The sequence below is a fragment of the Lactuca saligna genome, chromosome 9 (genome assembly GCF_052625555.1).
Source record: "Lactuca saligna cultivar CGN05327 chromosome 9, ASM5262555v1, whole genome shotgun sequence".
NCBI lineage: Eukaryota > Viridiplantae > Streptophyta > Magnoliopsida > Asterales > Asteraceae > Lactuca > Lactuca saligna.
The window spans coordinates 33,569,944-33,642,032 of record NC_136425.1 but is presented as its reverse complement, the minus strand read 5'-3'; the positions used below and the strand labels follow the sequence as shown (position 1 = coordinate 33,642,032).

The 72,089-nt window shown below is 37.2% G+C and overlaps 1 protein-coding gene and 1 pseudogene across 1 annotated transcript; one reads left to right on the top strand and one right to left on the bottom strand.

The window, feature by feature from the left end:
• Nucleotides 1–18,330: 18,330 nt before the first annotated feature.
• LOC145014332 (putative receptor-like protein kinase At4g10390 pseudogene) lies at nucleotides 18,331–19,791 on the bottom strand (annotated as a pseudogene).
• A 15,174-nt stretch (nucleotides 19,792–34,965) lies between these two features.
• On the top strand, nucleotides 34,966–44,687 carry LOC145016190 (uncharacterized). The gene is made up of 6 exons (XM_078974586.1): nucleotides 34,966–35,355; nucleotides 35,455–35,727; nucleotides 36,358–36,882; nucleotides 43,684–43,779; nucleotides 43,873–43,971; nucleotides 44,640–44,687. Exons 1-6 carry the CDS (start codon nucleotides 34,966–34,968, stop codon nucleotides 44,685–44,687), a joined length of 1,431 nt encoding a protein of 476 aa, XP_078830712.1.
• Nucleotides 44,688–72,089: the final 27,402 nt, after the last annotated feature.

Here is a 72,089-nt window from a genome sequence, read left to right as displayed (position 1 = left end):
GGAATTTAAACAATAAAAAAATGGACCTTAAGCAGAAAGCACGCGTGAAATGGATGGTAGATGGAGACGAAAATACTAGATTTTTTCATGGGGTGCTGAAAAATTAACACATGAAAAACTGGCTGCACGGTTTAGAGATTAATGGTTCATGGATAACAAACCTAACTCTTATTAAGGGTGAAATCCATAATTTTTTTGGGTCCAAGTTTCACGAGCACTGGCCCATCCGACCCAAGTTCATTAACGAATCATTCTTGAAGCTCTCTAATGAAGATAACATGATGATGGAAAGAAATTTTAGTTGTGATGAAATTAAAACAGTTGTGTTTAATTGTGGCAGTGAGAAGGCACTGGGGCCGGACGGATTTACTTTTATATAACTGTTAAAATCCCAATGGGAATAGTAAAAGAGGATGTTATGTGTGTTGTCAAGTATTTTGAGTCAATGGGAAGAATCTCTAGGGGGTGTAGTTCATCATTCATGACGCTTGTGCCTAAGAAAAAAGATCTTGTCAATCTAGGAGACTACAGGCTGATCAGTCTTATCGTATGTAGGTAAAAATAATTGCTAAGGCGTTAGCAGCTAGAATTAAAATGGTAATCAGGTCAATGGTGAATGAAATGCAAACGGTGTATGTAGATGGTCGCAACATATTAGATGGTCCCCTCATTATAAATGAAATTTGTTCATGGGCTAAAAAAATCAAGAAAAGTTGTTTTTATTTAAAGTTGACTTAGAAAAGGCATTTGACTCGATTAAATGGGGATTCCTTGATTCTGTTATGGAGCAGATGAATTTCAAGAACAAGTGTAGATCGTGGATTTGGGGATGTTTGTCTTCCGCTAGGGCTTCAGTGTTAGTAAACGGATCTCATACTCAGGAATTTCTGATTTTAAAAGGTGTTCGTCAAGGTGACTCATTATCTCCATTCCCCTTCATTATCGCAATGGAGGGCCTGGATATAGCGATGAAAATAGCTTGCTTTAAGTATATTTTTCAAGGAGTGGAGATTCCTAACATTGGCTCCACCATATTGCACATATTCTACGTTGATGATGTTATTTTAGTAGGTGAATGGTCTCAAAGAAATATTAAAAACATGGCTCGAATTTTAAGATGTTTCCAGGTTTCATCGGGACTTAAAGTAAACTTTCATAAGTCAAGAGTTTTTGGAATCGGAGTGGATGAGCCAGAGATTAAAAGAAGAGCTTCTTCCATTGGTTGTTTAGTAGAGTCTCTCCTCTTTATTTCGGAGTTCAAATTGAAGAGAATATGAATCGTAAGAAATATTGGAAGCTCATCATCGATCGGTTTCAATCTAAGTTGTCAAGTTGGAAAGCAAGAACTCTTTCATTCGGGGGTTGTTGACCTTGCTGAAATCCGTTCTTGAAATTCTTCCTAGCTACTATTTTTCACTATTCCTGGCTCCATCTTGCATACTGGATGACCTTGAAAAAAATTTGAAAACAATTTCTATGGGGAGGAGCGACAGGAGATAGTAAAAAAGAAACAATTCACTGGATAACGTGGGAAAATTTAATTGATTCAAAAAGGATGGTAACTTAGGTGTAGGATCCTTGAAGGCGCAAAATATTTCCTTGATTGTGAAATGGGTATGGCGGATGTGAACAAAAAAAATCCTTATGGTGCAAGACAATCACAGGACTAAACAATCTAGCGAGCAAACCGAATGGAATTATGTCAGAGAGTACATTATCAGGAGTGTGGTAAAACATATCTAAGATTTTTGAGCGTACAAATAGGTTTGGAATTTCATTCGATGCTATTTTTCAAATTTATACCAAATTTGGAAAGGATATGCTATTACAGAAAGACAAATGGATTAATGGTATCTCGCTGCAAGAGCAGTTCCCAACACTCTACTCACTTGAATCACATAAATCATGTTTTGTCAGTGAAAGAAAATTGGAAGCGAGCTTTCAGTGGAAGTGGAAATCGACTTCCACATCCATCGTTGTTGTTCATGAGTTATATATGCTTGAGTTGACTATGAGAAATTATACTTTTTTGCAGGTCCATGATGAATTCATATGTATCATCAGTAAAGACGTCAAATTCAGGGTGGAATAAGGAAAATGGTGGATTCAAAACTATCTATAACAGGAGGTGACAGATTTTACTAGGTCAAGATTGCTCCATTGAAAGTATCATGCTTTATTTGGAGGGCGATGGCTGGTAGGATCCCGGTAGCTAAAGAATTGTTAAAAAGAAGGATCTAAATCCCCTCAAACATATGCCATCTATGCGACAATGATGTGGAAACGGTTGATCACGTGCTAATCAAATGCCCTTCTGCAATAACTGCGCTAGAATGGATATTAAAATGGTGCAATATTCCTTTAAGGCAATCCACAAGTGTTGGGGAACCTAACAATTTTGTTGCGTGTAGGGGCAATTGTCCCAAGGAACATAAGATGTTAATTACTATTTTCTATGATCTCCTTTGGCGAATTTGGAAGGCGAGAAAAGAAAAGTGCACAGTGGAACTTTACAATCTGCTACTACGGTGGCGGATGATGTAATATCACTTGTGTACTCATGACATGAGTATAAAGGAATACACAACAATTGTTGTTGGGCGGAATGGGTGTGTTGCCCATTTAGGTGTGGTTATACGTGATTATGTGTTAGTATACATGATTATGTATTTTGTACTATTATGGCCACGTCTAGTTCATTGCTTGACACTGGTTTCTTTTAATATATTCATTGGCCATTTCCGAAAAAAAATATTCATTTTCAATCAAATATTTACATATAAATATAAATATATATAATGTTTGTAATAAATTTAAAACCACCAATCTTCGTTTTTATTACTCATAAAGACACCCCCACTGTGTTGAATTCATGGAGACTGACAAACTTATTAGTTATTTATTCAATAATATTTTCATTGTGAGAATATACTATAATAATAATTATTATGAAGTTACTATAAAAATTAATCAATAATATAAAACATATGCATCTTTTACATAAAAAATTTATAGTAACTATTTAATTTTTTTTTATGTAAAAGATGTATATGTTTTGTTAGATCTAGCTAGTCTTGGGTGTTATGAGCTTTTGGTCACTTTAGTGTATAAAGTTTAGATCTTGAAATTTTGTGACCTTGTTATGGATAAAATTGGAAACTTTATCCATCTAAACATCATATTGATTCAGATCTAAAGGTTTAAGACTTGTACTTAATAGATTAAGTTGAAAAAGATGCACTGTTGGTCCCTTTGAGACTTAAACACTAGATCTTGGTTGTTTGGACCATTCTAATGTATAAAGTTGAAAACTTTATCCATTATGAAGCTATTTCATAAAAATGTAATCTTGGTCCTTAGTTTTCCTCCATGCATGATCTAGGATGTCTTAAGGAGTTAAGAAGTCAGGGTTTTTGGCATTGAGCACTTCCTAGCCATGCAAAGTTATAAAGTTGGAAACTTTATGACTTAAAATGCTATTTCAGGACTAGATTTGCCTTTGGTGGAAAAGACTTAATGGAATAAGCTCTTAAAAATAAGAAGTGAAGTTAGCCAGCGTATACATTGATACGCCCAATTGTGGATCTTAAGTACGCCAAGCGTACAGGATGAGGATACTGGGCATATCCAGCTGAGTCAACTCAGATGACTTTTGACCTTTTGACTTTTTGACTTTCGACTTGACCAAGATTTTGACTAAGTTGATCTAAGGGTATTTTGGGTATGTTGAGTTGTTGTCTGAGTTTTTGTTGTTAATTATTGTACAGGTGATTGGTAAAGTTAGTATTTGGAGCAACGTGTGATTGCAACTATTTTGTTTGAATGTGAGGTGAGTCTCCTCACTGTACCCATGGGTCGAACGCACCAATGTCGGCATATTAAGATCTATTATGTTAGTTGTCTTTGTGACTCTTGTATGGTATGTTGGGCCAGGCCCATTGTGTGACGGGCTAGGCCCATTTGTATGTTTAGCTAGGGATATTCCTTGTCCTCGTAACGAGTCACCATCCTGATGTTCCGGGTCTAATCCGAAAAGTTGGAACCATCGAAGATGACCCTACCACATAGGTTCATGAGGGAAAAGGAGCCAGTAGGGTTTGAGCCAGAAGCAGTGTTGTTGGAAGACATATGAAAAGAAGAGAATAAGTTTAGTTTAGATATAAAGATTGTCCTTAATAAAACACTCAAATGTAATATTAAGGCTAGGATCTAATCACAATATATCATAACTTAGAAGAGGTATGCCTTAATCTAAGCTATAACATATTTGAAAGGTAGGTGAATGACGATTCACCAATTTCCACCAAAAACCAAAATATAAATTATTAGGTTTTAATTGGTTCTTACAAATTCCTAGATTATTTTGAGATTGAATGAACTTTTCAAAGGCATGTTTCAATATCGAGTGTGCCCTCCAAGTTTTGTGACTTGGATACCGAGGATCACAAAACGAGGTGTGAAGTAATCATTCAAATCACTTGGTACCCTTAAAGTTTATCACTCAATCGATGTGCCGGTTAACCGCACGCGCTCCACGGACCTATAATAAACTTTAAGTCACCCTTTATCTACCTTGTTAAGTCCATGTTAATGTGTCGGTTAACCATACACGCTCCACTAACGACTTAAAAAAAGTGTAAAGTGTAATTTCATGGATTAGTACCTTATCATATTTTCCTAAAGTAACTAAGATTGGGAATTTAATAAAACATTTAGTTACTTTATAATATTCATCATACTTTTAATGATAATTTATAAGTCCTTATCCTACCCATTCGGCTAACGACCCTCCATCAATCAAGGAAGCAGTGGGTGAGAGTGGACACCCATTAAGCTGCCATTTTATAGGCAGCAACCTTAGACCCCCCTTATAGACCGACTTCATGATTGAGACCTACTAATGGTAAGATGACTTGCTCTTATATATATATATATATATATATATATATATATATATATATATATATATATATATATATATATATATATATATTATTAACTTATAATATTATAAAGTATAAGAGTTGATTTTTAACTTTTAAAAATCTAGGCGTTGTAACTAGAGTTTATTAAGTGACTTTACATGTTCCAAAACTTGAGGGCAAGTTTTGTAACTTTACAAAACCTTTCAAATTCATAACTTATGGGTTATTAAAATGAAGACTCTTCGTTTTATAATTTATGTGTTCTTTTAATGGTTTTTAACACAAAGAGACTTTTGGTTATCCATAACTTGAGGACAAGTTATGGACTCCATTAAAACACATAGACATCATGAATTAAACATTTAAACAAGTAATTCCTATGATCTATCAAAAAACTCATAAGAACATGAATATTCATATCAAAGTTTCTAGAACATATGAACACAAAAAATCATGAAAAATTGATATTAGCCCTTGTAAATGGATTAGAACAATGATTACAAAATCTAAAACAAGTTTTACAACACCAAAACAGTTTAGGGTAATGTTTCGAGTCCATTTCCAATAGCAAAATCGAAAATTTTCACCCTGCCTGGTCAACTCGTCGAGTGCATGAAATGACTTGCCGAGTTGGTTGCATTTTCACTTGGACTCGTCGAGTCCCCTGTGCAGACAACTCGAAAATCGATTTTTTACACTATTTTGCATCAAGTATTAACAAACAAGCCTAGGCTCTGATACCACTGATGGGTTTTGAGCATTCTAACACCTCTAAGTGTACATGCAACCCTAGAAAACCTTGGATGTACACTTAGGGGTGTTAGAATGCTCAAAACCAAGGTTGAGCATCATGTTACTTATATAGTGTGTCACATCTAACTACTAAAGTTATCTAACTACAAGGTATGTAATTCCCCATGTTAGCAACACTTTACTCATAAATAAACACAACTTTTATTCATCATCAAATGTCAATTACACTTTACAAATTTCAAAATTAGCTAACTACTAAAACTAATATCATCCTTCAGCCCTATGCCCCGAGCATGCTAGAGATGCTTAACCCGACTCAGTCCCTTCGTGAGGGGATCTATTGGGTTCTCATTCGATGATGCCTTCTTTGCCATGAGGAGTCCTTCTTCTATTCGATGTCTGATGAAATGGTATTTTCTGTCGATGTGTCTAGATCTCCCGTGATCCCTTGGTTCCTTAGCTAAGGCAACTGTACTTTCACTATCACAGAAAATTTCCATTGGCTCCTTTATAGCTGGTACAAATCCAAGGTCTCCAATGAAGTTCTTCAGCCATATCGCCTCCTTTGCTGCCTCGCTTGCTGCTATATACTATGATTCGATGTTTGAATCAGCCACTGTCTCTTGCTTGGAACTCTTCCAAGTGATTGCTCCTCCATTTAAGGTAAAGACACAGCCTGACTGAGAGCGGAAATTATCCCTATTAGTTTGAAAGCTCGCATCACTATACCCTAAAACTCTCAAGTCATCACTCCCACCGAGGTTAAGGACCCAGTCCTTAGTCCTCCGGAGGTACTTGAGGATCTTCTTTACCGCAGTCCATTGAGCCTTGCCAGGATTCCCTTAATATCTGCTTACCATGCTCAAGGAAAAGGCCACATCAGGACAAGTGCAGGTCAAAGCATACATGATCGAGCCTACTGCAGAAGCATAAGGTACTCGATTCATTTTTTCTATCTCAGCCTCAGTACTCAGGCTCTGAGTTTTACTCAGCCTGGCGTGACTCTGGATGGGTAACTCTCCTTTCTTGGAGTCCTGCATGCTGAACCTCTTCAACACCATATCTAAGTAGGTATTTTGACTAAGTCCTACTAGTGTTTTACTCCGGTCTCTTAGAATCCTTATCCCCAGAATATAGGCAGCTTCTCTTAGGTCTTTCATAGAGAAACACTTCCCAACCCAGGACTTCACTTCCTGCAAGGTTGGGATGCCATTTCCTATGAGTAGTATGTCATCCACATACAGTACTAAAAACCTAACTATACTCCCACTAGCCTTGACATAGACACAACATTCATCTTCACTCCTCGAAAGGCCAAACTCTTTAACTTTCTCATCGAAGCAAAGATTCCATTTGTGAGGTGTCTGTTTCAATCTATAAATGGAGTTTTCGAGCTTACACACTCTATTAGGGTACTCTGTAATGACAAAACCCTCTGGCTGACACATGTAAACATCTTCTGACAAACTTCCATTAAGGAAGGCGATTTTGACATCCATTTTGCATATTTCATAATCATGAAATGCAACGATGGCTAACAGAACCCCAATGGACTTAATCTTTGCTACTAGTTTTAAGGTCTCATCATAATCAACTCCCAGAGATTGAGAAAAGCCCTTTGCAACTAGTCGCGCCTTATATATGTGTACATTGCCATCCATGTCGGTCTTCTTCTTGAAGATCCATTTGGACCCAATTGTCTTACAACTTGGTACATTGTCAACCAAGTTCATGACTTGATTGTCATACATGGACTGTATCTCACTGTCCATTGCCTCTTTCCATTTGGCAGACTCAGGGCCTGCCATGGATTCCGCGTAACTATTAGGTTCATCTAGACATACCAATGTCTCATCACTCATAAGTGTCTAACCTTCCGTAATAATATGGAAACCATAATAATGCTCAGGTGCATTCCTAACCCTTGTGGAACGCCTCGGAGGTACAGACTTGTCAATTGGCTCAACAGGAGTTTCCTCCTCAGGTTTTGTTCTAGGGTTTGAAGTTCCTTCACTACTTGAATCTTGAATTTCTTCAAGGTGAATTTGCCTCCCACTATTTCCTTAGCTTATGAACTCTCTTTCTCGAAAGACACCCCTCTTTGCTACAAAGACCAGATTGTCACTAGGACTATAGAAGAGGTAACCAAAGGATTTCTGTGGGTAACCGATGAAAATACATCTCTCACTTCGAGATTTGAGCTTATGATGAGTCTCGCATCTCACGAAATCCTCGAAACCCCAAATCTTGATGTGGTATAGTTTAGGAACTTTACCAGTCCATATCTCATGAGGAGTTTTGGAAACTTTCTTTGTAGGGACCAGATTAAGGATATGGGCGGCAGTCTCTAAGGCATACCCCTAAAATGAGATTGGTAGCAAAGCTTGACTCATCATGGAACGAACCATATCCAACAAGGTTCGATTGTGCCTCTCAGCCACACCATTAAGTTGTGGTGTCCTGGAAGGTGTCAATTGTGAGATAATCCCACATTCCTTAAGATAGTCGAGGAAATCTGTACTAAGGTACTCACCACCATGATCGGATCGAAGCATTTTAATGTTCCTGCCCAATTGATCATCGACTTCCTGTTTAAACTCTTTAAACCTTTCAAAAGTCTCTGACTTATGCTTGATTAAATAGACATATCCATATCTACTATAATCATCAGTAAAAGTCAAATAATAACGATTAGCGTCCCTTGTGGCAGATTTGAAGGGTCCACACACATCCATGTGTACTAGATCCAACAAACTTTCACCCTTAGCACAAGAACCAATGAAGGGTGACTTTGTCATTTTTCCAAGTAAGCATGATTCACAACTATCATCTGACTTTAGGTCAAATGACTCCAAGACTCCACCTTTTTGGAGTTGGCATATGTGTTTCTTGCTCACATGTCCAAGACGACAATGCCATAATGATGCTTTATCCAAGTTATTATTATCAGAAGAATCAATACACAACACATTATTTCCTAGATTATCTACAACATATACAACTTCATACACACCATCACAAGGTAATGCTTTAAAATAAAGAACATTATTAAAGAAAGCATTTATTCCACCAATTTCATTATCAAAAGAAAATGTAAACCCTTGTTTGTACAAAGCATGAAAGGAAATAATATTTCTTGCCATTTCTGGCGAATATCAACATTTATTCAAATCTAAAGTAAACCCACTTCTTAGCAACAAAGAATAAACTCCAATCTTGGTGATAGGTGAAGCTTTCCTATTCCCCATGATCAAGTTTATATTTCCATGCTCCACATTCTCACTTCTTCTTAGTCCCTGCATGGTTTGGTTAAACTTTCCCATCCTTCAAATCTTGCTGGTACTTTGGGCAGTTACGCTTCCAATGTGACTTTTCATGGCAATAGAATTATTCAGCCTCTTTTGGGTCAGAAGAAGGAGTGACGAAACCTTTCTTGGTTCCACTTGACGAAGAGCCATCAAGGGTCCTAGCCTTGGTACCCTTCGAAGAGCTCTTCCTGTTTTTCCCTCTACCTTTCCCGATTGCTAAGACAGGGGCGGAGTTTGGAGTAGGAGTAGGAGTGCTAACAATCGACTTACCTTTAAGACCTATTTCTACGGTCTTTTGGGGTCCTTGAAGTTTGCTGAGTGTGAATTCTTCCTTATTCATGTGGTATGTCATGCAGAATTGATCATAACAAGAGGGTAAGGAGTGAAAAATAATATCTATTGCAAGATCCTTGGGGAAGTTCACATTAAACTTCAGCAAACGATCCACATATCTTTGCATTTTCTGCATATGGCTCGTGACGGATTCTCCATCCTTCATCCTGGTTGTTATCATGGAGGAGATTATTTCATACCGCTCTTCACGATCACTCTGATGGTATCTTTCCATTATATCTTGGTGCATCTCTAAAGGGTAGTCATCATAGGACTTTTGGAGTTCAGCTGTCACGGTGGCCATCTTGATGCATCCCACTTTGGTGGCATCTCTTTCATGAGTCCGAAAGTCAGTGATCTCTTGGGGAGTAGCAGTGGACTCATCGATCTCCTTTAGCTCCTTATCGAGGACATATTCCTTGCCCTCGTAACGAGTCACCATCCTGATGTTCCGGGTCCAATCCAAAAAGTTGGAACCATCGAAGATGACCCTACCACATAGGTTCATGATGGAAAAGGAGCCAATAGGGTTTGAGCCAGAAGGAGTGTTGTTGGAAGACATCTGAAAAGAAGAGAATAAGTTTAGTTTAGATATAAATATTGTCCTTAATAAAATAACCAAATGTACTATTAAGTCTAGGATCCAATCACAATATATCACAACTTAGAAGAGGTATGCCTTAATTCAAGCTATAACATATTTGAAAGGTAGGTGAATGACGATTCACCAATTTCCACCAAAAATCAAAATATAAATGATTAGGTTTTAATCGGTTCTTAGAAATTTCTAGATTATTTTGAGTTTCAATGAACTTTTCAAAGACATGTTTCAATCCGAGTGTGCCCTCCAAGTTTTGTGACCTGGATACCGAGGATCACAAAACGAGGTGTGAAGTAACCATGCAAATCACTTGGTATCCTTAAAGTTTATCACTCAATCGATGTGTCAGTTAACTGCGCGCGCTCCACCGACCTATAATAAACTTTAAGTCACCCTTTACCTACCTTGTTAAGTCTAGTTTAGTGTGTCGGTTAACCACACATGCTCCACTAATGACTTAAAAAAAGCATAAAGTGTAATTTCATGGATTAGCACCTTATTCACATTTTCCTAAAGTAACTAAGATTGAGAATTTAATAAAACATCTAGTTACTTTATAATATTCATCATACTTTTAATGAGAATTTATAAGTCCTTGTCCTACCCGTTCGGCTAACGACCCTCCACCGATCAAGGAAGCAGTGGGTGAGAGTGGACACCCATTAAGCTGCCATTTTATAGGCACAAACATTATCTTATGATTATGTTATGACAATTTTATATGGATTGGAACACATACACCAGATAAATCTAAGTTTCATAAGGTATCTCTCCATTCATGAAAATGATTATATAGTTCGAATTGTGAGATTTGGCAATTAGTCTGAACATTTGGCACTTATTGATATAAGTTTTGAATTAGTTTAGATACAGATGTGATCTATTTAAGGAAAGGTGTATGAGATTAAGAAGCTTAGATAAAGGCTTATCAAAGCATCAGGTATTAGAAATATGAACTTAAGAAATTCAATAAGCATTGTTTTCTAGAAGTTCAGCTGTTTTCTGAATACATGTCAAAGCTAGTGGGAGAATAAGTGTTATGCTAGTGATGAGATAATCATCATGTTACTGGGAGCATGATTATTATTTTAAGTATTGCAATTTAGTAATATTAATTATAGAAAACAAATATTCACTTTGCAAAGTTGTAGGGGTTGAAAAGTTGTTTTGCTATAATTAAGGGAGATAATATTATACTTCGTTTCAAAATGTAAAAGCTTAGATCGAGAAATTTTAATAAAATTTAGTCAAGCATACATTGTGCATTTTCAAAATTCGATTATGATTACAACATCCCTCTTCATTGTTTGAATTATGAGAACATGGCACATAAAATGTTATGACAGAAGACTCATAAAGTAACATGTCTTTATGAGAGACATTATGCATCGTGTTGCATACGCTTCTTGTATAGGATCGATTGCATATGCTATAATATTTAACCATTCTAAAATTTTCCAAATGCCTAGGTTGTGTTTAGTTGTAAAAAATGGGTTCAATTGTAAAAATATGTAAGTTGGTTTATTAAATTGTAAAAAAGTTGCGTTAATAGGTAAAAAATGTAAGTTGGTTACTATTCTGGATAAAATATAATGTATTTTTCCTTTCATGGTAGAAAGATGCAAGTATGTTGTTATTATGCACATTTAATGTTCTTCTAGACACACAAAGTAGCCAGATAATATTTCTCTTTCTATTTTGTGTTTAGTAGTTCGAGTAATGCATCAACATATCACAGATGGCTTAACTTTTTGTAAGGAGGGCACACACAACTTAACTTTTGTTTTTTGCGTTTATAGAAATGCCTTTAATTATTTAAACAAAAAATATTGCTTAAACTCCCGCCGCAACACGTGGTTCTAAAACCCTCGTTAATGTTATTTTCAATAATATTGATTAACATAATAGTTAGTAATTATATCTTTCAAAGTTATACAAATGAACAACGCATTTTACTACACTTATATAACAACTCAAGCTTTTATAAAATAGATTAGTTAGTTTTTATAAAAACTAATTAGAGACACATTTTGTCTCCTTATGATTATTACAAAGCCACCCTAAATAATACTTTGGAATATAAAACTCTAAAAGCCTTAACCCTAAATTTAATATTCTAAAAGCCTTACCATGACATTCCACATGCAACCCACCCCACCCCCTCCCTCTCCTCTCTTATTACGACCGAGAGTGCCCACCCCCAACCCACATCCATTTCATCTTTAAACTTCATTCATACTCTCTCAAGTTCCCTACAAGGTTTTTCAAGTTGTTTCAAGGCTTTTCCAAGTGTTTTCAATAATTGTTGGTAAGTTTCCATGCGTCTTTCAAGTTTCCATATCATTATCATCATCTTTTCTACTTCTAATCACCAGCATGAACCAAAAACCCTAGGCAAGTTCTCATAAGAAAGTCAAGAATGTGTTTTCTTGCAAGAACTAGATCTTTCTCTCTTAATCACCATGTTCTAGGGAAAGCATAAAAGGTGAGTTCATACCCTATTTACCTTTTCAAATGTTTTAGGGGAGAATACAAATCTTCTAACTAGTTATTTGGGTCTCAAAATATAGTATGTTGAATATGTTTGGTTATTTTGCTATAAAAGTGTTTTACATAAAAAATGTGTTATGATAAGCTAAGATTCAAGTTTACTTTGAGAAAATAACATATAAAACTCTTATACATCAAAATCACCAACAAAGAAAATACATAATATTACTTTGTTTTTAAAAGTAATTATAAAAAAGTGCACCATATGATTTTTGACAAAAAGACAAGATTTTAAATGTTCTCATCACTTTCATAAAATGATCAAACTAGTAAGTTGTCATCCCTTATTACAAAAATTGTTTTGTTTGCCTTATTGGTTGTATTTAATGCCTTAGATGTAACAAAACTAATTGCTTCAAATATATATATATATATATATATATATATATATATATATATATATATATATATATATATATATATATATAAAACATCTTTTAGACATAAATACGATGACACCACGAAAACACTTATATAAATTATGATATGTATAATTTATGAAACGAATGACAACGATACGATAAATATACGAAAAATAATTATATAAAAATATAATTAATACATACTATAATTATCATGGACATTTTGATAATTACAAATGCAAAGGAATTTAATAATATTTACAAAAATTGAAAAAGATCACGTTGAACGGTTATGTGACACATTTTCTTCATAGTACTAAACAAGTACAGGGTAACTCCTCAATTGTAACCCAAATCTTAAATGAGCAGGATACTTATGTATAGATTTATATGAGATTGAAAATTCTCACCTATAGTTGTTCGCTACAGCTTCAATCGATAGGTTTGGGGTGACAAATATCTTAAAATATCACGACGCTTGAAGAACGTCGGGCAGGCACACGACATAGTTGATAACAGGGTTACAATCACTTACAAATAGTTACAACAAACATCTATTGTTTTAATAATATATTCTTTTGTCTTGCACAAATATGAAACTTCATTTTCATACTCGATATAAGCTAATATTTACTATTACATTATGGTTTTATGGATTTAAAACTACATCAATATTTAAGAAAATATTGTTTTTCTTGTTACGAACACTACTAGTTTTACAAAGAAAATACTCAGTTTTCTCACTACAAAATCTTATGAACTCACCAAAGTAATGTTGACGTTTTCAAAACCACTTGTATTCTCATGTAATCATTAGTCGGATGGGACTAAACTTTTGGGACGCAATGCAAAGACATCACACTTATATATTTTGTTTTCATACAGTAATTAGATTCGAAATAATTAACGTTTGAAACATGTAACTTATCTAATTATAATGTATTATGGTTGTTTATGTACTTGTGTATCGATGTATTTTATTATTGTGATACTACGTTCCCTTCCATAGAAGTACCAGGAAGCTCCCATGGATCATGTTTGTAGAGATAAAAATCGATGATGGTTGATGGTGGAAAAGCGACACCATTGGAACCCTGTTTTCGATTGAGACTTGCGGCATAAATACTGAAAAATGAGCTCCTTGTGGGGTGAAATCGAAAACCTAGTGGTTAGTTGGAGATCTAATGGTCTCAGTGGTGGTGGTGGCGTGAAAACCAAACGATAGTTTGATGTTGATAGGGTGGGTGGGGTGGAGATGGGGATGGGTAGGGTATAATTTAAAAATAAATAAATAAATGGTTAAGAATTATTCTCATTGTTCTCGAAATAAGAAATTATTTCATTTGACACATGCACACGCGCACACACAAACACACACACACACACACACACATATATATATATATATATATATATATATATATATATATATATATATATATAAAGAGAGTGAAAGAAAATAAATTAGAAAACAATGTAAAAAATAATTTATTAATGGGAATGATTAATTAATATTTATGTTATGTAAATAAATATACAAAACCACTGTTTATTAGGTTGGAGGGAGTGATAATACTCTTACCACATTGACACATAAGTTTTTTTTATTACCATATAAGTTTAGCATGTATAGGTTGAAAAAGGTAGAGAGTAGTATAAGTTTAGCATGTATAGGTTGAAAAAGATAGGGAGTGGTACTGTGAAAAGTTTAACACGTTTTTTTTAAAAAAAAAAATAGCCACAACCAATCAGGATCCAGTTAAATATAAACCAACCAATCACATGCAAGCATCTCTTTGTCTCTCTCTCTCTCTCTTCGTCTCTCTCTGTCTCTCTCTCTCTCTCTATATATATATATATATGTGTGTGTGTGTGTGTGTGTGTGTTAAGAGCTTAGAGATTCACTACAAGAATAGTGTTTATTAGTAACCAATATCTTCATTTAGTCACCATATATTAAGTCGTCACTAAATTTGGTAAGTCTACAAATTTAATGACCAATTCTATGTTGTTGTCACTAAATCAGTCACTAAACTGTGAATAAAATTAAAATATATGCTTTTTGATATCATAACATGTAGGGACTAAAAATAATGGTCACTCTTTTATAGGATTAGTGACAAAAAATATTAGTCACTGCATTCGAGGTTAAGTGACTAAAAAAGGTGGTCAGTAACTATTCAACACCACTTAAACACGCTATGTGTTATATGCAATTGAAGTGCAAAAAAAAAAAATTAGTGACACAAATTGTGGTCACTGAATTGCAAACAATTAGTGACCAAAAATAATGGTCATTGGCTAAAAAAAGTAAAAATAAAATGTAAATTACAAAACCCACCACTTACGTACTTATCACACTCCAAAAACCTTAAAAAATTCACAATATTTTATTTAGGTATTTTTTTTTTATTTCATCTTAAATCTCACCCATATTTAATTGCTTAAAAAATATTTCATCGACTTTGTAAAGAAACATCCTTACATCACAAGGTATCCATGAGCAAGACCTGACCCATGAAATTGATCCCATTGAAACATATACTATCCGATCCAACTCACAAACCTTTCACAACCATTAAAAGAAATCAAATAAACACAAATGTTGACATAATCATCCCTAAAGAAATTGATCCCATTGAATTACAGCAATCCTTTTGCACAAATATGTATTACATATGCTTGTAAATCATTTGAAATGAAATTTTAGTTAAATCACTATGATGCCCTTCACCATGATGTGATGTTTGTGCAGAATGTACAAGATCCTGTTTTGTGGGGAGGGTATGAAGTGGAGAAAATGATTATGGAAGAATAGGCGCCCCTTGAAAATTTTTTTCACCAGGTGCACTTCTTGGGTTTATGCTCAATTTTTTGTAGCTATTGATCCTGTTTTAACGTGTGAATTAAACAATTATACCTAAATGCATACATGAAGTAATATAGTTAACAATATCCAATGTCTGACAATCAGTATCACATCTTAACTATCACCGTTGTTAACTTTTACCATATTTGGGTATTCTAGGTTTAAGAAACATAGTAATTAATTGATATGATTAGGTTAAATAGGATGATTAAAAATCCCATTTATTTTGTGTCCAGATCGAAAAGATAAAAATTTAAGATATATGGGTATTGTCTTATCAAGTTTGTACGTAATCCAGTCTACCTTATTGGACACAGTTGTATTCACAGGAAAATTTGATTCTTTATTATTCCTAATTTTTATCATATCCACTTCACATGTATGTTGCTCCCAAGTCCTAATTCTTACTAATGTTTGCTTAACTGCCTTCTGCCAATCACCAAATTAGATCACAAGGGTTGTCAAGGATATAATGCACAAGAGATTGCATTATTTTTAAGAACACTTGCTTTTGATAAAAATATTGCTATTTGTTTTACTCAATCATGATGGGATAGTAGCCTTGATGCTTTGAAAGAACTCTTCACCAAATCTTACACAAAGGTGAGACGTAACACACAAAAAAGAAGAACATTTAAATTTTTTGATTTAATTTGAGTTATTGATTGAATGATCGATTGATTTCAGAAGGGAATAATGACAATGGACAAGAGGTCAAAGTTTCTTAAATCTGAATATGAGAAGGTGATAAACTTCTACATATGTTTAAAGATTGATGTAATATTTTTATTTTTTCATGGTAAAGAAGAGGCCGAATCCATCTTCTTTAAACATCATGTATAATCCTACTTTGTACAAAGGTGAGTATATGTGTTTTTACCTTTTAGTCATTTACGTATTGTATGTTACGGGTTTTGTTTAAATTTGAGAACAGTTTATGCTTATCATTAGATGACATATATTTTGATAAAATGATCATAGTATATCTTATCATTTACTAAGTTCAATGCTAATTACTTAAATGGGTTGTGAAGGTAATAAATAGCAACCAAAATCAGTGACGACTTTTTATGGTCACTATTTGGGTAAATAAGTGACCACTTTTTATGGTTACTGATTGGACAAAATAGTGAAAACCTTTTATGATCACTAATTATATAAAACAATGATGATTCTTAGTGATTAGTGACAACATTTAGTGATGAAATGGGTCGTTATTGATTTAGTGACCATTATATTTTAGTCACTAATTAGTGATCATTTTTATATTTTGGTCATTAATCAACTTTTGTGACGGACCTATAGTGACGAAAAGTGACGACTAGAAGTTTGGTCACTAAATCATTTAGTGACGACACCTTCTATAGTTAGTGATTATTTTAGTGATTTTGCTTGTGTGCGAGCTTATTTGAATTTGAATTTACAGCTACATTTAATACTCTTGTTCTTCTATTATTTAAGATTAGTTTGTTTCAACTTTCAACTAATACGAATACATCAGAAATAGTAAAGTTTTTTTTTGTCACAACGCTTAACTCTTCTTAGAAAGATTTTATAAGGGACAATGACTTAAAAGGTTAATATAATTTTTAATTTGTACACATTTGATCATTGTTTTTTTTGTCAACATTTACCGTTTTAACTTGTTTAAATGTACACATTTAGTCCTTATGACCGGCTACTCAGGTAAGCCGAAAAAATAACTTAAAAATATAATATATTTCTCATTTTGTATATATTTAGTCCTTAATATTGTTTTACCATTTAGTACTTAATATATTTTTTTGTTACAAAATAAATATTGTTGTTTTTGTATACATTCAATGTTTATGATTGTTTTTTTAAGTTTTTCTCACGACCTATTATGCGAGACAATCATTAACAATGTGTTTGAGGTTGTTCATGTTTATGGTCACCACGACATCGACTGTTTGGTTACTTATTTCTTGTGGTTTGGCATAGCCGCTTAGGTATTATGTTCTAAACATCGTAACTTCTTCATACGATCACAGATTTTAACGATCTTTATATCCACACATTTATATGAGAGTCTACTACAATTTTCGTTTATATTATTCTCATTAAAAAAATATATTTTTAATTACAATTTTATAAAAAAAAATGTTAATACATACATTCATAAAGAACACATGAATATAAAGATTGTAAGTAAAAATATATTACTTTTCAATGAGGGTAATCTAAATAAAAGTTGTAGTGGACTCAAATACGAACATGTGGATATAAAGATCATCAAAATTTGTGATCGTTTGAAGAAGTTCCGACGTTCAAAACACAAGACCTAAGCCAAACCATAATAACTAAGCAACCAAGCAGCCGACGCAGCATTGATCATAAGCATGAACATCTCCGAATACCTTATTAATGATTATTCCGTGTAAGATGTTGTGAGAAAAACCTAAACAAACAGCTCATAAATACTGAATGTGTATAAAAATGATTTATTAAACAACAAAGAAATATTAATGACTAAATGTGAAAAAAATATTAAGAATTAAATATGTACAAAATAAAAATATATTACTATTTTAAGTCATTTTTTCCAGTTTACCTTCGACATCTAGTAATAAAGACTAAATGCATATAGTTAAACAAGTTTAAGGACCAATTATATAAAAATCAAAAAATATATTGCATTTTAAAATCATTATCCCATCTCATAGCAATAAACAACAAATATCTACAACCTTCTACATTATTTGTAATTTTCCATTTCAACGACCTAGTGAACCATCAAAAATAAGAATTCCTAGTTGCAAATTTGATAAAACATTTATGTATGGCCACAACCTCGATTAAACCAATAACATCATTTTTACCAAGAAGGAGAAAAATAAAAATCAATTTACATGAGAAAGCGTCGTATCCTTGACAAATTAATGAGTCATGGATTAAAAATTGTTCTTCATGGATACTACAATCTCACTTGCAGAAGGTCTAACCATGGGTGAACTCCCAATACACATCTCAGCCAATGTAACCATAGCCCTCAACTCTTCCAAATCCAAGCTCTCATCGTATCTCAGCAGTGGATCCACCACCTCCTCCACTCCCACCACCCCACACACCACCGGACCAATAACATCCGTTAACTTCTCACCCTTCTCCAAGTTAAATGCTTCTCTCCCCGTAACAAGTTCAAGGAGTACAACTCCGTAGCTGTAAACATCGTTCTTCTTTGAAACTAATCCCGTTTTAAGATAATGTGGATCCATGTAACCTTGCGACCCCGTTATCATTCTCTTCATTTTCGTCGATGATGGAGGTAAAACCATGGAAGTAAACCCTAGTTTAGCTGACCCAAAATCGCAAAGTTTGCAGTTTAGCTGTTCATCTAAAAGTATATTAGAAGCCTTGATATCTCCATGAATAATATGCATCCCATGTAGATATTCTAAAGCTTCAGCAAGCTGTAAAGCGATCAACTTTCTGACTTTCCATGTCAGCGTTACGCTGCTGCTTACGTGAAGTTTATCATGTAATGTACCATTCGATGCATACTCAAACAAGAGAACACGCTCTTCTTCTCTATCGTCACAGTGTCCAAGAAGCTTCACGATGTTCGGGTGTTTTAGTCGGAGCAAGATTCGAAGCTCTTGGTCGTGAATCCCGGCTAGCCTCTCGGTGCAAGCCGATTGGATCTTGACAGCAGTTAAGCCGGAGTCCGGTAGTCTAGCTAGATACACGGTGCTAAACCCTCCGGAGCCGATGACCCTTGAGAAATTCCTGCTCCGTTTCCTTATCTCCTCCCATGAAAACTTCTTCACACAAGTTACACGACAAGTATCTTTGGTGTTGACAGCGGTGGTGCTAGTACAGCATCCACCACCATCTTCGCTAGCACAGTCGGCCACTTTATCGGAGATTGAAAAGCAACCGAAGAACTTGAGAAAAAACATCGAATCGAGCAAATTGGAGTTTGAGTGAAGCAGTAGTTTAAAGGATAGATGGATCGAGGTTGCTTATCTGGAATGAAATTGTAGATTGAAGGAGAAGCAAAAGGTGTACTTAAAGAAAGATGGGGAGGAGGGTGGTGTCAGTAAGGACTTGATCAAGGAGTTTGGTTGGTGCGTACGGACCCAATGGAAGGCAAAAGGAAGGTGGAATTGGAGTTAAATAGATTAGATGACCCACGGTCTACAATGTGAAAAGCCATTGCAATTTTATTATTGTCGGTGTGATCTTTGTTTTTATTGTTCTTGATTTTAACGGAAAAAAAAAATCAGAAGTATTGAAATGGAGAAGATAATATTATGATTTAGACCGGAGAGGGGGTTGTGGTCACTGCCGCACTTAGGTGCCATGTGTGTAGGAACAATCGCCACGCCCCATGTGTGTAGGAACAACCGCCACGCCCCCCCCCCCCCCCCCCCCCCCCCCGGCAGTAAGGGTGTGGTAGGAGGTGCACTGTGACCGTAGAAGCAATGTTTTAAAACCCGAATTTTTAGTTGATCCGGTGTGATGATCAGTTTACTAGTTAACCGGTTGAATTGTTGGATCAACTCGATTTTTTTTTTTTTACTTTTTTCATAATGAATAAATATATAAAATCAATAATTTGATGTTCACAAAGTTTAAACATTGAATAAACCACAAACGGCTCGTTGTTTTGGCGTTCACTACTTAGATCCAACTATCCAAGATCTATTAAAACGGGTCAATCCAGTTTTAACCAATTCGACATAAGCAGTCAAACCACGATTTAGGGGAAACCCGACCGGTTCAATTCAGTCCATATTTTTACAAAAAAACCATTCTCAAATGACCCATCCTTTACTCCAGGTCACGGTTCAACCAGTTGAACTGGTCGGGTTGACCCGAGTTTTAAAACATTGCGTGGAAGTAGAAGGGTGCACTTGAGGGAGGAATGTGATTGGGTGGGTTTGTGACCGTTGCCATCCGCTGAACCTGAAACAATAAACTGAAACTGTAAGCCCAAAAGCTTAGTGAGTTAACCCCAAAATACCATCCTCATATAACCATAATCATAATCATACCATATCAACAAATACAAAAAAGCATGCATAATGAGCCTTCAGCCTGACTGGATCGTTCCCGAGCCTTCGACATGACTGGACCGCCTCGCAGGGCCTACAACCTATCCGGACCGCTCACCGGGTATGTTGGCCAACAACACAAAGCAGGACTGCCTAAACCCAACCCCCAACCAAACAAACATGTGCACATAAGTATCATACTCTACCTCATATCATATAACAGTTAAACCGATCTAACAGATCACTAATCGTAGCAACATCCCAATAACCGGGGTACAGACCTAACCGGTCACTAACATAGCATCATCCTATAACCAGGACAATCATGTGCACATAGATACCGTATAACACTAACATGTATGTGTATATATATATATATATATATATATATATATATATATATATATATATATATATATATATATATATAACAGTCAAACTTATCTAACAGATCACAAAGCATAACAAATATCCTAACTAGGATACCGACCTAAACCAGTTCACAAACATAATATCGTCATAATTTACCAGGATGCCGATCTAATAGATCAATAAGCATATCAAACAAATACAAGTATACAATCCGAGAAAAGGGTCGGCCTTGGTGCCTTAGACCTTGTTGATATAATGAGGATAACTCACCTTGCAATGTCGGATTGAACCACAAAATCATGCTCCCGAAACACTACCCCAAACTCCAACACCTATAACAATCAAAGATCCAATTCATAAATACCCGATTACCAATTATCCTTAAAAGTCAAAACGGTCAACCCTTGCTCAAAGTCAAAGTTAACTATCAAGGCTAACAGTTCATGTTGACCTCAACTCGTCGAATACCCTCAGCTACTCGCTGAGTTCCTTGTATAACTTGCCAAATCGCCGAGTCATCATGCCAATCGCCGAGCCCAAGGCAATCTTCATCGGACTCGCTGAGTTGTTCAGCCAACCCGTTGAGTTCATAACCATCTTCATATGACTCGCTGAGTCTACCATGCGACTCACCGAATCCCTTCAGTCCTTCATCCATACAGATGCTTTTTAAGCCATGCTAAGGCTCCATACTACAGATCCAATTTCCTAAGGCATGCATATCACGTAAAGTTGCAAACTTTACGTGCATGCAAGGCTCTAATGACTCAAAATGCCAAAACCAAGCTTGAAATAAGGTTTTACACTTAAGGAGGGGTTCATACTTGCCAACGCTGATATCTTTATAGTCTTACAAATCAAAGAGAGTTCACATCTAAAGTTACAACTTCAGATCTGAGCTCATACCCAAGAATAGCTTCACAACCAAGCCAAGAAGCCCTAACTTCATCCAAAGAGATCTAGAAAGGAATGAGGCCAAGATCATGAATTGATACCTCAAATGAAGCTAGCGGAGATAGACTTCTAACCGACAAACGTTCTTGCCTCCAACTTGTTGATCTTCAAGTTTCTTGCATCAAGGTCTTCTTTCCAATCTAATTTACACTAATATGGAGCACACACACGAATTAGGGTTTCTGGACTCTCAAGAGGCTACAAAGGAACTAAGGGAGGCTAATGATCCCTTAAATAGGGTGCCAAAACCCAGAAATTAGGGTTTCACCCTCCAGCTCCAACTCGTCGAGTCACTCTTCCGACTCAGTGAGTTGGTTACCTAAACACATGGCCCAAACCCATTGATACACAACTAGTCAGGCAACCAACTCGTTGATTAGATCTTGAATTCATTAGAATTTATAACCATAAATTGGTATTCGAGAATAGGGGTATTACAATTCTCCCCCACTTAAACTAGACTTCGTTCTCGAAGTCTGTTGCGGCAAACATTCTCGGATAGTGCTCCCACAACTCTGCCTCCGGCTCCCATGCCCACTCAAACCCTCTTTGGTGCTCCCACTGTACCCTTACCAAACATACCTCCTTGACCCTCAGAACCTTCACCCCTCTCTCCAGAATGGCCACAGGCCTTTCCACATAATCTAGGCGCTCACCGACCTGAAAACCTACAATAACATAACTCGAGTCTACTCATAACCGGAGATCCAAATATCTATCCTTACGTCTCATCCACCATCCCCATATTCGTCACAACTGAGTGCAACTCCCCTGAATCTTCAACAATACATCTAACCTGAATGCACTCCTACAACAGTCATAACCAACACAATCTCTATGCCCACAGCCTATAACTGGAACACCCTTACGTGGTCCTCAGCATAGGTCTGGATTGCCTCTGATCCACAGTATGAGTCTGGTATGCCCTCCCTGGCCCTCAGCTCATGACTGGAATGCCCCCGATGAATGATCAAAACTACTGTTGTCACTTCAGTTTCCCAACACTCCGACCCTACAGATATTCACTTCCTCTGCCATTCTAAGGGCCCAATCGATGCTCATCTCATCAACGAACAACATAACAATACAAAAACTACTATCACACATGAATCTCAAGTCATAAACTCACTTCAACTCTTCCTGCTACCATATGATGTTTCTCAAGCGAAGTCGAAACGTCCTTGGCCCCAACTTGTCAGCCCACAACCCGAACATCGGACACCTCACCGATTATTGAACCAAAACACACACATAAACAACAGTACCACGCCCTGCCACTAACTCCTGCCAACATAATAAACGTTACATGACCCACGTCAGCCTTACATCCTACCTGGTCTTTAGTGATCCATCTTTTCCTTACTTCAGACACGCTATGGCTCTATCACGGATGAAACAACCCAAGACACATCACAATTACTCAAACCATCATCAACATACCTACCACTATCGGTCAACCAGTACGACACTCATATCTAACCCATATCACCCCCCTTCGGGTTAGAATACCAACATGTCTAATCAATTCAACTACCGAGTCGAACTTCTCAGGGTTTGTTGGCCTACCACCTCAACCCTACCATTCCTTTTGAGCCTCCGTGCCTACGACTTACAGTCGGCCCGCACCAGGTATCTTGGCCTACTGTATAGAGCATGACCGCCTCAACCCTATCCAAGACCATAGACGATCATGAGAAATATCTCATCCGGTTCCTAGAACCTGAATGACAGCATATTCTAATCCCAAACCTTCCCAAAACTGTCAAATGCCCATACGGATCCACTCTCAGTCCCCACTGGAGTATTACCCGATCCCAGAAGATGAAACCTCGGAGACACTTCGAACTGATGAGATCACCAAGACCCTTTTGAGCTCCATCCGACCACTAATAACAACTTCCGATCAACCAAAAATACACCAGAGTGTTCAGCCTACACTGCTGAGCCCTGGTAGCTAACAAAACCCTCAATCTATCAATCCAAAAACCCTTAGAGTCGAGCACACCCTTGACCAAATACTCAAACCGAACTCAATTCTTGACTAGAACTCCCACATGGTTCCCCATCTTCTGCTATCAAGCACCCATAAGACGTGTTTCTTATGTTGGGGAGTTTTATCAAACCCCCAATCAACACAACCCTCAAACCAAGCAACCATTAGGGCCTCTATTCTCCCTGTCAGGTTGTGAAACTTATCCCCGTTTCAAAACCTCTCCCACTTCTGCATCTCGGGGTAACACTTCCCCACTTAGATTCGACTAAGCCTTCATTATACATGAAAATTGGAGGATTCTCAATCCTTATCACTTCCTAACGAACGATCCAATGATAACAAACTCTTTCCCACTAGTGCTCCATTACTAGCCCATCCCGATTGATCACACACTTCCAAGAACCAGATGAAAACTTGTTGAACCCTATAGAAACCGTCATCCACTAATGCTTGAGTGACCCCACACTCATGTCCTGAAGGCCAAAAGATAAATGTTCCAACTAATACCTCGGTAACGAACCCCTTTCCGTTGGTGCTTTTGTCCGTCAATCACAAATGGTTGCTAAGACCACTGAGTCCTGACAATGTTGAATAACCATCCCTCGAAACCCTATCCGCAGACTTCCCACGTAATACCCATTTTTCCAAAGGTGTTCCAATAAACTTCCCACTCTCGGGCTCTAGAATCATTCTCTTCAGGGTTCGCACCCTGACTCATTTGCCAGCTTAACCATCCATAGCTGAACTACAACAGCTGAAACAACCTATGCCCTAAACCAGGCTAAAACTACTCCCAATACATAATTTATAATCCCAAAAGTGCAATAGGTCGCACAGTTAATCCTTGTCATCCGATACAAGAGATCCAAGGCAAACTGGACTCCACACTTACTTATGCCACGTCGACCCACCTGTGCTCACTGGTGCTGAAATAATGTTACCAAACTCTGTAACCAACTGACCCCAAGCTGGAAGACAACCTGCCCCTGGGTTAGAAGCCGGCTCAGTCCTTCGAGCTCGAAAAAACTGATAGGGCAAAATCCTTTCCCTACAAAACGACAATCCAATTCATCAATTAACCATTCCACTTCCAGCTGCAAAACCCCAGCTAAACATAACCATCACTCCTTTCCGGTGTCCCTGTGATGCACATTCCGACCTCGAGCAGAACCCCTAAGCCTCAAATCTAGAAATCCGCATGCTAGCCTCTCCCGCTCAACCCGCAGAAATATAACGAGTACATATCATCTTCTTGATCCCAGATAACTGTAGTCCTTTGCTCATCAGAATATGCAAAAATAACAAGTCCCAGTACTGGAAAGCTCAACCAGCTCCTCTCCCTACCGTTGTTATAGCTGTTAAAATTGTCGCGACAACTGTCTCGACAATGGTTGCATAGCGCTCGTCTAAATATTCAACCATGTCGGTCTTAATAGACCCGACATCTCCAGAAACTGCCCCCAAACAATCTTGATCACCTACTCCCCGATGATCTCACTAACACGATCCCCTGAAGATGCTTGCCTATCTTGGCTGCCCTCTCCCAATCCTAACCTGGGTCCGGTCTCAAGACGTCTCAAATAACCCATACCATAATAGGGAACCGACTCCCAACCAAAACCCTAGGGGTTGTGACTTCCTTGATACGCGTATGGGTCATGTGCTTTCGGTAGTATGGGCCCATACTACCTTCCACACCTACCCATATTTGTCTCAAGTATCACCATAACACCCTACAATACACACATACATATCGAGAGATAAATTCTCGCTCCTAGAGAAATGCTAAATATCTCATAACTGGCCTCCCGGCCTCTCACTACCCACCCATCCATGAAACTTCCCCCAACCCCTGCAGCACTAGTGTATGCTAGCCTTACATAATGCTGGACCCTATAGACTTTCGAATATCCAATCCTAACCTAAGCCCTAACCAATAAGAACAGAACATAAGGCCAGATCAAACATTCTCATGCTATAAGATCTTGAATATATATACAACTGTGATGCATGCACAAGTAACTACAGTAATGATGTCAATCTCATATAAGGAAAACCCTAGGCTAACATGCATCATGTACTCCGGCAATTCTATCATACAATACATGAAGATCCCTAGCCTAGTACTAGCATGTTGTTCTAACATATCACAATATCAAATAACCGTATCGTATTTTGGGGTCTACTTACTGGCTTCGGCTGATCGTACACTTCACATCCTCGTTTACTTATTTTGAAAACCATTTAAAATCATTTTGAAAATCTTTCCTTAATTTGAGACTGGATTCACAAGAGTGTTCATCCAATTCACTTAAACCAAAGCTCTAATACCAACTTGTAACACCCATAAAATTCGAGCAAATTTAAACCTTTTTAAATCATTTGAAACCACTCAATTATTACATTTTTTCAAAATAGTTCATAATCGTCAATCGAGGAAGTGTACGGTCATGCCTTCGCCTACCCGCGGCCATCCGCTGAACCTGAAACAATAAACTAAAACTGTAAACCCGATAGCTTAGTGAGTTACCCCCAAAATACCAAAGTCATATAACCATAATCATAAGCATACCATATCAACAAATACTAAATAGCATGCATAATGAGCCTTCAGCCTAACTGGATTGCTCCCGAGCCTTTGACATGACTGGACTGCCTCGTAGGGCCTATAGCCTATCCGGACCGCTCACCGGGTATGTTGGCCTACAACACAAAGCAGGACCGCCTCAACCCAACCCCTAACCAAACAAAAAAGTGCACATAAGTATCATACTCTAGCTCATATCATATAACAATCGAACCGATCTAACATATCACTAATCATAGCAACATCCCAATAATCGGGGTACAGACCTAACCGGTCACTAACATAGCATCATCCTATAACCAGGACAATCATGTGCACATACATATCATATAACACTAACATGTATATATATAAAAGTCAAACCGATCTAACAGATGACAAAGCATAGCAACAATTCTAACCATGTTACCGACCTAACCAGTCACTAGCATAGCATCATCCTATATACCAGGATACCGACCTAAACCAGGTCACAAACATAATATCGTCATAATTTACTAGGACGCCGATCTAATAGATCAATAAGCATATCAAACAAATACAAGTATACAATCCGAGAAAAGGGTTGGTCTTGGTGCCTTAGACCTTGTTGATATAATGAGGATAACCCATCTTGCAATGTCGGAATGAACCACAAAATCACGCTCCTGAAACACTGCCCCAAACTCCAACACCTATAACCATCAAAGATCTAATTCATAAATACCCGATTACCAATTATCCTCAAAAGTCAAAACGGTCAACCCTTGGTCAAAGTCAAAGTCAACTATCAAGGCAAACAGTCCATGTTGACCTCAACTCGTCGAATACCCTCAGCTACTCGTTGAGTTCCTTGCATAAGTTGCCAACTCGCCGAGTCAGCATGCCACTCGTCGAGCCCAATGCAATCTTCATCCGATTCGCCGAGTTGTTCATCCAACCCGTCATGTTCACGACCATCTTCATATGAGTCTTCGAGTCCCTTCAGTCCTTCATCCATACAGATGCTTTTAAGCCATGCTAAGGCTCCATACTACATATCCAACTTCCCAAGGCATACTTATCACGTAAAGTTGAAAACTTTACGTACATGCAAGTCTCTAATGACTCAAAAAGCCAAAACCAAGCTTGAACTGGGGTTTTACACTTAAGGAGGGGTTCATACTTGCCAAAGCTAATAGCTTTATGGACTTACAAATCAAAGAGAGTTCACATCTAAAGTTACAACTTTAAATCTGAGATCATACCCAAGAATAGCTTCACAACCAAGCCAAGAAGCCCTAACTTCGTCCAAAGAGATGTAGAAAGGAATGAGGCGAAGATCATGAATTGATACCTCAAATTAAGCTAGCGGAGATAGACTTTTGACCCACAAATGTTCTTCCCTCTAACTTGTTGATCTTTAAGTTTCTTGCATCAAGGTATTCTTTCCAATCTTGCAATTTACACTAATATGGAGCACATACATGAATTAGGGTTTATGGACTCTCAAGAAGCTGCAAAGGAACTAAGGGAGGCTAATGATCCCTTAAATAGGGTGCCAAACCCTGAAAAATTGGGTTTCACCCTCCAACTCCAACTTGTCGAGTCACTCTTCCAACTCGGCGAGTTGGTCACTTAAACATGTGGCCCAAACCTGTTGCTCCTCGACAAGTCAGGCAACCAACTCGTTGATTAGATCTTGAATTCATGAGAATTTATAACCATAAATTGGTATTCAAGAATTGGGGCGTTACACACTACTTCAAAAGGTGCTTCAGAATGTTCAAACCTTTGTACGAACGTATAGTCGAAAATATAATGAGGGAGTGTGATTTTTTCCAACAACGGTCCGATGCTAGAGGTACACCCGGTTTCACTCATTTACAAAAATGCACAACTAGACTTTGTCAAATGGCATATGACATCCCTCCTGATGCGTTTGATAGGAGTTTTAGGATATCCGCTAGGACTGCATGAAATAGTCTACACTATTCTTGACTAAGATGATTAAAATCTCAATCTAAGCCTTTTAGAATTGAAAAGAAGTATAATTTTCTCTCCCTTAATTATAGCAAAACAACTTTTTCAACCCCTTCAACCTTACGAATTGAAACTTTTGTTTTCTATAATTAACATTGATAACTTGTAATACTTATCATAATTATCATGCTCCCATTAACATGATGATTATTAGCATAACACTTATGCTCCCACTAGCTTTGACATGTACTCAGAAATCAGTTGGTATTCTAGAAGTTAATACTTTACTGACTTTCTAACCAAAGTTCAGATTTTTTATGATGAGATTGCCTTGATAAGACTTTATTAAAATCATACACCTTATCTTAGATAGCTTACAGGTATGTCTAAAATTTTTTAGAACTATAAAAAGGGATTCCGTAATCATATTCTCAATTGTTTAGATCTTTGCTATCTTCTTCAAATCTACTTGGTGGAAGTGTTTTCTCACCATCATTTTCATGAATCGGAAAGAAACCTTATGACCCTTAGATTTTATAGTATGTGAATTGTCAAAACCTTAGTCATAAGACAAGTATAATGACAAATCCAAACTCATATGTACTGAACTCAATCTTAACTTCTTGCCACCTTGCAGCTCAAGGGCCTGTCATCGCTTCCAAGTTGTTATGCAACCAATTGAGAACACTAAGAGCTCATATGCAAATCCAACTTTAACTGGACTAGGCACAAAAATAGAAATATGTCAACATGATAGGTTATAAACCTCACGTCGTGTGCTAATGTTAAACTATAGGTTTTTATTCTTGATTAGATCTTGAAACCCTTTCAGGATCTTTTAATCTCCCACTATCCTCTTGATGTATAAGACTATCTTTCCAAATATTCAAGAGATAGTGCAGATTCTTTATCAAGACAAACGCTTCACACAATTTGCCTAAGTTGGTCTTTGTTTTATCCAAAACATCACAGCTTGCCAATTTCAAATGTACAAGAATAGAAAACTTTTACTCTTACATTTGCCAAGTGTTTTAAACCTTCTTTAAGACATGTCACTCAAGTTACAATCTTAAAGTATAACTCTAAGAATTGCTTTTGGAATGAAGTATGAATCATCTTCTTGATTTAACCACTTCAACAATTCATAACTCCTCTTCTTAACTATCAGAATGCACTTAGAGGATGAATTGTGATAAGGTCTCAAAATCATTAAGATGATCTTAAAACATGATACTAAAGTACTCTCTCATCTTTTTTAGATTTGAGAAACTTTTTATCCTTCTGCCTAATTTGATTATTCTTATTTGTTCTGTCATACATTGAAACTTTTCCAATGTCTCAGAATTGTACTTAAGCTTGTAAGTATAATCATATTTACTAAACTTTAGTAAATCATGACGAATAGTCTTAATGATAATTTGTGGTGGGCTTGATCAATGCACAAGAGTGTGTACTTGATCCCTTAGTCCTTTACTTGACTCACACATCCATGTGAACAAGTAATTCGTCTTAATTTTCCAATGCCTGAAGTTTCTCATTCATCATACTATACATTTTGCATGATTCTAAGTTTCGGTCCAATTAAAACTTGGGCGATGAGAATATTTCCTTATTTGGTAAATTTAGACACTACCACAAATGAAATAATCAAATTCATATTTCCACTTTTGCTATTAATGGAATCTTGTAAGCAACATTTTTTTTTCACAAATGCCATTGTAAGGATATTTTAAAATAAATAAAATCTAAAATTTTCCTTTTATTTTAAAAACTTTGGGGAAAACTATCCTTACAGTGCAAAAGCACATGAAACTTTTCTGTTATCTATTCCTAAGCAATATATCATAACTCCTAAGTAACAGCTCAAAATTCTAATCATCGAACCATGCGATCGAAATCCATCTTCACGATCAAAATCAGCATATACTTCCTTCTTCACCTTTTCTTTGATTCTTAAAACATCAATATGTGATCCAGTCACATCATGTAATAAGAATGTCAGAATAGAAACTTAATAGAGTTTGACAGTGGACTTTACCTGAAGTAAAGTCAAACTTATTGACTTTACCAGTCTTATGATCTTTCAGGTAAATTTGGCAGCTTCGCAATCAATTCCCTTTCCTTTTGGCACTTTAACATACAAACCCTTTGGTAATGGTACATGGGACTATCATAGACTTAGTCTTTCTCTATACCATTTTGTCAACTAAGTTGACTATGGCCAATCCATTTCCACTGGGAAGAGAATGCTTTTTTTGGATTTCCTGTGTCACCATTGTCAATGTCCATAAAGTTTTGGGAAGTCGATCTTATAATTAAATTTGCTTTACTAGCCTTCCAAATCATTGCTGATTCAGCAACACCAAGAAAATAGATAAGATCATTAAGGGTCTTGTCATAGTCTGTTTCATAGGAGTCCCAAAGGAACTCACTATGTGACTTAGAAAGTGATTGAACCACCAACGTTCTCAAGACTTTGACACCCAACTCTCCCGGCTTGTCAATATGTGACTTCATCTCCAAGATGCGACCACACAGAGACCTTGCTTACCAATAGGGCTTGAGTGACCTTGAACTTGTGGGTAAAGGAGAATAATTAGAGGAGGTGGAGGAGGTGAAGTTTCAAGAGTCTTGGGAAGATCATAGATGTCTGAACCAGACATCTTTTTGGTAGATATTCAAGATAGTTGATTTAAAGTCCTTAATATAACACCCAATATGAAATATTAAGGCTAGGACCCAACACAATATTTTATAACTTGGAAGAGGGATGCCATAATCCAAGCTATAGAATATTTGAAGGTAGGTGAATGACGATTCACCAATTTCCACCATGAAAAACAAAATAAATTATTGGGTTTTTTAATTGGATTTGAAACTCCTAGATGTTTTGATATTCATTGAACTGTTCAATGGCATGTTTCAATTTCGAGTGTGCCCTTTAGGCTTTGTGACTGGGATGTCGAGGATCACAAAACAAGGTGTGAAGTAACCATGCAAATTACTTGGTACCCTTAAGTGTTTACCCCTCAATCAATGTGCCGGTTAACCACACATGCTCCATCGATACTATGATAAACATTAAGTTACCCTTTGCCTACCTTGTTAAATACGAGTTAGTGTGCCGATTAACCACACACGCTCCACTAACCGACTTAAACAAAGTGCAAAGTGTAATTTCATGGATTAGCACCTTATTCACATTTTCCTAAGTAACTAAGATTGCGTATTTATAAATGTTTTAGTTACTTAGTATTTATCATTAATACTTTTAATGAAAGGAGAATTTATAGTCTTTGTCCTACCCGTTCGGCTAACGACCTACCCTCCACCAGTCAAGGAAGCGGTGGGTGAGAGTGGACACCCATTAAACTACCATTTTATAGGCAGTAACCTTATATCCCCTTATAGACCAGCTTCATGAATGAGGCGTACTAACGGTAAGACTGACTTGCTCTTATACATATATATTATTAACTTATAATATTATAAAATATAAGGGTTGAATTTTAACTCTTAAAACTATAAGGGCCAAACTTGGAATTATAGTATTCATAAGAGAAAAACTTTTTGAAATTCCAAAACTTGAGGGCAAGTTTTGAAAATATTCAAAACTAATAAATTCCATAACTTATGTGTTTAAAGTAGTTTTAATTAAAAACTCTTCAAGTTCATAACTTGAGGATAAGTTATGGAAGACTTTAAAGTATTAAAGAATGTAACTCTTCTTCTTTGTAACTTATGGAACTAATTAAGGTTACATATTTTGATGATTTAATGAAGTGACTCTTGAACCTCCATAACTTGAGGAAAAGTTATGGAGTCATAAAACCATTTAATGAGCACAAGACTCTTCATTTTCTAACCATTGCCAACTTTTATGGGTTTTACGAAACTTTAATGTGACTTTTCATGTAACTTGAGAACAACTTATACAAACACATGTTAAAATCAATTCTTAGATTAAAATGGATCAAAGACACATAATCAATCAATCTTTTTCTATTAATCTAAGCAACTCATATGAACAATATAATTGGAATCAAACTTTTTCATGTAATTAGCATAACACTTAAACTAATAGAAAACATGAATCTATTGACAATTATCTTTGAAATTGGACTAGTATGAACATTACCACATCAAAAATAAGTTTATAAGTCCAAAAACAGCTTAGGGTAATGTTCCTAGTCCAATTCCAGCCAAAATAGTCAAATATATGCTGTCAGGGGATCCAACTCGTCGAGTGCATGAACCAACTCGGCGAGTTGGATGAATTTAGCCTTCGTCGAGTCCCTTCATGGACTCTATGAGTCTGCTATGTAGACAGCTCAAAAATTCATTTTTTTTATCAAAATTTGCAAGTATAACAAGAAAACAAGCCTAGGATCTGTTACTACTGATGGGTTTTGAAGCATTCTAACACTCATATGGTGTACATGCAATCCTACAAACCTTGGATCTATGTTTTCTCTATTACACATGCAAATATTAAAGATTCCAAGGTTTCATCCTAATTAGCATATTATGAAGCACCTATACTACAAAGTTCTAGTTAGATGACATACCTTTTGATGTAGCTTGATGTCTTCAAGCTTTAAGAGCTTAGCCCCAATAGTGTGGAAGCCTCAAGTGGAATCACAAATCACCAAAACACCTTGGAAGAACTTGAGAGAATATGTATGCACACTAAAATCGGCCCACTCTTATTTCCATACACTAGTGCCAATTTTGTTAGCCAAGGACCCCTTTATATAATATGGAGGATTATGCTTACATCGATGTAAACCCTAATACCCATGACCTTTCATTTACATATGATCCATGGGTTAAAAGCTCCATGGACTATCCATGATAGCTTAGCCCAACCTAAATGAACTTGGCCCATTCCATATATATAAGAGGCCATATTTAATTAGTTCCTTTTGATCACTTAATTAATTCTAAATTAATTCTTGATGAATACTAATTAAATAATATGATTCCATATTAATATATTAGGATTTATAATATATTAATATTAATTATAAATATACTATTCTCAAAAGACTATCCATATAAATTGTGTCGGTGAAGTGCAACCCAAATGGACCATGCCGGGTCGGGTCAAGTACATACCAAATATAGTTATGGACTTAGACATTAATCCAACACGTTTGGTATTCTACCTTGACTTTTGCGTAAGTTAGGCACTTTCTCATAAAGGTAGCAATTTCGGCTTTCATGTTCAGCCACCAATAAAGTTTCTTAAGGTTCATATACATCTTGTCTGAACCGGGATGTACGAAGTATGGAGTTGTGTGTGCTTCTTTCATGACGGTGTCTCTAAATCCACCATACTTGGGTGCCCAGATGTGATTCATGAGATAGCGAATTCTGTCACCCTTGATTTCTAGGTTCTTATCCATCCCTATTAAGGCTTCACCTGTCACGTTCTCTGGTTTCAAGGCTTCCAGCTGAGCCTCTTTGATTGTGTGGACAGGTGTGAATGGGTTGTCATGGTTAACGACTTTACTCGGTGACCCGAGTACTCCTTTCGGCTGAGGGTGTCAGCTACTACATTGGCTTTTCCTGGGTGATAACAGATCTCACATTCGTAATCATTCTGTAATTCTACCCATTGCCTCTGCCTCATATTGAGATCTTTTTGATTGAGGATGTGTTGAAGGGTTTCATGATAGGTGAAGATAGTACATTTCGTTCCGTAGAGATAGTGCCTCCAGATCTTTAGGGCGAATAATACTGCTCCCAGTTCGAGGTCATGTGTGCCATAGTTGATCTCGTGCGTTTTTAGCTGTCTCGAGGCGTAGGCATCGACCTTTCCTCGTTGCATTAACACACATACAAGACCCTGGTTCTATGCATTGCAGAAGACCACAAAGTCTTTCGTTCCTTCCAGTAGGGATAAAATCAGAGCGCTGCACAGGGCTTGGCTTAGCGTTTGGAACGCGGTTTCTTGATTTTCTCCTAAGTTGAAGGTTACACCCTTTTGAATCAGGGTGGTAAGTGGTTTGGTGATTTTGGAGAAGTTTTGGATGAGCCTTCTATACTAGCCAACGAGGATTAAGAATTGATGAATTTTTGTAAGTGTCCTTGGTGCTGACTAATTTTCGATCGCCTTGATTTTGGAAGGATCCACGTGTATCCCTTCCTCGTTAACGACATGACCGAGGAAACCCACTTCTCGGATCCAAAATTTGCACTTTGAGAATTTTGCATATAATTTCTCCGCCCTTAACGTCTCCAATACTTGTCGTAGGTGTTGGTTGTGTTCTTCCTTGATCTTTGAATAGACCAGAATGTTGTCGAACTGAGGACCTGTTTTGTAATCGCAAGAAGTGTGTTTTTGGTCAAGATAAGGTGGAATACCTTGGGCACATAGTGATAAAAGACGGCGTCATGGATGATCCGGGGAAAATATCAGCTATGACCTCATGGCCTGAGCCTAAGAGTCTACGTGAGCTGCGAGGGTTCCTCGGACTAACAGGAAATTACCGTAAATTTGTGCAAGGTTATGGAAAAATCGCAAGGGCACTCACTAATCTACTTAAAAAATATCAGTTGCATTGGGATGAGGAGGCAGCCCGCGCATTTCGACAGTTACACACAATGGCACGGGTTCCTGTTTTAGCCCTCCCTGATTTCACCAAGGAGTTTATCATTGAGACGAATGCATCGGGATATGGTTTAGGGGCGGTACTAATGCAAGAGGGGCGACCCGTGGTGTACTTTAGTCAGGTGTTGGGAATGCGTGCTCAACAAAAGTCGATCTACGAAAGAGAACTGATGGTCATTGTTCTAGCTGTTCAAAAATGGCGGCCCTGGTTGTTGGGCAAACGTTTTTGAGTGATCACTGACCAGCGAGCATTGAAGTACTTGTTGGAATAGAGGGTGGTGTCCGAAGAGTACCAGAAGTGGATTTTGAAACTATCTGGGCATGACTTTGAAATTTTATATCGGCCCGGGAAGGATAATGGAGCAGCCGACGCTTTATTGAGACGAGGTGATGGGGTACGGTTGTCTGAACTCGTGGTTTCTCACACCAGTAATAAGGGTGAGTTGCTACTAGATTTAAAATGGGACCCAGATGTCTTAGCCATGATTAGTTTAATTGAAGCCGGAGATGAGAAGATGAATGAATATGAGATTCGAGATAGATTGGTTTTCTATCAGAGTCGCTTGGTGTTGCCCTCCCACTCTTCTTAGATTGGCCGTTTATTCCAGGAGGTTCATGCGGGTGTGCTGGGGAGTCATGAAGGTACTCAAAAATCCTACCATCGATTAGCACGAGAATTTTATTGGGTTGGCATGCGGCGGGACGTGGCGGAACGGGTAGCCAAATGTGGCATTTGTTAACAGAATAAAGATTTGAATTTGGCACCAGCAGGCCTTTTACAACCACTAGAATTACCAAAACCGATTTGGGATAATTTAAGCATAGATTTCATAGAAGCGTTGCCAAAATCGGAAGGGTATAGCGTGATCTTGGTTGTGGTTGACCGTCTCAGTAAGTTTTCTCATTTTATTCCTCTAAAGTATCCACTCACAGCAACTACTGTTGCCAACACATTCATTCGTGAGATTATACAGTTAGATGGTATTCCTTTGTCATTGGTGTTGGATCGGGATAATATATTTCTGAGTTGTTTCTAGAAAGAACTCTTCCGACTCTAAGGTACCACGTGGAAATATAGCACCGCTTATCACCCACAGACGGATGGTCAAACCGAGGTTGTGAATCGTAGTTTAGAAACATATTTGCGTTGTTTTGTGTCAAGTAAACCAAAACAGTGGGTGAAATGGTTACCATGGGTGGAATATTGGTACAATACATCCTATCATTCATCTGTTAAAGAAACTCCTTTTAAAATCTTGTATGGTCGTGACCTACCTCGTCTGCTCAATTATGATTTTGGCATGACAATCACGTTTGAGGTAGATAATTACCTGTGGGAGCGAGATGGGGTGTTAGACGAACTCAAGGAACAGTTGGCAAAAACACAACAGGTGATGAAGGCCCGAGTTGATCACAAAAGGAGAGATGTGATATATGAAGTTGATGACTTGGTTTATTTGAAGTTGTGTCCTTACAGGAAGAATACGGTGGTTGGAAGGCGTAATGCTAAACTAGCACCACGTTTTTATGGTCCTTTTCGCATTTTAGCTCGTGTGGGGAAATTAGCCTATCGCCTAGCATTACCAGCCTCCACAAACATCCATCTGGTTTTTCACGTTTCTCAGCTCAAGAAGATGATTGGTGACCAAGAGGCTCGATCTTATTTACAAGAAGGATTGACAGAGACTGTGGAAGTACAGGTAGTGTCGGAATAAGTGTTGAAGTTGAGGAAACACCAAGGAAAGCGGGAAGTTTTGGTGAAATGGTGGTATTTACCGGAGGTTGAGGTGACCTGGGAGGATATCGAAGTTATACAAGCTCAATTTCCTGATTTCCACCTTGGGGACAAGGTGAATTTTCAGGGGCGAGGTATTGATACGAATCAAGGGAGATGGGGCCGAGTTTATAAGAGACGCAACGCAAGGGGGGATTAGTACTTTAATTAAAGTTAATTATAGACTTTAGTTTTTGTGATTAAGTTTCCTGGTATGGTGATTTTCGTTTAAGCTTTAATAAGGGCTAGGGACGGCTTGGGCAGGGGACATGAATTATGAACTTTAATCTTTCTTTGTTGAGATCTCTCTAAATCTCGAACTATCATAGCCCCAATTGTTGATTTCTTTTAAGCATTAAGCTAATAGTAGTTGTAGCTTTGAGTCTGTTCGTATCACGAACATGGCTTAAGAGGTCGCGAGGGCCTGCGAGGGTTCATAGGTGAACAGTAACCTGCGAACCTTCAGGCCTTTTTTTTGACTTCTTTCTTCCGTTTTGAGCTGTTTTCAACCATGGGAAGGTTCATGTTGGCATAGATGTTCATATAAACATTGGAAAATGTGATTTTTATCACCAAGAGTTTTGAGAGAGATTGGGAGAGATTTGGGAGAGATAGAGATAGAGTAGGAAAGATTGAGGAAGACTTTGTTTGTAGCCTTTGTTAGTGTTTAGCTCCATAATGCAAGGTTTATAAACCCCATTATGCCTTGTTATGAGTGTTTTACGCCCCTGAGGGGGGTACATAATAGTGCTTTATAAAGTCGTTACACCGCTCACCCTGGTTAGGGTTTAGAATTTCTAAACGTTTGAAACTTATGAGTGACATTTTGTATTATGATAGAGAGTTATACATTAGTAAACATAGAGTAATCCCTAACATACAAGCACTAGTTGAGTTTACTGATTTGACTCGTTGACTTGGTATGACTTTGACTTGACCAAAAATTGATGGTTGTCACACATGTTCTCAACCCAACGAGGTTAAAATATGAGAAAAACTGCCCTCTAACATAGACATTACTCCAAAAACCCAACCATCTTCTAGATCCAGAAGATAACAAGCTCAATGGACCTTGGTGAGTCATAAAATTGCAAACTCAATGACATTGGGTCATTCAAAACACATTAAAGTATTCAAACATGCAAAATAATCCTAGATATCCTAAGAAGTAATAAAAAAAATTAGATCTTGAAACCTTACAAATGATCCAGAAGGTGATCTCAAAGATGGGAAGGTGTTGCTTGCTTGATCCTTGCACCAAATCTTTTTCTTCTTCTTTCGAAGTGCACCAAAATGCCAAAAGATAAGCTCACATATGTGAGAGAAAGGATTATAGTTTTCTTCAAGGCTCTTGGAGTTGATGGAGGTTGAGGGTGGAGGAAATCCTAGTCATCACTTCCTTTAAATAGGGCCTTAAGCTTGAAATTAGGCTTTGTTCAAAAACAGTCGCCATATTGTGTCCAATATATTATCATGTCGTGGTGGCTAATTTAGATACGCATTTTCTGCGGATCACACGATGTTGTGGTGATACCTCACCCACGTCATGCTCCTCCAAAATTCATAACTTACTTAGAAAAAGTTATAGCTGAAACTCCAAATGTTACACAAAAAATGTTTATTACTTTTGTATTTACCACCTTTTTTTGTAGAACGACGGTGATTTTTTTAGAAAAACTAGCAATGACCTAGAGAAAACCCATTACAACATAGAAGTAGTAGAAGAAGGATTATCAAACAAGAAACCTAACTTTGCTTTGCTACCCCTATTATAAATCCAGAAAAATTCTCTCTAAACAATAGTATCAAAGATATTGGATTTCGTAGGAATATCCATTCCAAAAACAATACAATTACGAAAACTCCACAAATACCAGAAAAGTTGTAAAAATCACAACTTCAAATGCCTTCAGTTGTCCGCCCCTCTAAGAAGTCGAGTTTGACCAAGAAATAAGAGATTGCACTAAAATTTGGTATGGATCCTGAATATCCCACCAAATCGCAATACAAGACCAAATGTCCATTAACTCTCGACAAGTGGCAAAAAGATGATCAACCATCTCAACCATAAGGGAACAAATAGGACACAAAATTAAGTCTGATATAATAACTCTATGTGAAATTCTCTCTCTAGTTGGAATACTCTATAACCAAATCCTCCATATAAGAATATTGAGCTTGATGGGAACCCAATAATTCCACCGAGTCTCAATACTTAATAAGCCACCATCTAAATAAGCACGAGCAGAAGAGACCGAGAAAGTATTTGACACATCTAGGAGCCAACCCAATCTGTTTTGGACCAAATTTAGGTTAACATTATGCATCAGTGAAAAGAAATTATTCCACTTGGTTTGCTCAATACCAACTCTAGGAATTCTTTTGAGAGACGCAACATCCAACCAATGTCCAACCGCTCTGTAACTGTAGCATACCTATGAACATCCAAAGCAAAAATGATGTGAAAAATGACTGCAAATGGCGAATCTCCCATCCAAACATCATGCCAAAAGGAATTGTGTCTCCCATCTCCCACCTGAATAGGACACATGAACTGAAGATCAAAATCTTTTTTCTTTCAGCTGACTCAACATATGAATAATTCCATTCCAATAACCTAACCAGGACCTCTAAGGAGTAAGAGAGCTACATCCAACATCAATGCCATAAATAGATGTGAACAACCAGACCCACAATAAGTTAGGGCAGTGATAAAATCTTCACCACTATTGAAAAAACATAACTATGTTGACGGAATATAAGGAACAAACTCTCAAACCACATTCTCCTCTAAAAGCAAGGACCTTATCCCAACCAACCCAATACATATGTCGCTCATCCAGACCTGCACCCTAAAAATAAATCGCCTGCAAAGCCTCCAACGACTTGATGATAGAAATTGGGGTCAAGAACACCGACATAAAATTACTACCCAAAGATCTAATAATAGACTTAACCAAAGTAAGGTGCCCTCCATACGAAAGATTCTTGGCCTTCCAAACCGATAACGTACTCCGAAAATGATGTAAAATGGGAGACCAAGAAAAAAATATGTGTCATGTTCTGACCTACCAGGATACCAAGATGAGTGAAAGGAAGATCAACAGAAGCACACCCCAGTCTACGAGCACCCCAATCCACCTGGTTAAACGAGAATCCAACTTAAGACCCCATTCCATAAAAAACATCTCAGAATATGATTAGCATTTCCTGGTTCCTAAGGAGATAACAAAATGGAATCATCAACATAAAAAATGAGATATCTCAGGCCTAGAAATAGAAATCCACATAAACACATTAGCCTCATTTTCCTTAAGAAGAGAATATGAAGACCCTCCATAGCCAAGATAAATAAAAAAAGGGCACATGAGATCCCGTGTCTCAAGCCTCTATGAATTTGAAACTCTTGAGTCAGGGAACCATTAATCAATACTGAAGCTCTAGAAAATATCAATAGCTCCATAATCCAACAATAATGAAGAGACCTAAAACCCATAATATGCATGACCTCCTAAAGATAGTCCCATAAAAGGGAATCACAAGCTTTCTCAAAATCAACCTTAAACAACAACAACATATTTTTGCAAGGTTTACTCCATAGCCAAGATAAATAAAGAAAAGGGCACATGAGATCCCGTGTCTCAAGCCTCTATGAATTTGAAACTCTTGAGTTAGGGAACCATTAATCAATACTGAAGCTCTAGCAGATATCAATAGCTCCATAATCCAACAATAATGAAGAGACCTAAAACCCATAATATGCATGACCTCCTAAAGATAGTCCCATTGTCTCCAGAGAGCCTTGTGAGAAACCCTAGACCAGTTCCATCCATTGTGAGAGAGAGAAAGAGACTATTTTGGGTGCTCTTGTGCAACTTTGGAAGAAGATTTGGAGAACATCTTGGCATGGACCAGGGACGGACGTTTGGATCCAGACATTCTTCAGTGGTTAGCTTTTGTTGGAGGTAAAAGATGCTAACTTGATCATTCTTTGTGTAGATCTTGGTTTGGGGAAGTTTTTTGGGTTTTCTCCCATCCACCTTGTATTGTTGAGTCCCTTGAGCATATCTTGAGGTTGAAACCTCAGATATGGATGGTAGGAGGTCTTGTCAGGCCAAATACCCAAGCTTTATGGAGCTAGAGGCAAGATTTTGAGCGTCAAACCCTTGTAAGAGCTTGTATTACCATTATTGAGCCAATATGCCATGCATGAACATAAAGTTGCAAGCTTTACATGATATTTGATCTTTAGGGGGTCAAATCCAGAGTATGGAGTAGCATTTTTTGCCTTAAATTGTCTGAATGAGAATTAGACATAAGGGACTCGACGAGTCAGTTAGGGTTTACCCCGACGAGTTTGAGCATGTTGTAACTCAGCGAGTTGATGGTTCAAATCGACGAGTTGAGCTGGTTTTCATAAGGCTTCTGAGGAAACGAGGGGACTCAACGATTTTCTTTGATGCACTTGACGAGTTGGCTCAACAAGGACTGTTGATTCGAGTTGACTTCTATTGACTTTCAGGGTTATGACCAAATGTGAGTAATGGAGACCATGGAGGGGTAGAATGGTCTTTTAACCTTCCCAAAAGCTAAACAGGGGATAGTATGAGTTTATTTATAGTTGTGATTTTAATTAGAGATAGTTATCATATATATTCGGCGGAGCCTAGATCGGTGATTCGTGTACGAGGCGTATTTTCTTGCTTGCTTCAAGGTGAGTCTTCTCACTATACTTACCTAGAGTGGTAATATTTGTGTGACCGGAGGGTCTTATATGTTTATATTGAGTATTGTGATATCCTTCATTATGTCTTTGTGATTTATGTTGTGTATTATACTGAGCATACTGAATTAGGACCGGAGGGTCCACTCGAGTTGTGGGACCGGAGGGTCCCACTAAGACACATTGACCAGAGGATCTTATTCGAGCATAGCCATTAGAGGCTAATGAGATATGTGTGGTATTTTGGGGAACTCACTAAGCTTCGTGCTTACCGTGTTGTGTGATATGTGTTTCAGGTACTTTTCAGGATCACGGGAAGGCGCCGGCTAGATTGTACACACGAGAGAAAGAGTTATGTTTTGAGGATCCTAAATTTTTAATCAAACATTTATGGAGTTGTGTTTTAATAATTAGATACTTGAGTTTTTTTTAAATATGTTATGAGAATGATGTGATTTTAAAATGAAAAAGATTATTTGATAATTTACGGTATTACAAGTTGGTATCAAAGCCTTGGTTTGAGGGATTCAAATGCACATTCGGGTATGTCTGGACTAAAATTAAGGATTTGAGAAAAAAAATCTAAAAGAAATGATTTTTCTAAACGAGTAAGAGTATCTAAGAGAAAAATTCAACCAGAGCCCGAATGGTGATTTCCCAAAATATACTTAATAGTTTACTTTATGAGATATTAGGGATGCATGATAGAGGATAGGCTAGGTATTTCATATTTTAGGGCTAGAGTTACCTGATTTGTGATGCCTTAGCCTAGGGGATGCTATTGCTCGATGTTATATGTTATTTGCCTTGAGTATCTGCTGAGTAGGAGCAGCTAGCACGAATCTTTTAGAGAGTGCTTTGAGTAGCTGAGTAACCTAGGATAGATGCTTAGATGAACATTTGAGGAGTCTACTAAAAGAGTAGTTAGATACCAAAATAGTGGGATTGCCTGAGTTCGGTGATACCTTTTAAGTTATGGATAGAGAAAGTGGAATTGTATGCTAGATTGGTGATATGTGTTGGTGCACTATAAGAAAAAGACCCTTTTACGATGCTCAGACCACGACACTCATTGATTTATGCTACGTAAAAGAGAGTGACATTGAAAAAGTGTCATCTCTTCGAAAAATTTAAGGATTTATGTCGCGCATTATTGTGCGCCCTTAAGTTAGTGTCTAAAAAAACACGGAGGGCACCTATAATAAAATGCGCATCGTCTAAGGATGTCGCTTTATAAATTTTAATGGAACACGCGTTTTCAACCTTTAAGACCTAAGCGGGAAACGAAATCCCCATTTAGAAAACCCTGCGTTGTTCTCATCTTCCTTCGTTTCTACTTTTCTCTTTTCCATGGTTTGGTTTGTGAATTCCAAAGTTATCACACTCTAGGGCTTTTTTCAGAATTCTTTATTTCTCCATTTCGGTCTTTCTCTCAAAACGTCAAACAGGTTGAAAAGATTTGAGATGGTGGCTCGAGGGAAAGAATAGGGCAACGACGGTGGCTCCAAAGAAAAAGACGCCACACCGGTGACTTTAGGGATGGAAGATAACTACGATGAGTGGTCACACCTCGAACCCTAGATCTCGCCTCCTACCTTCCTACATCTCTATGGCAACGGTGGCTCAACAGAAACCCCACCACCTTTAACGGAGGCTCGAACCCATTGATTATCTCACTTTTCTCCTTTGTTTCGGGGATAACAACTAATGACAAATCATCAACTTCATTTTGTGATTAAAATGCTTGATTTTTTCTATTCACATATGATTGCATCAACAGCTCATCCAGTCTCGCACCAAAATCACTTTGAAGAAGATTAGAGATTGTTCTTCTACAATCGCGAATGACATCTACACCCTCGTCTAAAATCACTTGATTTGTCTATCTGTTCGTAAGTTGTGCGAGTTCAAATCCGTTGTCATTATTATTATCATTATCAAATCAATAGAAGGCGTTGCTCCTACTTTCTAGGGTTTCAACCCACTCTTGTGAATGAATTCTAGGGTTTTAATCCATTGTTGGGCCTATCGGCTTCCATTAGTGACAAAGGGAATGATCATTTTAGGGATGTTACAGATCTTTCTCCACTTGCTGGCATGGTAATAATATATATCTACTTGCCAATGATTCTACTTTTTTTTTTGTTTTTCTGTGAACTCTATGAATTCATTTTTCACCAATGTGTTTCTTAGGATGGTTTGTTGGGTGTCTCTGCTTATAATGCAGACAAGAACTGCACATGCCTCTTCGTATCATCAAAATCAACCCCTTATCAATCTATTCCAACAAAGGTTAGCTCAATGATTTCCATTAGGTATTGAACAAAATCGCCTTGACCTAAAAGGATATATATTTTAATAGCTAGACAGTGTTCTTTAAACTTATATTGGTTAAAAATAATATCCATTAAATGTTTATCTATTCTTTTTGATGATTCAGTGACTAAAGATTCAAGTGCATTAGTTTCACCATATCCAAGACCCCCTCTCTTAGGATTTGTCCATGTGGAAGACTGCAGGATCCATAAACTCCAAATCACCACCCAGAAGAGGAATTTGACTCATCACTTGGTATTCCATTTATTTGATGATTATTATCTTACTTCAGTTGCTAATGCTTCAAAATTATTAGTTTATGACCTTTTCTTATCCTTTTAAGTAATAAATCTTGTAATATATTATCTAAAGTTTAGGAGTAAAAGTTTAGGAAATCCCTAATGAATTTCTTTGATTTGTGTAGCTTACCTGGCCATGTGGATACTAATTTATCATCATATATTTCAATAACTATATAAAAAATTTGATGTCACGGGATCAAGAACAGGAAATTCTACCAAAATCAGTTATGCCTTCTGCAACCAGTATGTACAAATTATGGTTTTATATCCTTGTAGAGTTGTAGGCACATGTTACTAATCACATTTACACATTTAGTAAAGTTTGGATGTTATCTTTTTCAGGCTTTTAACACCCCCGGGTACTCCTCTCGTTCCTTCACTGGAATCTGAATTACAGAAAATAGTCATGAATTAGAATGGAGCTTCTATAGATCATCATCCAAATGCACCAAAATCTAGAGTAAGACCCACTATTAATGAAGGTATTCTACAGGGCCAGGATGCTTGTCGTTTGGATATGGAGCCATTGAAGAACTTGGACCCTTCTGTGTCAACAGTGATGGAAAAACACTCTACCCCAACCACTATGCATGGAACAATGGTAACAAAAATTCCTTTAAAAATTCCTTTAATTACTATGTCCCTTTCACATCACTTCTAATCTTAGTCCCTGTCTTGCTGGTGCATGCCTAACCTTATAAAACCCTATTGCTGAAAGATGACAGTGGCCAATGTACTATTCTTGGAGTCGCCAGCTGGAGTGGGATTCTGGTATTCAAACAGATCATCTGACTACACGACAGGCGATAACCAGACAGCTAAAGATTCTTACACTTTTCTAGTCAACTGGCTTGAAGGATTCCCCGAATACAAAATCCGAAGCTTCAGATATCCAAAGCTTCAGTTAGTAGAAACAGGAGTACTATCATTGTCCCAGTAGGAAGCACTAGATATGAAGGGTGGAGTGCATTCAGGAACATCTTGGAAGAAATAAATGAAGCATCTAATCTTTTAAAAGTGACAAGAAGCAATCTTAAGTGACTTCATCTACATCTAGTAGGAAGATGGAGGGCCAAGTGCCAAAGGTTGTTCCTGTTGAGTCAAGTAAGATCCCAGCTGTTGCCTTAGGGTCTTCTGAAAGTGGACATGTGCCAATCTTGTTGACTTCCAAGGACACATCTGCATCCAAGAAACCATCAGTATCACCTTCACTAGGGGAATATTTGTCCGAAAAAAGATCCTATTTTGATTCCATCACAAGATTCACAACTGTCTGTGGATATTATTAGACGTGAGGTTGGGAGTAAAGTAGCTGGAGTTGAACAAATTCAAGAGACCCTTCTTGTGAGAACTTTTTTTTTAAATTTATTTAATCACCATGTTTAATAACAAATTACAAGATTCCTTTTATACCCTTGAACTTAAAATTCTCAATGTCACTATACTTCCTAAATGGCTAGATCACTAAATGACATATAAATCCTTAATCAGGTACAATTCCAGCAGACTGCAGGTGTGAGTCTTTTGTTATTTTTTCAATTTAGTTTTTTTTTAATAATAATAATATATAAGTGTGTTGATGTTAACTTACAGTTGATAGGTGTCTTCTCCTTTACTAGAGAACAAAACTACAATGACACCATTATCAATATCTTTAGTTCGATAAAATCCATAACTGAGTAAAAACAAAAAATGGGAGGCTGTTGTTGCTGCTTTTCTAAAGGAGTAGAACTCAACACTTCACCCCGATTCTAACATGTTAGTATACTGTATGGGACTGTGAAACTACCATCTTACTCTTCAAGTTATCCAAATGTTAGTTTTTTTTTCTTGATTATGCAGTATCCAATAGCATCAGAGGAGCGCCAACCTTTGTCATCATCAGTTTCTGCACACTGTTTGTGGATACTCTTCAAAGAGTAGGAGCAAAAGCAGAGTTGATGTTGTATGAGGGGAAGACTCATACTGATGTGTTTGTTCAGGTAGTTTATTAAATTTACATTTTTGGTCCCTGAGTATGATTGATTTTTGCAAATTTGGTCTCTAAAAGGTTATTTTCAGCGAATTTTGGTCATGATTTGAGGTTCTTATAACGTTTTTGGTCCCTCTTCCAAAGAAAAATTGAGCTGATTTTAGAAAAATATTTTACTACCACAACTTGTAATGTTGATGCTAGCAAACGTCAAGCTTATTTTCTTCCAAATTTGGACATTTTTTCTACATTTTAGCTTCTATTATACAAATTTAATTCATGGTTTTGTTTTTTTTCTTTCTCTAGTATTTGTGGCAGATTTTTTGGTTAAACCCAATGGCACCAATGAAGTTTACTAAAAACAATCTTTCCTTAAGAAACACCATGTAGAATTTGTTTAATATAGGGTTAGTGTTGTGGCTTATGAACTTCTTTCTCAGGTATGCTTATTGTAGTTTGACTTTCATTGACAATCTTGACAGACAATAATTTGTGTAACAATAAATCTACAATTACAGCTTCAAGATTGGAATAATAGAAGGCAATTTTTACACCCTGGTAACTTCCATACTGATGGTGTTAATGATCACTTCATTTCTCAGGTAATAATTATTTACTTAATTCACATATTTTTTTATAAGTTTGAGTTTGTGATGATTAAAACGAATCCATCTATTTACTTAATTCACAGGCGATGACTGAAAACACAAGGGCATATGACATACTGAAACAAGCTCCTTTCTTGGTGCCATTTACAAGTAGAGTTAAATTATTCACAGTGAGTTCATAACTTATAAATTATAATCTATTCATAGTCATACTATTTTTTTTACTAATTACATTTTTATCAAGCTATATAGTCACAACTTGCTGCAATTAAGGAAAGGCCAGGGTCTCATTCTCTTTTAAATAGAAGCACTTTTAAAAGGTACTTTCTCCGGTTAGCAATTTCCCATGATTTTCTTTCCCTCCTTAACTTTGTAGTTACTAAGTTTAGTCTTCATCCGTTATAGGCTATCAATTTAGCAATGGGATTATGAGTTAGATATGAAAATTAAGGGGAAGTCAATTGGTCAAATAAATAAGGTCATAGGTCTTCCATTGAAGGGTTGGCCTCTAACTGTAAGTTTCCTATAGAAGTTTCTTTCAGTAATATATAGAATTTCATAGTTTACATTGGGGTTGACATAAGAATACAAATGCAGGGAATTGACCAACTACGCCCTGGTATAGGTCTTCAAGTCCAGAAACCCAATTTACAGAACCCAAATCAGTTTTATTTGGCATCACAACAACAGCAGCAACACCAACATCAATAGCAACAACAAGTATTAGCACATGCTCAGGCACAAGGAAAACTGGATGCATCACCAAATTACAGATTTTCTAGATTATCAAGAGGCAATATAATCATGAAAGATGGTCAACAGTTGAGAAACGAAGGATCTAATGGCATCTTCAAGAATGCTAAGGTACTTAACACTTTTTTTTAATATTACAAATATTTTATATTGTAAAATAATCTTTCTTGTTTTCTCAGAACATTGAGCGCCTAAAGAAGTACTTTGATATATGTGGTGGTCCAGCAAGCTTTATTCAGGTGCTTCTTTTATATTTCTTTTTAGATTGAATGCTTTGTGTAACTTCCACATGGTGCACCTTAAGTTTTCCCCTAACTTCCATTTTCATAAGTTTTCTAGGTTTAAAAAAGATTATGAAAAAAGGAAGTCATGGATCCTAAAAATGACCGACTCAGTAACTTCCACATGGTGCTCCTTAAGTTGCCTGTAACAGGCCTCTAAAAGATTCTCCTGTTCTTATGTATTTGCCTAGTAATTTGTGTTTGGTTATAAAATTACACAAATTACCATTTTACCCCTGCAAGATATGCTTATATTTACTTCCTAATTGGATGTGATACTTTGTGTAGGGTTGGAAGGAACTGGAACTGGCCTTGTTGTACATGAGAAAGCTCTTGGAAAGTGAATTGAATTTGGCTAAGTCATTATTAAGTGAGATGGGCCAATGTACAACTACTTATCCATATAATCAGCAGTTTGGAGCATTAGTCTTAAAGAATTATGAAAGGCAAGATGCAACTTTACTTAGTTGAAATTTGATGTACATAGTAGATTAGATGCAAATTTATATATTGTAAGAAATAGAATTGTATAACATTAAATTTATGCAATGGATTCTATTTTTTGTATATGATATTTTATTTTCTATTATGAAACATTAAATACAAATTTAATTTGAAAATAAGTAAATCTATAAATAATAATTTTTTTAAACATTTAGAATTATGATACGCAAAAATGTGTGTCATCTTCATTTATGACATGGCCTTTCTTGATAGAGGCTTTCTTGATACGCATTGCATGTCATTAACACGCGCGTCGTAAGGTTACGACACGTGAATGCGTGTCGTCTTCCTTTATGACAGGGCCTTCCTTGATAGGCATTGCGTGTTGTAAACGCGCGTCATAATTGCGCGTCGTAAATGAGCGTCGTCAATGCGCGTCGTCTATAGACGACGTGCAAAAGCGCGTCATCTCTCTTTATGATAGGGCCTTCCTTGACGCGCATTTGCACATCGTCTGAGCTTTTTACGACGCGCAATGAGCGTCGTAAACGGCTGTTTTTCTAGTAGTGGTGGGAGCTATTCGATGCCCGAATGTTGTTGCTTTGCGCTTTGTGGAACTCTTGAATGATGGGAGTCAGCTACTAAGCGAATATGACGATATTCGGGAGGTAGGTGACTGGCGTCATGAGGGTTTTTCAACAGCTGATGGCAAAGAAGTGTAAGTACCTAAGAAGAGACTAGGGAGTGAACTTAGTCAGATAAGTAAGCTGATAAGGGAGAGTACTTGCTGGAGAGCGAGCATGTGTAATGAGATTGGTGATCGAGGAGGTTAGGAAACTACTTAGGAAATCTGGGATGATTCGTGAGGAAAGTATGGGTAGATGTGGAAGGTAGTATGGGCTCGTACTACTGAAAGCAGAGGACTGATACTCGAAACAGGGAGAATCCCATAGGTTCTAAGTAGCAGATTGAGAGGAGATAACATGGTTTGAGTACCATGAGTAGTAGCAAACTGAGAGGAGATAACATGGTTTGAGTACCATGACTAGTAGTAGACTAAGAGGAGATAACTTGGTTCGATTACCATGAGTAGTAGCAAATTAAGAAGAGATAACATGGTTGAGTACAATGATTAGTAGTCGTTAGTGTTTCTGTCTTTACCAATTGTCTGGTTGTGGTTGTTTAGACTAAGAACTGATGTGATAAAGTGTGGGGCCAAAGGGCCATGTCGGACGAACTTCAATACAGCGTACATTAAGAGGGATATTGAGTTAGATCCCAAGATATTTTATTGGTGAGATGCCAGTTGGATTCACAAGACTCAAGGATGAGTAGAGATGGTGTTTCATGGAGGATTGTGATCTGAGAAGACCAATCGTTCGATAGTGAAGATATCACTTTCTGTGATGAGAATTGTGCTACCTCTATTTCTTGTGTGGAGCGAAAGGGATAACGAGCTTCCGGTTTCAAAGTTGGAGGTAAACCACATGGGGTAACATGTGGTTGCTACCTTTTCACCAGAGTATTTGGCTAGTATGTCTGATGCAAGGTATTTGTTATATCATGAGAGAGTCATTAGTAGGGACTGAGATGGATGTGGACAACGGTATGCATTCATTGAATGCAGTAAGGCATAATCAGTAGTAGTCCGGGTTATCAAGAGGAATATATCGGGGCGGTGGCCCTCGTGGTTTACATCAGACATCGATGGTGAGAGTGGGATCTCTTGCTTCTATAATGATCCACATGATCGAATGTTGGTTGAGGGATCAGGGATGAGATGTGTGATGGTGCATTACTATCAGACAGATGGTGACGTCTACTTTGGAACAGTTTAGATGTTCAGTAGTGTGTCGGTATGGGATTTTGGTTACTAGGGGCAGCCACGTTGGAAAGTTTCCAGGGATTTCATCTGAGATTTGGGATATTTGGAGTTGCATGGTCTTTAGTAAAAGATCATCGAGTGTTATGTGGTACATTTCAAAGTAAGTGATTTGTACCTGGTGAAACAGTATGTGGTGTAGTCTATTGGTATGCCAATTGGCGATGGTTCAAACCATAAGTGGGGGAGAACTAGGGTATTTTGTTGAGAGGATCAACAAACCGTGCAAGTAAGGTTAGAGGATGGGTTATGAAGATCTGCGACACGGACTTACGAGACGTGGGTTATGGGTAGACAAGGTCAGATACAAAGCGATATGATGTATGTGTATATGCTTAAGAAAGGATGAGTGAATCCATGGCAGGTGGCCTTTGGTCAGAGAATTTATTGTGGCCAAGGATTTTTCGCGTATACAAATGTTGATTACGAGGCGGTTGGGTCGCTAAGGTCAAGGTGCAATAGCTGAGATTTGCGGGTTTAAGTATAGATTGTGATCTATACTCAAGGAGGGGCAACAATTGATTTTTCAACCAATTTTTATCAACGTGTTTTCAGTCATTGATGATTCCTCCGTGTTTCAATTTATGAGATTAGAGTATTTCAAGGTTATGAGCTGTGTGAGTGAAGATCAGTGGTTGAGGCAAGACATCGTGAGATGTTGTGATGGTGTACTGAGGTACCCGAGTATGATGTCCTAATTTTTGGTCATGTTGAGACTCGAGTTGTGAGATGGAAAGTGGAGTACTGAATGACTATTATTCTAGTGGGAATCCATCAGTTAATTATCGTTGGAGTGGGACTGTCTAAGGGTGTATCTGTGCTGAGAAAAGTGCCTTGCCTACGAGAATTTACATAAGGAGTGGTGGTCTATAAGCTAGGTGGGTGTGTGCACCTATCGCTGTTGGACTACGAAGCATGAGTTAGTGAACTCAGTGTAGTAATGACTTGATGATAAGATTATGGGGGTGATAAGAGAGCGAGTGGATCCAAGTAGGAGTAATAAATTGGGATTATCAGGGGAACACCATGGAGTAAGCCCATGGAGTATCGTCATACTGCAAAGGCTTATAGTATTCACCAGTCAGCGAGAGAGTGTTGTGATACTTGTTGAGTTTTTAGCATAATAACACTCCTAAGTGTACATGCAACCCTAAATACCTTGGATCTATGTTTCCTCTATTATACATGCAAATATGAATATTCCAAGGTATTACCCTATCTAGCATACAATCTTATATACTAGGATAACAAAACTAGATAGAATACATACCTTGTTGTTGTAACTTGTCTTCATGAAGCTTGAATGCCTAGTGCACCAAGTGTGACACATCAAATGGTTCACACAACACCATGAACACTTGGAATAACCATGAGAAGAAAACACTCCAAGCTCAAATTGACTAGCCCTCACATCTGTATCACTTGTGCCAATTTCTTGAGCTAAAGGGTCCTTATATAGTGTGCACATTAGGGTTACACCATGTAACCCATGACTTTACCCATTCCTAATGCTCCATGGGTTTTAACCTCCATGGAGTATCCATGGGCCACCACATGGGTTAAACCCAACGTAAGGAATTTTGGATCATAAGCCCACATATATAAGAATGAATGATTTACACAATCAATCCTTATATATTTAATTAGTCTCTTTTGATCACTAAATTAAGTCCAAATTAACTCTTGATCAATACTAGTTAAATAACATGATTTCATATTAATATATTAGAATTTATAATATATTAATATGTCACAAATGTCTTCTTCTCACAAAACGGTCTATCCAAATGTCCCGATGCCATGCAACCCAAATGGATCATGCCGAGTCGGGTCAAGTCTTAACAATTATAGTTATAGACTTAGACATTAATCCAACAATATCCCACTTGGATAAGTCAAAAACTATTATTGAGTATGACTTCAAACCCCGACAAGCAATCGTAGCTCTCAAAAGCTTCTGTCGAACTCTGACGTGTTAACTGAACTCTGATCTTGTCAATGACTTGTCCATTAGATAAGGGATCATATATTCTTCCATTCTAGATATCAAATGGACTGAGACATGGATTATAATCACTCTCTTTGTCCATTTGTCGTTTCTTGATTTTCGATTTATGATGACTGACTGACTGAACAAATCAAATCAGTCTTGGATTGGCCAAGCACTCACATGTATCATAATTAAATCATCGAGGGGCCCATAAATATCGCTTTTATCCTGAAGGTAAAAGGAATGGGTAAACTTCGACTCATATGGCTTGTTCCACTACTTGTTGAATCATACACAAAGGTACGTTTTATGACATCGAGTTACCAATGCAGTTTCGTGCAATAAATGTATAACCAACTCATAGTAACAACTCATATCTCTAGGTTTGAAGAATATAAGATATTATCGTCTCATGATCACTCGTGATAAAATCCATGAAGTGATTCCAATGAGCGCGGGTTGAATCCAATACTCAGAACTTATGAGCACTCATGAGTGTTGTAGCACCACTTTGTCCAACATCTTAGACCTCTACAAGCCAACCCATGACAGTCTTGATTCATATCTACTTCCAACATATGACCGAATGTGGATGATTTGAATAACTTAGTCATTTGGAAGAATGACCTAGTTTATTCTGGAAGTCAAAACATTCAAAATGAAACACAAGAATAATTGAATCTGATATGCTATCAAAACCTATGAACATAAATAAAACACTTTTTATTTATCACCATACTGATTACTCATTATTCATTGTTTCGGTTTTATCAACTTTATCCTTGAATTAAAAACACTAGTTGTCCCATGCTCTAAGCATGTACACTATGTTTTTCTAAGCAATAGCTTTGCCATACACCAAGTATGCACTCTATGTTTGTCTATGATCCTTACTTTGTGAAATAAACCAATTGAACATAATTTCAATTATTCTAATTCCACACTCCCAAATCCTTATTGAAAATGTAAGAATTTCAAATTCATATCATTTATCAAAATCTGTTAGATTTTAAACTTATATGCACAGATCCTCTTGTAATGACTTTGTACAAAGTCATAAAGACTTGTCAAAAGACATTACAGAGTATTCCAATGTAGATCAATTCCATGGGAAACATCCTTCTTGCATTAAGTTTTTCTAATCTTACACAAATTGAATAACTTCCACCTATGGAATCATTTCCATATTCCCATTTTGACTATCACTTCTGAACTAGAGTTACCTCTTTTTAGAGTATGTCAATATGGTCCTTCCAAAAATTAACACTATACTTCTAACTGTCCCTGAGCAACCAATCTTTGGTAAAACTTAGATTTTCCTCGACAATTGCTTAATCAGTTTAGTCATATCCAATTCTAGACCTTTTCCTCTTAATGCCCCATGCATTTGGAAAATTTTGAAAGGATAAATATTATAGCACATGCAATCAATCTTGTACCCAAATCATATGGGACATGATGTCTCACATAAAGACATGATTCTAGACCAGTCTTTTGCTACAATATTTCTATTTGCCAAGTTCTCATAATTCAGACTATGAAAAGGGATGTCGTAATCGTAATCGAATTTTAGAACGCAAATAATAGATCCATATAAAGAATTTCCTTATGTTGATCCATTCCAACATAACATTCATATATATATATATATATATATATATATATATATATATATATATATATATATATATATATATATATATATATATATATATATATACTTGACTAAATTTGATGAAAATCTCACGATCTAAGCTTATAGATTTGAGATGAAGTGTGATTTCCTCTCCCTTAGTTATAGCAAAACAACGTTTTCCCAATTGAAACCTTTTGTTCTCTATAATTAACATTGCTAACTTGCAACTCTAACAATAATTATCATGCTCCCACTAACATAATGATTATTAGCATAACACATATGTTCCCACTAGCTTTGACATGTACTCAGAAATTAGTTGGACTTCTAGAAGTCAATACTTTACTGACTTTCTTACCAAAGTTCAGATTTCTGAGACGAGATTGCCTTGATAAGACTTTATCAAAATCATACACCTTATCTTAGATAGCTCACAGGTGTGTCTAAAAAATTTTAGAACTATGAAAAGGGATGCCTTAATCATAGTCTCAATGGTTTAGATCTTTGCTATCTACTTCAAATCTACTTGGTGGAAGTGTTTCCTTACCATCATTTTCATGAATCGGAGAGAAACCTTATGACCCTTAGATTTCATGGTGTATATGTTCTTATCCATGTGAATTGTCAAAACCATAGTCACAAGACAAGGATAATGACAAATCCAAACACAAATGGACTGAACTCAATCTTAATTTGTAACGCCTGTGTTTCCAGGCTTGCCATTTTTAGCAATATAATGGTCTAGGTTAACATTTGTAACCCGTTTTGAAATAATAAGATTTTATTATTTGAGTATTATGTGTTTTGTGCTTAATTGCTTAATTATGTGGTTTGATTAATTAAGAATAAAAATAAGAGTCAAAATTTAAGTGTAAATTAAACGTGATATCTTTAGATAATGTTGTAGTAGTTGAAACAAGGTTTCCGGAGATATAAAGAATGCCGAAATCCGAGTTATAACGAGGAAGTTATGACCTGTCGAAGTTTCGCGACAAAACCGACAACGCTGGATAACGTAAAAAGTGAGATTTACGTTAAAGCGATATTTAGCCTTAGTGATCTAAACGAGAATCGAAGATCTCGTTGTTAGTATCAAAGCGATAAAAAGTTAGGCGAGAACGGACGTCAAACGAAGAAGTTATGAATTTATAATGAAATTTTCTGTCCCGGCCTATTAAAAATAAATAATAAAAATAAATTCAAAATTAGCCGACGGAGTCTAAACGAAAGTTGTAGAGCGTAGTCTCACCTTTCCGTGGATATAAAGAACGTCGAAAACGGAGTTCGTATGAAGAAGATATGAATTTCCGAAGTTTATTAATTAATTTGTATTTATTTTTAAATCAAAATTCGGAAGCATTATCCGAAGGCGAGTCACAGGTCTGATCCGACTTACGTGCCGCGTAAGTGAGTACGCTCCGCGTACTCCGAAAGTGTCGACATCGCAGCAAGTGGCTTCGGATACGTAAGCGATGATGTTTCTCGGACCAGTACGCCCCACGTACGAGAGGCTTCCAGCCTCCTATAAATAGGATGCGAGGGGTCCGGGTTTAATTGCTAATTTGCTCTCGTTTTTGTGCCGAAGCTCTGCGTTTTTACCCCCGAAGTCATCCCGAAGCCCCGGTAATATTCCCGAGTCCCGAAGCGAGTCCCGAGATCCCGAAGATCCCGAGAAGTGCGGTTTCCGAGCCGAAGCTCTGCCCACTAGAAGTTCGATTTTCGTAGAGATCTTCCAGATCTGCTGAGGATTACGACTTCTGCAAGCCGTAGTACTATCCGATCATCTTCTGATCAAGTGAGTGTATACTACCTTTCATAAACGCAATAATAATACAAGTATGGTTCGAGGGTATTAAGTTTATTGTCGTTTATACGTGTGAATGTGTTGTTACTTTCTCATAACGTATAACTATGAAGTATTTTATACGAGATACGTGTTATGTGTATATTTTGTTGTTATGTGTGTGAATTTATTTCACTTTCTTCTATCTTACATATATGATTATTTCTATATGAAATACGTGTTATGTGTGTGTGCCTCATCTATTATATGGAAAATTTATTGATCAAGCATGTCATACAGGTTTTGAAAATATGTATAAAAATGTATGTTTTTATCTACTAATATGTTGGGTAGAACATGGGTAGATAGTTGGTGTGTAATAAACAGATGAGAGGCCTCGTTGTTGTTTTGATCCAGTCATCTAGCGGAATTTAGATGACGACCACGGACTTTTCTAGATAGTCCAGTGGAACGCTAGCAGGCTCATAACTGTAGGTGTTAATGAACTTGGGTGTTCATTCGCTGTATTCCATCCCCCTCATGGTTGCCTTATTTGACTTATATTGCTGAGGAAACCCCGCAGTATGTGTTGTGTCCCCGATGAAAATATTCTTAGATTAGGTCCCTTGTGTTAGTTATTTTAGGGACGTAAAGTGAGAATAACGGGAATGGGTAACTGGGTTATTGTTGGTTGATAATAATTAATCTAATTATTTATTGTGGGTTGAAAACCCTATATGCTCACCAGGCTCCCAAGCCTGACCTACTCAGTTTTATTTGTATTACAGGAAGTGGCGCAAGGGCGTAAGATGGATGAAGCATCAAGTTGTTTTGTTTACAAGTCTGTATATGTAAATATTTGTTGAATGACTTGTAATGTTATCGTTTATGCTTATTGGTCTGTATCGGAACATGACACCCGAGTTTTGATTATAATGAAAATACATTTCTTTTATGAAATGCTTCGGTAAACATTGTTTTATCATGTTTTGTTTTTGGGAACAAATTCCGCAACTCTTTCAAATCAAAAGGATTTACTCTGAATTTATTTTAAAAGCATAAATGAAAATTGGTCTTTTCTGGCCGAGATTTCGGGGATGTCACAAGCACTAGTTTATTTTAGGAAAGTTGCCTAAAATGCTTTTATGTGCTAAATGTTATATGTTGCCATATATGATATTATATGTTCGGATCTATGGTCTGTTGCCGACCGGATCTAGAAACTTTATGTGTGTAGGATTCTAAGCGTACGTCTACGATATTAGAACTAGCATGTAAACGTTTCGGAGTGATAAGGATGATTTGAATATCTATCGTGAATAAGGATCTAATTTCACCTTATTTGGTGTGTAGATCAAAATGGTGAGAACAAGAAGTGGAGTTGGAAATGCTGATGAAAACAGGAATCAACCACCAGTGATTGAACAAAGACCTGTTGTAGCAGCAGCACCTGAGCCAATAACCATGGCTGGTGTACAATTGATGATTCAGACGATGTTGGATCGTCAAATGGATGAAACTAGACGGTTGCTTCAACAAAATCGTGAAGAATTGTCAATTCGTGTGGAAGAGCCTGAATTAAATGAAGAGCACTCGGAAGGTGGAAACTTTAGTGGGTCTGTTGGTCCAGCCAACCCACCGATTGTTAGGCAAGACAACCGCGATGGAAGGAATGATGGAATGGGATGCAAGTACAAGGACTTTTTGACTTGCAAACCATCGACCTTCAATAAAAAGGAGGATCCGATTGGGGTTATGGATTGGATCTCCGAAATGGAGCTAGCCTTCATGACGTGTGGCTGCAGAGGTAAGTTGCAAACTATCTATGCCGTGCGTCAATTCCGAGGTGGAGCCGTTCGTTGGTGGAACACTCTAGGGAAGACTTTGAGCCCTAATGAGCCACTGCAATTGTCATGGGCAGAGTTCTTGGTGCAGTTTAAGCGCAAGTTCTGCTCGGCTCAAAATCTATTGGAGTTGGAGAACAAGTTCCTGACATTGACTAAAGGCAGCATGTCAGTTGATGAATACACCAACAACTTCACCGATAAGATGGAGTTTGCCTTGCGTATCGTTCCAGATGAGCTGACTAAGGTGGATCGGTATGCGAAGGGACTTCCATGGGAGTACGATGTGCCAGTACGTCAGGCACTTACTCTAGAGGCAGCTATCTGGGCTGTCAAGTCTGTTGAGAACATGATCAAGGGGAGAACCACCAACAAGGTTGAGGTTGGTGAGAAGAGGAAGTTTGAGGGAACATCTGGTTCCGGTAAGAAAAGTAAATTTTCGAAATCTGATTCGAAAAGGTTTGGTGGGGGAAAAGGGGGAGAAGCGAAGTGGTGTGATAAGTGTAAGAAAAAGCACTTTGGGAAATGTAGCGAGGATGTGACCTGCTACAAGTGTGGAAAGGTTGGAAATTTTGCCCATGAATGTCCGAACAACAAAAGGATGTGTTTTGGTTGTAATGAAGAGGGGCATATTTTCAAAGACTGTCCGAAGAAGAAGGAGGCAGCTAAGCCCAACATTCCACCAAAGCCGAAGGCGAGAGCATTCCAGATGACACTGGAAGCTGCTAAGGATGAAGCTGATGTCGCTTCAGGTACCTTTCTCGTTAACAATTTGCCTGCCCAAATTTTATTTGATTCTGGAGCCAACTACTCCTTTATATCGCATGAATTTGGTAGAAAACTAGCTTTTCCTGTTGATAGACTAGATGATGCTTTATTAGTCGAAGTTGCTAGTGGCAAGTTTGTACCTGTTAGCCATCGTATGAAAAACATCTGAATCGACTTGAATGGGAATAAGTTCCACGAGGAATTATTGCCTATCGAACTTAATGGTGTCGGCATCGTGTTGGGAATGGATTGGCTCAGTGCCAATGATGCCGAAATTTATGCAAGAAGAAGATAGTTAAAGTAAACCCGCCTGGAAAACAATCGTTTATGGTGTATGGGGACAAACGCCGAGTGAATTCTGGAATCATTTCCCTAATGAAAGCCAGAAAGTGTTTGACCAAGGGATGTACATCATATTTAGCATTCGTGATTGATGCTAAGAAGGAAAAGAAGGTGATGCAAAGTATTCCAGTGGTGTGTGATTATCCAGAAGTATTTCCCGAAGATCTTCCTGGATTACCTCCTGATAGACAAGTGGAGTTCAGAATTGACTTGTTGCCAGGAACCATGCCAATAGCAAAAGCACCTTATCGATTAGCACCAACGGAGATGAAGGAGCTAATGATGCAACTTCAGGAGTTGTTGGACAAAGGTTTCATTAGACCTAGTTCATCACCCTGGAGAGCTCCGATGCTATTCGTGAAGAAGAAAGATGGAAGTATGAGAATGCGCATCGATTACAGAGAGCTGAATAAGGCAACAATAAAGAATAGATATCCGTTGCCAAGGATTGATGACCTATTTGATCAATTGCAAGGTTCGAGTTATTTCTCAAAGATCGATCTTAGGTCAGGATATCATCAGCTGAAAGTAAGAGAGCAGGATATAGAGAAGACTACGTTCAGAACTAGATATGGACACTACGAGTTCTTGGTTATGTCGTTTGGACTAACCAATGCTCCGGCAGCATTCATGGATTTAATGAATAGGGTTTGTAATCCGTTCCTTGATAAATCCGTGATAGTGTTCATCGACGACATTCTGATTTACTCAAAAAGCCAGGAGGAGCATGGCAGACACTTGCGAGAAGCGTTAGAAGTTTTGAAGAAGGAGAAGTTGTATGCTAAGTTCTCCAAATGTGATTTTTGGATTCGAGAAGTCCAATTTTTGGGTCACGTGGTCAACCAAAAAGGGATAATGGTTGATCCAGCGAAGATTGAAGCTGTGATGAAGTGGGAACAACCGAAAAGTCCCACGGAGATCCGAAGCTTTTTAGGATTAGCCGGATATTACCGAAGGTTTATCCAAGGCTTTTCTTCGATCGCTTGTCCGTTGACAGCTTTGACCCACAAAGGAGCTACTTATGCTTGGAGTGATAAGCATAAAAAAGCATTCGAGAAGTTAAAGAAGAAGCTATGCGAGGCACCGATACTTTCTCTACCCGATGGAGTTGAAGACTTCGCCATTTATAGCGATGTGTCTGGGGTTGGATTGGGTTGTGTTTTGACCCAAAGAGAAAAGGTGATAGCATATGCGTCTCGACAGCTGAAGGAGCATGAAAAGAATTACCCAACTCATGATTTGGAGTTGGCAGCAGTAGTTTTTGCTCTGAAAATATGGAGGCATTACCTTTATGGCACAAAGTGCAAACTTTTCACTGATCATAATAGTCTCCGATATCTCTTTAATCAGAAGGAATTGAATATGAGGCAACGACGCTGGCTGGAATTACTCAAGGACTACGACTGTGAGATACTTTACCATCCCGGTAAGGCTAATGTTGTTGCTGATGCTCTCAGTTGGAAAGTCAATCTTGAAAGGAAAAGGCCAAGAGCGTTGAGAATTGAAGTTGTCTCGACCATTGTGGAAAGTATAAAGAAAGCTCAAGAGGAAGCTTCTGAGAAAAATGACCGAAAGGAGGAACGTTTGGGTAAAACGTTGGTGTTTGGTACAAACGGTCATGGACTGAAGGTATTCCAAGATCGTATTTGGGTACCTAAGTCGGGAGGAATTAGAGATCTTCTGATGGAAGAAGCTCACATGAGCTAAAGTATTCGATTCATCCCGGTAGCACTAAAATGTATAGCGACCTGAAACCCTTTTACTGGTGGCCGACGATGAAGCTTGATGTTGCAAAGTATGTGGCTGAGTGTGTGACTTGTGCGAGAGTCAAGACACAACATCAGAAACCGTACGGGAGTTTAGAACCTTTACCTGTGCCTATGGGTAAGTGGGAAGACATTGATATGGATTTTGTCACTAAACTACCCAGAACAAAAAATGGTCACGACATGGTTTGGGTGGTCGTTGATCGATTCACTAAGAGTGCGCATTTCATAGCAGCCAGGGAGAAATGGTCTATGGAAAAGCTTGCGAATTCTTATGTGAAGGAAATTGTGAGACTTCACGGTGTTCCGCTAACAATTGTGTCGGATCGTGATTGTCGTTTCACCTCAAGGTTTTGGAAATGTCTACAAGAGGAAATGGGTACCAAGTTATGTTTAAGTACAGGTTACCATCCGCAGACTGATGGTCAGAGTGAAAGAACGATACAAACACTTGAAGATATGCTGAGAGCATGTACCTTGGAATTCCTAGGTAATTGGGATGAACATTTACCGTTGGTAGAATTTTCCTATAACAATAGTTTTCACTCGAGCATTAAGATGGCACCTTACCAAGCTTTGTATGGACAAAAGTGTCGTACGCCGTCTAGTTGGCTTGAGGCTGGGGAAAAGCAGTTTATGGGACCGGAGATGGTTCATCAAACTGCTGAAAAATTGAAAGTAATTAGGGAAAGAATGTTAGCGGCTCAGGATCGTCAAAAGAGCTATGCTGACAAAAAGCGAAGACCGATAACTTTTGAGGTTGGGGATTCGGTTTTGCTTAAAGTCTCGCCGTGGAAGGGACTTATAAGATTTGGAAAAGGGGAAAGTTGAGTCCAAGGTTTATTGGACCGTTTAAAGTTCTTCAGAGGATTGGGAACCAAGCTTACAAGCTCGAATTGCCCGAAGAACTGAATGGAATTCACAACACTTTCCATGTGTGTTATTTGAGGAAGTTCACGGGAGAAGTTCCCGATATAATTCCAATTTCCGAATTGAGAATTGATGAGAACAAAAGGTTGATTGAAGAACCAGAGGCAATTGTTGACCGAAAGACTAAGAAGTTGCGACGCAACATGGTCGAGTTAGTGCTTGTCCGATGGAAACACACGAATGGGCCGAATCTCACCCGGGAGATGGAGAGTGACATGAGGAGTCGCTATCCACATTTGTTTGTTGATGTGTGATTCTGGGGACGGAATCATTCTAAGGTGGAGAGAATTGTAACGCCTGTGTTTCCAGGCTTGCCATTTTTAGCAATATAATGGTCTAGGTTAACCTTTGTAACCCGTTTTGAAATAATAAGATTTTATTATTTGAGTATTATGTGTTTTGTGCTTAATTGCTTAATTATGTGGTTTGATTAATTAAGAATAAAAATAAGCATCAAAATTTAAGTGTAAATTAAACTTGATATCTTTAGATAATGTTGTAGTAGTTGAAACAAGGTTTCCGAAGATATAAAGAATGCCGAATTCCGAGTTATAACGAGGAAGTTATGACCTGTCGAAGTTTCGCGACAGAACCGACAACGCTGGATAACGTAAAAAGTGAGATTTACGTTAAAGCGATATTTAGCCTTAGTGATCTAAACGAGAATTGAAGATCTCGTTGTTAGTATCAAAGCGATAAAAAGTTAGGCGAGAACGGACGTCAAACGAAGAAGTTATGAATTTATAACGAAATTTTCTGTCCCGGCTTATTAAAAAAAAATAATAAAAATAAATTCAAAATTAGCCGACGGAGTCTAAACGAAAGTTGTAGAGCGTAGTCTCACCTTTCCGTGGATATAAATAACGTCGAAAACGGAGTTCGTAGAGATCTTCCAGATCTGCTGAGGATTACGACTTTTGCAAGCCGTAGTGCTGTCCGATCATCTTCTGATCAAGTGAGTGTATACTACCTTTCATAAACGCAATAATAATACAAGTATGGTTCGAGGGTATTAAGTTTATTGTCATTTATACGTGTGAATGCGTTGTTACTTTCTCATAACGTATAACTATGAAGTATTTTATACGAGATACGTGTTATGTGTATATTTTGTTGTTATGTGTGTGAATGTATTTCACTTTCTTCTATCTTACATATATGATTATTTCTATATGAAATACGTGTTATGTGTGTGTGCCTCATCTGTTATATGGAAAATTTATTGATCAAGCATGCTATACAGGTTTTGAAAATATGTATAAAAATGTATGTTTTTATCTACTAATATGTTGGGTAGAACATGGGTAGATAGTTGGTATGTAATAAACAGATGAGAGGCCTCGTTGTTGTTTTGATCCAGTCATCTAGCGGAATTTAGATGACGACCACGGACTTTTCTAGATAGTCCAGTGGAACGCTAGCAGGCTCATAACCTGTAGGTGTTAATGAACTTGGGTGTTCATTCGCTGTATTCCATCCCCCTCATGGTTGCCTTATTTGACTTATATTGCTGAGGAAACCCCGCAGCATGTGTTGTCACCCCGATGAAAATATTCTTAGATTAGGTCCCTTGTGTTAGTTATTTTAGGGACGTAAAGTGAGAATAACGGGAATGGGTAACTGGGTTATTGTTGGTTGATAATAATTAATCTAATTATTTATTGTGGGTTGAAAACCCTATATGCTCACTAGGCTCCCAAGCCTGACCCACTCAGTTTTATTTGTATTACAGGAAGTGGCGCAAGGGCGTAAGATGGATGAACCATCAAGTTGTTTTGTTTACAAGTCTGTATATGTAAATATTTGTTGAATGACTTGTAATGTTATCGTTTATGCTTATTGGTCTGTATCGGAACATGACACCCCGAGTTTTGATTATAATGAAAATACATTTCTTTTATGAAATGCTTCAGTAAACATTGTTTTATCATGTTTTGTTTTTGGGAACAAATTCCGCAACTCTTTCAAATCAAAAGGATTTACTCTGAATTTATTTTAAAAGCATAAATGAAAATCGGTCTTTTCTGGCCGAGATTTCCGGGATGTCACATAATTTCTTGCCACCTAGCAGCTCAAGGCCTACCATTGCTTCCAAGTTGTTATGCAACCAATTAAGAACTCTAAGACCTCATATGCAAAGCCAACTTTAACTGGAATGGGCACAGAAATAGAAATATGTCAACACGATAGGTTATAAACCTCACGTCATGTGCTAGTGTTAAACTACATGTTTTTATTCTTGATTAGATCTTGAAATTATTTTCAGGATCTTTAAGACTCCCACTATCCTCTTAACATATAAGACTAGCTTGCCAAATATTCAAGAAATAGTTTGGATTCTTTATCAAGACAAACACTTCATACAATTGGTCTTAGTTGGTCTTTGTTTTATCGAAAACATAACAACTTACCAATTTCAAATGTACAAAAGTAGGATACTTTTACTCTTACATTTGACTAGTGTTAAGAAACCTTCCTTTAAGATATGTCACTCAAGTTACAATCTTGGAGTATGACTCTAAGAATTGTTTTTGGAACGAGATATGCATCATCTTTTTGATTTAACCACTTCAACAATTCATAGCTCCTCTTCTTAGCTATCAGAATGCACTTAGAGGATGAATTGTGATAAGGTCTCTTCATCATTAAGATGATCATATAACATGATACTAAAGTACTCTCCCATCTTTTCAGATTTGAGAAACTTTTACCCTTCTGCCTAATTTGATTCTTCTCATTCATTCTGCCATACATTGAAAATTCTCCAATGTATCAGAATTACACTTAAACTTGTAAGTGTAACCATATTTACTAAACTTTAGTAAATCATGATGAATAGTCTTATAGATCTTTTGTGATGGACTTGATTAGTGCACAGGAATGTGTACTCGATCCTTAGTCCCTCACTTGACTCACATATAAATGTGAGCACGGAACTACTCTTAATTTTCCAAAGCTGAAAGTTCTCATTCATCATACTGTACAACTTGTATGATTCCAAGTTTCTATCCAACTGAAAACTTGGTGATGAGAAGCTTTCCTTATTTGGTAAATTTAGACACTACCACAAAAGAAAGAATCAAATTCATATTTCAAATATTGCTAGAAACATACAAACATCACGTTTTATTTATTTATAAAATGCGGAAAAAACTTTTCCTTACAATGCAACTTTAAATGAAAACTATACTATTACATGTTTCCTAGCAATTTATCATAACTCCTAAGAGTAGCTCAAGAATCTGATCTTCAATCAAGCAATACAAATCCATCTTTGCGATCAGATTCAACATACTCTTTATTTAAGTTTCCTTCGCTTTTACTTTGGTTCTTAAAACATCAACATGTGACCCAGTCACATGATGTAATAAGAATCTTAGAATAGAAACTTAATCGAGTTATATAGTGGACTTTACCTAAAGTAGAGTCAAACTTATTGACTTTACCAGCCTTACGATCTTTCAGGTAAATTTGGCAGCTTCACAACCAATGCCCTTTCCTTTGGGCAATAGAACCATATGGACCCTTTGGGAATGGTACATGGGACAATCTCAAACTTAGCCTTTCTCTTTACCATTTGGTCAACCGAGTTGACTATGGCCAATCCCTTTCCAATAGGAAGAGAAAGCTTTTACTGGGTAGCCAATGCAACCATTGTCAATGTCCATAGAAGATTTGGAAGGTTGATCTACTAATCAAATTTGCTTTACCAAAGCTCCAAATCATTGCTGATTCAGCAGTACCAACTCGGCTAACGACCCTCCAGCAGTCAAGGAAGCGGTGGGTGAGAGTGCACACCCATTAAACTGCCATTTTATAGGCAGTAACCTTATACCCCCCCCCCCCCTTATAGACCGACTTCGTGAATGAGGCCTACTAATGGTAAGACGACTTGATCTTATACATATATATATATATATATATATATATATATATATATATATATATATATATATTATTAACTTATAATATTATAAAGTATAAGGGTTGAATTTTAACTTTTAAAATTCTAAGGGTTTAATTGGAATTAAAGTATTCATGGGAAAACTTTACAAATTCCAAAACTTGAGGGCAAGTTTTGAAACTATTCAAAACTTTTCATTTCATAACTTATGAGTTTAATGGTTCATTAAATTGAAGACTCTTCATTTTTTGTGTAACCTCTTATTGTTTAATAACACGTTTAAAGAAGTGACTCTTAAACATCCATAAATTGAGGACAAGTTACGGAGTCATAATACTATTTAATGAAAAAAACTCTTCATTTTTATGTAACCTATGATACTTTTATGAGTTTTAAGATTCATAAATGTGACCTTTTATGTAAGTTCAGGACAAGTTACAAAAACACGTTTTATGAACTACCTCTAGATTAATTAGGATTGAAAACAACTAAAACACAATTTTTTTTCATTAATTTAAACTACCTCTAGATTAATTAGGATTGAAAACAACTAAAACACAATTTTTTTTTTCATTAATTTAAACTAACTCGTAAATCAAGGAAACATAAAAATTTTGGTAATCCATAGCTTATGGAGTTAAATGCTTGTTTTATGATGAAACTTTTCATGTTCCATAACTTAAGAATAAGTTATGGAATTCTTTAAAACATTAACACCAAATTTTGTAACTCCATAACAAAAAATTTGAATCAATTTTTTTTAAACCTTTTCATATCCATAACTTATGGAGGTTAAAAAAACACTCTTTAGATCAAACTTTTAAAACTAATAAAATAATCATATCATTTTATCTTGTACTAAATTTTACCTAATTCAACTCATATAGCAAATGATTCAAATTTTACAAATAATTAGTTTTTCACAAAAACAAGTAATTATCTTAATATTTGACAAACGTCATGTTTTTTTCCCTTTTTTTTTCAATTTTGAAAATAAAACATTTGCATCAATATAACAGAAAACAACCCATGGCTCTGATACCACTATTGGGTTTTTAGCATACTAACACTCCTAAGTATACATACAACCCTAAATACCTTGGATCTATGTTTTCTCTATTATACATGCAAATATGAATATTCCAAGGTATTACCCTATCTAGTATACAATCTTATGTACTAGGATAACAAAACTAGATAGAATACATACCTTGTTATTGTAACTTGTTTTCATGAGACTTGAGTGCCTAGTTCCCCAAGTGTGACACCACAAATGGTTCACACAACACCATAAACACTTAGAATAGCCATGAGAAGAAGACACTCCAAGCTCAAATTGACTAGCCCTAACATATGTATCACTTGTGCCAATTTCTTGAGCTAAATGGGTCCTTATATAGTGTGCACATTAGGGTTACACCATGTAACCCATGACTTTACCCATTCCTTATGCTCCATGGGTTTTAACCTCCATGGAGTATACATGGTCCACCACATTGGGTTAAACCCAACATAAGGAATCTTGGATCATAAGCCCACATATATAAGAATGAATGATTTACACAATCAACCCCCATATATTTAATTAGTCTCTTTTGATCACTAAATTAAGTCCAAATTAATTCTTGATCAATACTAATTAAATAAAATGATTTCATATTAATATATTAGAACTTATAATATATTAATATGTCACACAAATGTCTTCTTCTCACAAAACGGTCTATCCAAATGTCCCGATGCCATGCAACCCAAATAGACCATGTCGAGTCGGGTCATGTCTTACCAAATATAGTTATGGACTTCGACATTAATCCAACAATATTGTGGGGAGCTATAGTATTCACTAGTTTGCGAAAGAGTGTCGTGATGCTGTTGGGAGCCATAACATTCACGAGTTAGTGAGAGAGTGTCGTAGACCTGTGGGGAGTTGTAGCCTTCACGAATTAGTGAGAGGAAATGTTATGATACTATAGGGAGCCGTATTATTCGCTAGTCAGAGCATGGCGCAGAAGAATTTTTAGGTTTGGATAGCCTTATTAATTGATTTTTTGGAAACCTGGTGGTCGGACCAAGGGCGAGACTAGGGTCTCCATGATAATCGGAAATCGTTATATCCCGAGTTGAGGAGGAATTATCGCAGTTGGAAGAAATTAGAGAGATGGGGTGTGCATGAATTCGAGAATCTCGGGTCATAATTTAAGTACCAGATTGGAAATGGGTGGCTCCAATTCTACTGTTGAATCAGACTCTCGAGCTTGAGTCTGGATCCATTTGTGTATTGAGTAGGTGGGATGAGGTTCCAGATTCATAGATGGGTGTCATTTTAAGGGGTATTGATCTCCATATGATGTCTTAGACCGGAGTGGGTCTATTTCGTTGGTATGGGAAGAACCGAGAGACGCATGGAACTAGTGAGTAGTAGACGATAGAGGTTGGAGGTAAGGCGACTTCAGATAGAGTTGTAGTATTCGCTTGGGATAAAGCGAACTTCATGAATTGTGTGTTACGATGGGCCAAGATAGTTATTGTGAGAAGGAAACCGATAAGTCGTTTTATTGAGTATGCAGTGGGTAACCTTTGGAGGTTCAACAATTGGGTCGGGAGTTGACCTGGTGCTTCGTGTTGAAAGGGATATTTGTGAGGAAGCTGGGGCTTATGATTATAGATATCAAAGGATACTTCTGAGCGAGCACGATCATTTTCTTGTATATGAGGACAGAGTGTTGAGAGTCCATTTTTCAGATGGGTTATGATAGCAATACAATTGATGGGTACCTAGTGCGATGTGACCCTTTCGTTCCTTTGAAGTGCGATATGGATCAATTTTTATATCTGGTATGAGTGATCAGTAGTCAATTATTGGTCAATGACTTGATTCTATCAGTCACAACAAGAGAATCAGAGTGGCGGTGTGTTAACAGGTCTGTTATTTGAAGAGTGAATAACATGATAATATCCTACTAGGGCGGTCTGGCAGGGAGACAGACCACTAGAGTTTCCAGATTCTGGAGAGTCAAAACGGGTACCGTAGTGGCAAAGAGGTTTGCCCTTTTCCGGATTGGGAGTGCCTGTTTGGGCTCAGGTGTCTTTGGAGGGAAATTGTTGTATGATATAAGATTCTTTCGGTGGTGCTTCTCAAGTCATTGGGTTTGATCTATGTATTGTTACGGAGCAATTTCGATGGAGAAATCTAATTCAAGTGGGGGAGAAATGTAACATCCTGAAATTTCCAAGTATCATATTTGAGAAATTCATGTTCCTTAGCCGAGCAACTCAACGAGTTCGATGCCCAACTCGGCGAGTGGAGTCGTTTTGGCCATGCAGTTTAGTGACCAACTCGGTGAGTAGAGAGACCAACTTGGCGAGTTGGAGTTGTTTGGAGAAACCCTAATTTTTTCGGGTTTGTGTCCTATTTAAAGGGCCTTAAGCCTCCAGAGAGCCCTGTGAGAAACCCTAGATCGGTTCCATCCATTGTGAGAGAGAAAGAGACTATTTTGGGTGTTCTTGTGTAACTTTGGAAGAAGATTTAGAGAGCATCTTGGCTTGGTCCAGGGAAGGACGTTTGGATCCAGAGATTCTTCAGTGGTTAGCTTCTGTTGGAGGTAAAAGATGCTAACTTGATCATTCTTTGTATAGATCTTGGTTGGGGAAGTTTTTAGGGTTTTCTCCCCCCACCATGTGTTATTGAGTCCCTTGAGCATATCTTGAGGTTGAAACCTAAGATATGGACTGTAGGAGGTCTTTTAAGCCCAAAGACCTAAGCTTTATGGAACTAGAGGCAAGCTTTTGAGCGTCAAACCCTTGTAAGAGCTTGTATTAGCATTATTGAGCCAATATGCCATGCATGAACGTAAAGTTGCAAGCTTTACATGATATTTGAGCTTTAGAAGGTTGGATCCAGAGTATGGAGTAGCATTTTTTTTGCCTTAAATTGTCTGAATGGGAATTTGACATAAGGGACTCGACGAGTTGATGAGCCGACTCGACGAGTCGGTTAGGGTTTATCCCAACGAGTCTGAGCATGTTGTAACTTGGCGAGTTGATGGGTCAACTTGACGAGTTGAGTTGGTTTTCATAAGGCTTCTGAGGAAACGAGGGGACTCGACGAGTTTCTTTGATGCACTTGACGAGTTGGGTCAACATGGATTGTTGACTCGAGTTGACTTCTGTTGACTTTTAGGGTTATGACCAAATGTGAGTAATGGAGACCATCGACGGGTAGAATGGTCTTTTACCTTTCCCAAGAGTTAAATAGGGGCTAGTATGAGTTTATTTAGAGTTGTGATTTCAATTAGAGATAATTATCATATATGTTAGGCGGAGCCTAGATCGGTGATTCGTGTACGAGGTGTATTTGTTTGCTTGCTTCGAGGTGAGTCTTCTCACTATACTTACCTAGAGTGGTAATCTTTAATTCTTTATGTGACCGGAGGGTCTTATGTGTTTATATTGAGTATTGTGATATATTGCATTATGTATTTGTGATTTATGATGTATATTATACTGAGCTTACTGAGTTAGGACTAGAGAGTCCACCGAGTTGTGGGACCGGAGGATCCTGTGGAGGGTCTTATTTGAGCATAGCCATGAGAGGCTAATGAGATATGTGTGGTATTTTGGGGAACTCACTAAGCTTCATGCTTACCATGTTGTGTGATATGTGTTTCAGGTACTTTTTAGGATCGCAGGAAGGCGCCGGCTTGATTGTACACACGAGAGAAAGAGTTATGTTTTGAGGATCCTGAATTTTTAATCAAACATTTACGGAGTTGTGTTTTAATAATTAGATATTTGGGATTTTTGTGAAATATGTTATGAGAATTATGTGATTTTAAAATGAAAAACATTATTTGAAAATTTACGGTGTTAAAGATAGGTCTAAAAGCCATGTTTTTCTTCGGGTCTCTAATTTTCGGAATCATGCTAAAAAGAGATGCATTACATCCCTTAGGAATAAAAGAATGATGATAAAAATGCATAACAAAAGCCACTACATCGTCTAGTACAAGCTCCCAATACCGCTCTAAAAAGCCGAAAGTAAAGTCATCAGGACCTGATGCCTTAGTCAAACGACAATTCGAAACATCTTTTTTTTTTTTTTATCTCTTCACGAGAAAACTGAGCTTCAGTTTGTTGAACCTGCAACTTGGAAAGAGTACTAAAGTATCTATCAGTCTTAGGATGCAAGCCCTATTTTTCAAAAATAGTGACTCATAATAGTTATGAAACTCCTCCTTTACAAGATTTGGTTCATCCACCCAAACTCCAACTATCATCACCCCATGAATGTCAAGTTGTCGACGTCAACAATTAAGAATTCCATGGAAAAAACCTGAATTTTCGTCACCCTCTATGCTCCATTGTATCTTTGTTTTTTGCACCAACTCTAAATGAAAAGAATGATCAAGATCCACCATTTCTTTCATAAGGGAAACTCATTGCACTCTAAGAGTAGTCGAACCAACATCCCCCATGAGAAGCGCATCTAAAGACTCGATCTTTTCCGGCAAATTCTTCTTTTTAATAGACATCTAATCACGAGAAGAAGAGTTCCACACCCTCAAATTAGATTTAAGAAATTGAAGTTTCTTCTTAAGTGTAACCCAAGGATTACTCTCATCTATCCCGCCACTTGAGTGAAGTCAAGAGCTATGAACAACCCCATCAAAACCCTCCATCTCAAACCAGGAATGAAAGATCCTAAAAGGAGTAAGACAATAATCAACTTGGTACTCTAACCAAAGAATAGGGTGATGATCTGGTAACTTTTTTTTTCCAAAACCAAACCCGGAATATGAGGAAAATAATGCAAAAGACATCACGTGACCAAAAATCTATCAAGTTTATTAAATTCTGATCCTCATTTATCACTCCAAGTAAAACGCGGGCCTCCTAAGGGAATATCAATCAAATCATCCGTAAAGTTAACGCATTTTTTATATGACCATTTTTTACTATTAAATCTATCATTTTTGTATTAAGGGTTTCATAATTCCTTAGATCATTAATATTCACTTGGAATTTTTTTTAGAATATTTTTCTAAGTTACGATTAAATTTCTTTTGCTCTGATTGATTTTTATAGTAATTATATAAAATTTTCATAATATATAAAAGTTTAAACAATTTGGGGCATAAATGCACAGACTTGTGTAAAATAAACTGATTATTTTCTATAGTAACTATTTAAAAAAAATTATGTAAAAAATGCATATGTTTTATATTATTGATTTATACGTTAGATCATTCCATAATGAAAAATTATTGAATAAATAACTAACAACTAATATGTTTGTCAATCTCCATTCAATGAATTCAATACAGTGGGGCTGTCTTTACGAGTTATAAAAACGAAGGTTGGTGGTTTTAAATTTATTAAAAACATTATGTATATTTATATTTATATGTAAATATTTGATTGAAAATAAATATAATATTGTAATGATGAGAGTGAAGTAAGTACCAAGGATGTATTTAATTTAATGCCGATACCATTCGTGTGCGACAGGTGAAGGTTTCGTGGTTGGGTTCTTTGCTTCATGTTTATAATATTCTTGTTTTGGAATGTTTTTCATGTTTCTTTTTTTCAATAAAATATCTTTAGCCACGCCCACGCGTATTTTACAAGAGTCTGTAAAGTATAGCTTGCTTCTGTCCAAAGAATATCATTTTTTTTTGTTAAATCGTTAACCAAAAACTTTAAGAGATAATATATAGCTTAAAATGATGGACCACGCGTAGTATTATCAAATTATAGTTATCGTTATTATTTTTGTAACGCATGACTTCATCGGAGCCATCACTGATAACCTGGAAGGACAACCGTCGGATCTTTTGTTCATCTGACAGTATATACGAACAGTTTAGAACATCTCTTTGTGAGACCA

Bases quoted from the DNA above. Each gene is read 5' to 3' on its own strand.
- LOC145016190 (XM_078974586.1), top strand. From the start codon at position 34,966: ATGGATGATCCGGGGAAAATATCAGCTATGACCTCATGGCCTGAGCCT. The intron at 35,356-35,454 runs GTCATTGTTCTA...TTGTTGGAATAG, and splicing joins TCTACGAAAGAGAACTGATG to AGGGTGGTGTCCGAAGAGTA. The intron at 43,972-44,639 runs GTTAGCTCAATG...TATCTTTTTCAG, and splicing joins ATCAATCTATTCCAACAAAG to GCTTTTAACACCCCCGGGTA.